Below are 72,089 nucleotides of genomic sequence, written 5' to 3' on the forward strand. Positions count from 1 at the left end.
TTTTCTGAAAACTGCGCCGTACACACAAACTTTCGATAAACCTAAAACAACTTATAGTTACCGTGGTATTCAGCGTACCTTTTTTCATTGTTTCAATGGATAACCTTCATTCTACATGCTGAAAAATATTCAAAAAACTAATCGTATTTTGAAGAAACGTGAAGGCATGAAATATGTATACTACCGTGGAAAGGGCAATGAACAACAACAACATTTACTTTAAAATAGGTCGATCTTATTATAACATTATTCAGTAACATGCACTACTCGCAATGATTAATAATCTTAAGGTTCTGAAAACTTTAATTGGCAGAAGTTTTTCAAATATTTAATATGGCTCATAAGAACCAGGATTTAAAGCTCAGGTTACAATAGATAAATCACGGAAAGAATAAAACGTATAATAATAATAACAAAGCCAACTACATTCTCTTACGGAATTGCTTCTTTAATACGTGGTGTAGGTATACAAGTGATCAGTGTAATAAGAAAACCCAAACTTATTTAGATTCGTAATGTTATGTAATTTTGAAATAAAGCTTTATAACTCACAAACATCATATTGAAACAATTTTTCTGACGCGCGAATTATTCTATTATAAGACAGTCAATAAATAATTCATAAAAAAGAACTACATAAATAACCCAGCAGTAGGCATGTTTTACGTTATTTAAACCACTTTTATTTTATAAATAGTGCGCCAACTAAAAGGTATTAGTTAAGTAATTTGAAACATTATCTTAAAGTATAAAGAACTAGTCGATGTTTTAAGGGCAAAATATTCACTATAAGTTATTTACACGTTATAATTATCTTTTGTTTGTTTGATTTTCTTCTTCAAATTCACTGTTAGCGAAAGCTTTACTTTTGTGTTTATTCACAGTATCTGTCTTTATTTCAGAGATTTATAACGTTTCTTCCTCATATTTGTCTCTATTTTTACTTCTACATTATGACTTCTTTTCTTTTGAAACTTTTGTATTGAAAGTTTCAACCCGAGTGGCATCTTATTGACAGCCAGGTCGTAAACCTGTGGGATTCAGATATAATTGTACCTATTGTTTTAATTACTGACAAGAAAAGGATCTCATCAACAGCACCGGTCTCTACAAAGGACTTTTTCGGATTATTTTTGTAACGCGCTCACAGTTGAAAGTCTGAAGAGCGATCAGCAACATTACCTCTCGAACCTGCGACCCTTTGATTTACAGTCCAGCAAGCTAACCGTCCTCGTCCAGTCCATGTTTAAAGTAAGTTGAGTTGATAGTTGTACAATAATCGTTGTTGTAATTAACGTTATTAATTATTTTTCTGCTTTGTATATCACGTTTTATTTTACGCAGAAAGCTCATCATACTTCACATTTGTTTTAAAACTAGACAAACGTTTAGATTCTATTTTAAATATATTGATATCTAATGTACCGGTTCAATCTTTGTTTACGCAGGCGGGAAAAAAGTCAATTCTGTTTGCATGCCCCACAGATAAATTAATATTTTATCTTTTAATGTTTTAAATCATATTATCCCACTGTGTTTCTATCATGCTTAAATTATACAGAACATATATTTCTGATTTTTTTAAATGTCTTTATCAACTTTCAAACATTTTATGCTCGTCTTTAATGTCTATCTATATTTACTTACTTGAAACTTGTGTCTTTAATGTCCATGTTTACTTAGTTGAAACTTATTAACTATGTTTATTCTTCATCTTTCAGATCACTCCTGTAGTTAACCTCTCTGTCTGATTGAAATAAGTTCTCAACGCTTCTTCCACTTTATCTAACAAAAATATCTGAAGCTTCTTTTATCTGCGCCGTCTAAAACAATTCTAAACCTCTCTTCTCTTTTATTAATTCAAATTGTGGACTTTCTACGTGCCTTATATCTAAATCAGTTCTAAGTGTTCCGTCTACTTTTTCTAACCTTTCAGAATGTTTTATTTGACTTATCTGAGTCAGCTTTAATTAAATTTCAGTTCTGCCTTAATTAACTCAGTTTTAAATTCCTTTTAAGTGCTTTATCTTACACATTTCTAAATGTTTATTTTGCCTTATCTAAGTTATTTTCGAAGATTATAGTTGTATTATCTAAGGTAGTTTTAAATGTTCTACCTATCATATATAAAACTTTCTTAAATATTTTATCTGCTTTATCAAATGAACTTCTAAATGTTCTAACTTCCTTAACTAAGTAAATTGTGGCATGTTATATCTACCGTATCAAAATCAGTTCTGAATGTTCTATCTGCCTTATGTAATTCACTTCTATCTATCACATCTAAACCATTACTGAATGATTTATTTGAATTATCTAAGATGATTTTGAATATTCTAATTGCCTTACTTAAACATATTATAAATAATCTATCCTTGTGATCTAAGCTTGTTTTAATTATTCCCAATAATTGATGTAAGTCAGCTATAAATGTTTCATTTAGTTTATCTAATCCAGCTCTAAACATTCCGTCTAGTTTATTTAAATCAGCTCTGAATTTTCTATTCACTTATTCAAGCCAGTTCTGAATGTTCCACATGACTAATCCTAAACAAATCTGAATGTTGTATCTAGTAAATCTAGGCCAGCTCTGAGTGTTCCATTTTCTTTATTTAAGCAAGTTCTGAATGTTCCATCCAGATTGTCTAAGCCAGTTCTGAATGTTCCTTCTATTTTATCTAACCTAGTTCTAAAAGTTCCCTCTAGTTTATTCAAGCTAACTCTAACGTTCAGCCAGATCTTAATGTTCCGCCCAGTTTATCTGAGCCTATGCTGAATAACGTTCCCTTTAATTAAGTTTAGCTATTTCTTTCCAATAAAGATTAGTCATAAAGTTTCAGCTTCGCGTATTTCGTATTTTCTTGACATTTTTTTCTAAGATATGTAAAATAGTCTTGAACATACGAGTCCTCCAAACTGATCAATCCAAAATGTATATATATATAATTAGTTCAAGTCGATCATAAATATTAATTTTACTTTAATCCCTTTATAATTACCCATTCTGTTTTATTTCAATGTTTCATGTCCATCATGGTTACGTACATCAATGTAAATGTCTTATTGTCTTTCCTTTTAAAACATTAAGTTTTTATTCTAGTTTATTTAAATCAGTTAATAACTGCGCGTGTAGTTTCCTCATAACATTTCATAATATGAAGTGGAATGCAATAATACGTCAACAACACTATATTAGAGCCAAAGAGGTCATTCTTGCCAGGCCGACTGAGATACCACATATATGGTATCGGTCGAGACACTATTTACATCATGTTTTACTTGAGCAACAATTATTTTGATGTAAACTACATGAAGTTGATGAATTGTAATTTTCACCAGTTTTTATTTTTAAAGTTCTTTACGCACTAGAATTAGGTTTATGACTTTTTAACATGTTTATTTTTATTTCTTTGCTTAAAAACTAAATTACTTATTATTAATATTATTCGTTTATTTTTATTTTTACTTGAATTAACTTTACTCATCTTGCACAAGAACTGATGAACCATTAAGATGTGTTATTTTTCCAGGAATGAGTCATGTGAGGATAACGTCACTATAAAACGACTACAATAGTAAATATAACCATAAGAGCAACAATGTATCAGCTACATTATATCTGATATATCCAGTGCCGATGACACCAATAACAATTTATAATGATACATATATAATATATATAAATAACATTTATTTTATATTACTTACTTTACATATTTTACTATGGTGATTATTTAATACTGTGAGCTCTATTTAGGACTAGGCTAGATATTCAAAGTATGTTAAGCCTCGTGAAATACTATTGGGATTATGGCCAAAAATATCACCAACAGAAAGAGTATCTACCTGATAAAATCAATGCATCCTAATTGTTATAAGACCTTTCACATTCCTTTTTTAGAACAGTATATTAAATTAGTTGTGTTAATTACATTAAATTAGTTATATTAATTACAGGTTAAACTTTTAATTCTGTTTAGGTGGCTTGCTTTGATCAGAAGTTAATCATAATTTATCTTATTTTTAGCCTCCGCCTTTGTAATCTTCAGTTATTCTCTTATTTTGTTCTTCCACCTAGCGTACTTCAACATAAGCCATCCATCATGTTCACACTTACCTAAACTTTCTATTGTTACTATGATAATAGTTTACGCAATTTTTCCTTATTGCTTACTCTTTACTCCTGTATTGAAGGAAAAAAAATTGTGAGTCATCGTTGAAAATATATACATATTTTTATGGATGTATTCATTTATGGTAATACCTAAAACTGTTAGAAACCTTTCTAAAAGTGACTCTTCAGTATTCAACTCGTTTTATTTCAGTTCAGTCGTATTTGTCTAAGATATGAAACTGACATGACCTTCGATGACTCAACCAAGACAGAACTTGTCAGAACCGCAGCCTTCAATGAATTCGGATCCGAACTTTTATTTGGTTTTGCAGGTGTTTTCCGTTTTTGGCTAAAATATCTGTATACATAACAAAATCCTATGTTTAAAAACATTATACATTCTTCTTACCTAAACTTATTAATATTATTTTGTACTAAGCCGGTGTTAAACAAACAGTCATGTAAAAAAAAACAGAGGGTACCTAACTGATGAATCATTGCACTCTGATATTTATAAGTTTCTGGTTTAAGATCTTTCATATTCTTTATTAAAGTGGTATATTAAATTACGTAAATTAATTACAGAATGCATTTTAAATTATAGTCTATTTGAAAAACTTGTTTGATTGTAAGTTAATGATAATTTATCTGCTAAGTTCCGAGGTCGATCAGCGGTAAGATTATGGATTTGTAACTCTATAGTCTGGAGCTCGATCCTTCGCCGTGGACGGAGTGCAGATAATTCATAGTGGATCCTTGCACTAATAAATCAAAAACAATGATTAAAAGAAAGTGTTTTTAATAATGCACTGTTAGAACCGCTGATCTACACTATGTACAACACTTTAATAAGACTGTTATGATTATTTTTCACTGTACATGAACGAATACGTGTAACAACACTAACTACTGGTGCAAGACAGAGTTTATCACTTTTGAGAACAAGTAATAAATCATACACGAAAACTAGTATTTCGAGCCTCTACCGGTAGCCAGCGCTAGACTATATGTAGAATAATTATGAATATATAATTTCGAACAAAAATGGCCTAGTGGTTAATATACATAAATCGGGTATTTTGGGAACATTGACATCATGAGTACGGTACTGCTGACAGCATGTAAGTGAAACTTTATAAACACTTTACACACACTGTTGAATAATAAACAAACCAACTGCAGAGTAGCAAGCCACAAAAGCACCTGAGAAAGTAAAAAAAAAATCACAAAACCACAAATTTTGCAGTATAACTATCTAACTGACCGACTGACTCTTTTCTGCTTGCACATTATGCAAATCTAAATGTATACGATTGTATCACGCTAGCTTGGATAAAAGTTGTTGTTTTTTCAAAACTTTTCTTATAATAACTAATAACAACAATAAACATTTTCCAACAATGCCAACGAACCAACAGTACATTAGTAAATATATTCTGCTATTACGAATACCCTCTGTAAGTTTCCAAATAACAAACCGCCCTCATATAACGTGCTGGTGTACGATTGCTTGCGCTCTACATAATCAACTTACAGCTGTATCAGCTATATAAACAAACATGGACGATGTAGATTCTCTCGATCTAGTTTCTTTGAAAGCGAAGCTTTCAATTTTATATGGATCTCTGTTGGATAAGGCAATTCTATCGCAGCAGTCAGTTTCTAAGACGTGAATGTCCTACATGAGGAAGAACTCTACCATTTCCAAAGTTTGATACAGCTTTGCTCGAGTGCTCTTAATTTAAACCAAGAACAATAACTTGTATAATTTACCCATGCATTATTTCCAAACAAAGTCCTATTGACATTTAATGTTGCACTTGAAACAGTGTAATTTTAAAATATACCTTTCTAGGAAATCAAACGAGAGAAAAAAAAAGAAAATTTGATGTTGCTAACCTTGCAAATTCTTTGTCCCATCGAAGAGATCATTACCAGAAGAATAGAGATAAGGTTAAAAACGGTGATGCTAAATATGCAAAATTAATTTAGCCGTTGCTACAGCCAAAAGAAAGTCTGCATCTCTGGCTAGATGAAAGAATAACTGTAGCAAAGATACCAGTAAAAGCTAGAAAATGTCAAGACTTAGCTATTAAAGCTATTAAAATGATGGTCCTAGATCACTTAGTACCAAACACGCTATGAGACAAGTGTAAACAAATTTAAACAAAAAAATGAGGAAGTAGGAACAGGAACGCCAAAAAGTAAGGATACAAGGCCAAAATGGGTGAGTTAATATTACAGCACTTGGTAGTTTTTGGAAAGGTACTACATCAAAGTGGGTGTGGCCATCGTTCCTCACATTCTTACTTCGATTTTACTTTGAGCTTTGAACCAATTATAGACATGAGCTGAGTTTTATCAGTAGCTAATCCTTCCTCAATACTAAACGAATTAAAACATTTCAAAAATCAGCATACTAATGACTTTTGACATCAAACACCACCCTTATGTGGTCACGAATTTTGTTAAGGTCATGTAATTTAACTATATACACGGACCTGTGCTTGGTTGCTGAAATAAAGTTTACAACAGAGAAAATTAGTTATATACACCTTTCATTTAGCTTGAATCATTACCGAATTAGGAAAGCACACGAAACAGGAATGGGCGGAACGATAACCACACCCGCTCCAAGTTTGTATCGTGTCAAAACCACGAAGTGCTGTAATGTTACCACTCCCATTCCTGCCTTGTTTCCTTACTTTTTGGTGCTACCACTTCTACATCCCAATTTTCTTATTTAAAACCTTTTTTACATTTGTAATATAAAAGTGGTGATCAATTCTCGCTATTCGATTAGATAACAGTAACCAAAGAATTATCTGTACTTGCACTTGAGAAGGTGTTGAAAATCATTGATTATTATATGCAAAATAGCCATTTGTTTAGTTTATTACAGATGTGTCAAAGCTGACAAATTTATAATTTGCCTAATGAATGGAACATCTTCAGTTACTCTAATATTATGGAATCTATTTAGCCTATTCGTTCGCATTTAGTTTTCTTATAACTTAATAGATGGCAGGACATGTGGTATTACACACTTTCAATAAATATTATAAGAAATTGCATAATAAAAAAATTCAATATACTTTTCTGTCACGTATGTAAATTTTTTTATACCTAAAGGTTAATTAAAGCAACCGGTTGAGAAATCGAGTGACTTGTAATTTTTGTTCCTTTTCATCATGAGAAACTTTTATATAAAATTTAATTAGCTACTTTTTCATTTTAACATAGATTTATGTTTTATTAATTATAACATTCTTAATAATAGGTGGTTCTATAAATCTTTAAGAGTGGATTTTCTTTGCTGAATTGAAAAGAAACATTTGTCAAGTAGTGATTAATGTGTACTAATAAATCTATTAATACTGTAATTTTAATATAAACTAAATACATTTGTGCTTAATTGTCTTAAACAAAACAGTAAATTAATAAACATTCAGAAATTAGCTCTACGTAGTAAGGTGTTAAAACCGGAAGTTGATAGAAAGTATCACTACATTAATCTAGCTATCTCATCAGATGTTTCATTGTTAAAACATAAAAAAATTAATAGTGTAGTATTTTTGGAGCACGCAACTAATGTGCTATTTGAATGTTTTTGTGAGAAAAAAACAACTATAGTTAGTCAAAATAATTAATACAATCTAACGTAAAACAGACTATTAGTGTAACTAAACCATTAAGAATACAAAAAACTAAATTACTTTTTCTATAGTTTAGTACAGATTGAAGATTCACGTATCAGTTGTAGCCACTTTTTCAAAAACTGTTATAGCATAGTGGTTTCCAACCTGTAGAAGATTTTTAAATGAAAAAAATTATTATGTTCCCATCACATAAACTCCCCACAAGAGCGGAAATCAGGCAGAGCTTATGAATTAATTTAATCATTTGCTTAGTAATAATAATTACAAGATTAATCCTCCTACCTCCTACAAATGGTATTACAAAGATAGTAATTTAAAAACAAAAGCAGATTTTACAGTTTCAATGCTCTTCAATATTCAGTGTTTAAATTTAATGAACTGAAAACGTACAATATTCGAAATTATATTGCGCTGTTAACTGGTTAACTGCCAGGTGTATATGAAATTGTGGATACCATTCTATAAATCTTGATTTTCACTTCTCCAAAAAAAAATCTATGTTTAAAGAAGTTATATTTCCATTGGCATTGGAAATATTCTTAGGATTAGACCTGCCTTGTTTGAATAATATGAAATACCATTTCTATATAAACACTTCTATTGTTTAGTTTTAATATCTAGTTTCGTTTGTTTTGAATTTCGTTCAAAGATACACGAAGGTTATCTTCTTCTTGGTGACGAGAAACCCACTTGAAATAAAAATGTATCTCAGAACGGCTGGTATGGGTATTAACACTTTTATTGATAAGCAGAGAACATCCCTAATTTAGCAATGTAAGACTAGAGGGAAGGCAGCTAGTCATTACTGCCTACTGTCATTTCTTGGGCTATTCTCTTACTTACGAATTGTGAATTGACCTTCCCTTTATAAAGCCCCCACGACTAACAGGGTCAGCAATATTTCATGAGATAGCGATTCGATCCCGCGAACCTCAGATTGCTAGTCAAGCGATATAACCATCTGGCTATGCCGGACCCATTTCAATGCTAAATTGATGACAGTGAAATGCTCCTAATAAAAGCGATTATTTTTTTTAATTTTTATAATAAATATTATTTAATATTGTGCTAGATTGTACACTGAAATTTCAGGCTTTTGATAACAAAATATTCTCAATAATTTGTCACTTTCTGTGCATTATTTTATAAAGATGTTTTTTATTGGTTTTCATTCACACTTTGAAATCAAACAAAATATCGACGAATTCTAAAATTTTGCGTTGCACAATAATACATTTACACATTTCTGCGAGAATATACTTAGCTCTAACACAAAAACCATTAAACGTATTACAGCCAATCATGAAGAGTATTCTACAAGGTTGGTAATTCATGTTATACATGTTCCAACCATACACATCCTGTTCGCACCTACGATAAAATATGATTCAAACATAAAAACACCTAAATATGAAGAAGTGTCATTAAACACACACTTTGTGGCTCACTACGGCAAACACTCTGAAATAACCAAAAATACCAACACATCTACATCATTTATGCTTCGTGGAGTTTAACTGATATCTTCTTCTTTAATGAGTCATAAATAGACGACATTGTACGTGCGAGTCTTAAGACTGTAGAGATATAATGAGACGGGAAGTCGACCTCCTCCATATTGGACTCCTCTCTCGCTAGAATCATAGAACGGACAATAAAGGGCTGAAATTGATTAAAATCTGATCACAACCATCGCACCTACGTTATACATTGTTCCTCGGTCATTATGAAATTTTATTTTGGTGTATGCGTTAGTTTGTATAAATATAAAGACGTGGAATAGCAGCAAATTGCCTTGTCGAAACCATCTTTGAGATTGTATTGTACGATTATCTGAAAGAGGAAACAACTACAGTCAGTAAACAATCTTTTCCTGGGATACGATTTACCTCACCATTATTAAAAGTATTAAACATTTCGAATTCTTAGATGATCCATGTTCTATTTATAGAAGTCATTCCACTCTTTTACTGTACAGGTAAGCAACATATAGTCACTAAGGAACCACACTTAAAGTCATCTTGAAGGTGATGATGAACAAGGGTGGTCTCGAGCAAAAGCATCGTCAAGATCTACGTTTGGAGACCCCCGGGTATTTGTGGGTCTCGTTTCTACGACAGTGATTTCATCAGATGAATCAGAACTTTGAGAAGATAATTCCTCTTGTTGGTGTTTGTTTGTCTGTTCTTCCTCCTGCTTCTGACGCTTGTGTTTGGTTCTTCTGTTTTGGAACCACACTTTCACCTGGCAAGAACAAAAATACAAGTTTTGGAAAATTGATGGGAAGTAGGAAAGTATCAGGAGTTTTCACTTCTTAGAAATTTCTTAAATAAATTTATGCTATAAAAATGTAAGAATGTAATATTATTAAAATAGTTTACATAATTCATTTTACATTTAATTTTATTATAGTGTGAACAAAAAGACAAGAAAGTTTGTTGTTTTTTTTAATTGCACTTAAGTCCACAATAATAACAGATTTAGTTTCAAAGCTTACTGTTTAACTTTGTTGGAGAACATTCCTGACCATAAAACAATACAAAGTTAGCAATATATTAAGACTAAGGAACAAGTTTTTTAAGCAAAATGAAAGGTAAAATATTTAACAGAAATATCAGCACACTAGCTTCCATAACACAACCATTAACATCAAGGCTAATCTCACTGAAACTAGTCGGTTAACACTTTATATTAAAGATTTTGTCTTTCATTGTGTTTCAGTCGTTTTTGTTTCTTACTCTTAATATAACAACTTCATGAGCATCAGAAAATAAAATAAAACTTGACACAACTAAAATTAAGGAAATGAGAAAAAAACACGTACAATTAATTCTTCATGGTCATATTTTAACAACGACATATCAACTGACTGATATGCTGTCGTTAAGCTTTGGTTAAATAACACTTCATGTAATTTACCTCAGTTAACCATATGAGTTTTAACCAATTTACTCTAAACAATACAACTAAACACAGGACATCAAGAAAATGAACCTTCTTATAGTTTTACCCTGGCTTTTCTACATTTTTCTAACAAGAGTTACTGTCGTTATGACATATTTCATAACTCCTTTACATCCTCATCTTGGGCCATACTTATAGCACATAAGTAAATGTGTAATACACTTTAGTGTGAAATGAATGTCCATATTTATATCTAAATAGCTCGAATGTTATCTAGGAAAGAAAAAAAACATCAATTAATCAAATTTGTGATATTTTACAGAAAGATTGAAGATCTACTTTTTAAATTATTGAATAGGTTTGCCTCTAATGCAAGAAATCAGCATTATAAAATCATACAACAAATATCTAAAGAAAGATATAACAAGAATAAAATAGTTATCCACTTCTGATCTTTATTTTCATGTCGCTACTAAATATGTACACCATTGTCAATAATTTTTGCCTCAGAAACACATAATTAAAGCATGTTTGGAAATAAATACAAATATAACCTTAAATCTTTAAAACAGTAAAACGATTATTTGGTTTTGGAGATTCCGTTGCAATTATTCTGGGTTAAAAACTGTAACGTTGACAGCTATCAATCCAGTCCAAAAGAGCTTTAAAATATTAACCTTAACTTTTAAAACCTAATTATCCTTCCCAATTTTGTTTTAACAGTTTCATAAAAACACTGAGCTCTTATATATATATTAGCGCAGAAAAATCAAAGGCGTGTACATTGTTACCGCGAGGTACAAGACAATGGGTAAGAAGAGAAAAATCAAACAACAAACAGAAAAAAAAATGGAGTCACAAAAAGTCCTGAAAGAAAGATGGAACAAATCAAAACTGTCTGTTGTGTTGATATTTATGTTTATAAAATTATCACATATTAAATGTTGTTTCAAAACTATACACACCCCGTGAAATCGTCTTTCATAGTCTGTATAAACTATACGACTGGTGAACAAAGTACTAGAAATGTATCTATAAACTATTCATTGAGAATAATCATACTTTTAGTGAAAATATCAAGACATTATCCATCAGCGAGAGTTAAAAGTATACCAATAAAATTACTTTTACTTTTTTAAATCTCATGAATGCAAGGGTATCAAGTAATATTTACTTTAATCTGTTAGACAGTGTGTTTATGTCAGACCAAATTTCAGGAAGCGTGTGACACCAGATTGTAGCCTCGTTTGACAGTGAACTCTGACTCGTTACACGAACCAATACACAAATACCAAACCGTACAGTGATTTGACTCGTGCCCCTGGCCACCGTAAATGGTGAGGCAACAGATTGAATGTGACAACCATGAATGGCAACGATATTATCAACCGTTCTTCCTTCGAGAAAAATGACCTTAGGCTGTGAGATTGCCATCCCTGGAGTTGGGTTAAGGTTAGGGTTAGGAATCGGTCCAGAACTCACAAGTTTTGACTGACAGTCAGATCCAAATCTTCCTTCGGCTGTATACGCAATTGTCCTTCTTCTGACCACGTTGGTGATACGTGTAGATAAGCTGGAATAAGCCCACCCGCGTTGCCAGACTGAGGCGTGAACTGTCGGTCATGGAGTAAGACAGTTGCTATTTGATACATATATATATATATATATATGTAGGTGATATTTAGATCTTAGCTGAGTAACTGTATGGAACGTGTCATGCTGCAAATTATGTTCTCACCTTACAAATTATCGAAAGACATGGTAAAAGAATAACACTACCCCCCTATTTTACTATTTATATTCTACTGAAATTATATTTATTTAATAAAAGGCACTAAAGAACGTGGAATGAATATGTTTAAGCCTTCATAAAAACATGATAGTTCATCAATAACTTTAACGAACTTATTTTTCGAAACGATAGATGGACATAACAACATTGATTTTGGTATTTTATAACTATCTGTATTAACAGTAAAAACAACAATTATACAAAGTCATGTATATATGATTCACTACATGAAACAGGTGTTTAGAAATATTTTACAAAATTTAGTATTTGAATAGCATACAAATCACCTTATATTATCTGTACGTATTTAAGACCTTTATAACAAAAGCCCTAATAAGAAATTTCAATTTAACTATAGTTCGATTTAATTGATCGGTTCCGTTTACCGAATCAAGTGTTATGATTTCCTGTACGCTTTTCTTCCTTCTAACTGAATCAAGTTATGAAGAATTCCACTTCTATATAGTTATCAACTATGAGTAAACCTGTAAAGTTTTCAAGTCTGGTGACTTCGGTAAGTGCCCCACCAAACATCAGACACGAAAACGTGACATCAGAGGTTACATATCTCGAGCCTTTACAACGTTAGCGTTCTTTTTTTGGCTTTTACATGTTGTAATTAAGGTCTATTTCATTGGTCGTGAACTGTACTACATGTAAAGAACGTTCCCCATAACTAGATTCAAAAACCGTAAATTTACGTATTTTGCTTGGGTTGAACAACTAATTACGCATTACGGGTATTTTGGAGCCTTTGTTACCACACGATACTGCAGACGAATGTAGTTTATTACTTTCAGTACTGCCTATAAAAGGTACCGAGTAAGATTTGAAGCATGACTTCCTACGAACAGGTTCGAGGTTCGGCCTTTATTTTCTGACCACATACCAGAAGGACTTTCATGAGACTCGTTTTTGGTGCCTTTGATGCTTTTGTGTACAAGTCTTCAAGATGTATGCACCAAACAGACAAGGTTTTCTTGTTAATTAACACGAGCTTGCCCCTTTTGTCTACATTCACTCTACTCTTGTTGTACGACTTAACAGTAAAAGGCTTGAGGAACCAATAATGTTGCGAATCAATGTTTATCATCGGAATTTGATTTTAGGACCTAGGACTGAATGCTTCAACACTTCTAGATACATACATTTGCACAACCAACTGCTTAAGCATTTGATTGACAAGAGCGAGCACTTTGGCGTGTCTTGTTTTTACAATAATCCAGAAGACGTGCGTGTCATAAGTACAATATGGCATTGATTCGGAACTACTGTTTTCCATAAAGAAAACGCAACACCCACACACACTATTGAAACTATTAGAACTGTGCTTACATCAAACTCTTTATAATCTAGGTAACAAGCGGTACGTAACATCTATTTCTGTGACGATTCTGTGAATTTATTAAGAATGTTTCAGTTTTATAACAGTCATAACTGAGGTTCAGGGTAACGTCAGTTTCATTTTATGCCTGAAGCTGGGTCACAGTAAAAACAGGAAGTCTGTGACCTCTATATTTTTGATATATATGTAGCTTCGTCGTTGAAGCGGTTTCGCAGGCACAATTAACCGTCAGAGACAACTGATTCTTAGTTTTAACACAAAATCTCACTTTTACGGATTTCCTTAGAGATAATATAAAATGTCTTGCATTACAAAGTTATGTTTGCGTAGTTCTATGTTACAATTGTGTAGCATTACGCTAGTTACCTTGGTAAATTAACAGTGTGCGACACCTTGAGCTTGTGAGAGAGCATAACTCGTGTATATATATCTTTCCACAAAAGTTAACTAAGATTGAGTAATGGTTTGGTTTCTGTTGAATTTCACGCGAAGCGACACAAGGGCTATCTTCGCTAGCCGTCCCTAATTTAGAAGTGTAAGACTAGAGGGAAGGCAGCTAATCATCACCACCACCCTCTAGCTCTTGGACTACTCTTTTACCAACGAATAGTTGGATTGACCATCACATTATAACGCCCCCATGGCTGAAAGGGCGAGCATTTTTGGTGTGACGGAGACTCGAACCCGCGACCTTCGGATTACTAGTCGAGTGTCTTATCCACCTAACAATCCTGGCTTTGAGTAATGGAATAAGCAGTTCACCGGAATTTGTATAATGCTTCAAGAAACCCAATTTATCTTTGGTAAGTATACGCTTATGTTTTTCAGGAGTTTCTATTGACTGAACTTCTGACTCAGTTGAAGGTATACGACATTGAGACTAAGTTTGAGGCTATACGACATTAAGACTTAAGTTTATAACTCACTGAACGTTGTATGTTTCTAAACCGTTAAACTCATTTTAGTTTTTTGAATATTAAACAAATGACTCACCTGAGTTTCTGTAAGACTAAGACTCTGAGCTAACTGTTTTCTCTCAGCTCCGACGACGTAATGACTCTTTTCAAAAGCATGTTCTAACTTCAGCAATTGGGAAGGAGAAAAAGCGGTTCGAATTCTTTTCGGTTTTCTGAACGGATGAAGTAAAAACTCTGGACCTGAAGTAAAAAACTAAAGTTTAGAAACAAGTCTTGTTGATAAAACAGATTATGAACGCAAGTGTCAATACCTAAGTTACGTTTTCATATGTTGTAAATATTAAATTCATAACAGTTTTATTTGGTTGTAGTTAATGAATTTGTGTATAGATAGAGAAACTCTAAAAATCCCAATATTCGTGGACATAGAGAAATAAATCTTTCTCTAGTGAAAAAAAAAAATTCAGTTTTGAATATTATAATTTTTATTTTATTGCTAAGAACGTTCTCGAACAATCCGGAAAAAAAGATTATGTCTCTTAGAATACTTGAAACTTTAAATACAGGTTAAAACTATTACAACAGTTTAAATAATAACGTTCTTGTTTTTAAGGTTGCATTACTTGACTTTCCTCAATAAAAGTTTATATATATTCACATATATATCATTTTTTGAAATATGGAATAGTTAGGTTCATGTTGGTGTAACACGTGAAGTGTATAATCACTAGTTATATACTAATGTCAGTTAAGAAAGATCCGAAAATGTTCAACTTAATTTTTTCATATACGTTACGTCTTTAGGTGTTGAAAACCTATTTGGATTATCAGAATTTTACTCCAGCCTTAACAATTTTTATATTAAAATCTTTTGGAATAATAGGGATAATTTTTTTTTTTTTTAATTTTCTTACAAACACAGAAAAACTACGTTACTTAATTAGCGGTCTTCGTTCTGTTAAACAAACATATATAAGAGCAATGTTGGAAAACTTGAAGCATTCTGCACTGTAAGAATCTCATACCGAAGACTGTAGGTTAACAGCTTTGTGACATTTTTACCCGAAAATACAAGATTTATTTAAAATGGTGCCCATTTAATAATGCTAATCTTCGTTCAAAGTAAATCGGAAAAACATTGGTTCGTGAGTAAAGTTGACGCGAAAATAATTGATTTTCTTTTCTTTGAGAGAAGAGTGGCTTAACTCCAGAAGACAGTGATTAGCAATAGAAAAACAAATTATTGAACACTGGCGGAACCTTGTGAGATATTGTTAACAGCAAGAATACTAAAATGACGAGACAATGAATTCTTATAATCATGAATAGAAAGGCGCATTTAATTAGCTATGCTGAGTGACAGACTGATTTTTAGTTTCGCTTGTGGTGCTTTGTTTGTTTGTTTGTTTTGGAATTTCGCACAAAGCTACTCGAGGGCTATCTGTGCTAGCCGTCCCTAATTTAGCAGTGTAAGACTAGAGGGAAGGCAGCTAGTCATCACCACCCACCGCCAACTGTTGGGCTACTCTTTTACCAACGAATAGTGGGATTGACCGTCACGTTATAACGGCTCCACGGCTGAAAGGACGAGCATGTTTGGGGTGACAGAGATTCTAACCCGCGACCCTCGGATTACGAGTCGCACGCCTTACGCGCTTGGCCATGCCAGGCCCGCTTGTAGTGCATAGCTTTGTTGCTTTCAGAAGTTAATGTTAGATAACTCTCGGACACCAGCCAACATACGAGCATCTTGCTGTTTTTGTAGAAAAGAATAAAAACCCTATAACCAGAGTGTTTTCGAAAGGTTGCCCTTTCTTCTTTATGGGCAAATTTACCCAAATTTCTAGTGGTTTCCAATTTGCTTTTGAAGTAGAAAGGTCCACCTTTCGAAAGCACTGTGGTTATAGGGTTTTTACGCATTTCCATCAAGACTTCTTGAGCCTACGTGATTTTCTAACATCATGATTATAGTTTTTGTGTTGTCATTGAGATCGATTTTAACTTTTTATTCCCCTCAGTGGACATCGCAGATAGCCCGATGTGGCTTTGCTATAAGAAAACACTTAAATCACTTATGAAACTCAATAAAAATTTAATATTCTTCATATATTTGAGAAGAGTATTAACAGTTTTTAAAAATATAACGACTATCGATATCACGTATGAAACAAAGTCCAGATCTGAGCGCATTATACAAAATCACCAGCCTGAGAACATTACAAACTCTACAGCTGAAGAAAACGTTACAAACTACCCAATCAAAGAGAAAATCTGTAAAACAAATATCGAAACATTGTAGCCGTCCGCTGAATAGCTTCCATAGTGAGCATTCTTACTCTTTCTTGTTCTACCAAAACTAGGAATAAATTTTGCTTACGAAGTACTTGATTTAAGCAAAAATACAAATGCGATTAGAAAAAAATAAAAAGGCTTAACGCATACGCTCAGGCGAACGTCTGCGAATACACTTCTAAAAATATATTAAAAGAAAAAAATCGTGAAAATTGAAACAAGACAAAAACTTGTCAATAGATTTGATATTTTATGAAATTCAAATGACAAAAATTCAGATCCACAGAAACTGGTACATAACTTACCGTGTAAAGTGGATAAAATAATTTTGCTTAAAGTAAGTTACATTACTATTTTTTGTTGCTTTCAGAAACGTTTGAGTTAAATTTCATGGAGTTGACACTATATACGTTACAGCATTATATTTTGTTCGGTAAAATATAATGTCTTCTCACTAACGTCTTATTAAATACCTCATACTTACAAAATATGAGTTGGTTTTGTTTTAGGTAAATATTTGAGTTACTTTGTTGGTTTCTAGGAATTAGTAGGTTCACCATGTAATCATGTAACTGCCACGAGCTAGGCGTTGGTCGCAATTTTCCTGTAAGATATATAGTTCTTACCCGAGTTTGCTTTAGTAAATGTGCCGCGAAGCATGTCGTGTACACCTGAGCCAACCCGAGTACCGTGTTCGAGAACGGAGCATCAGTACGTCCGCTGATTTCTAAATGAGTATTCCAGCGAACTACTGCCATTTATAAACGATTTGAAATGTGTCACGTAATTTGTTGGAGCTCTTAAAATTGAGCAAAGTTTCGTGAACAAGTAATATTGTCTCTCGAGAAAATCAGAATGTAACATGACATGTTTCAGAGAAAAAACTGAACCCTCAATAAGAATTACTTTCTCAGGCCTGTTTATACAAACATTAGCAAGCAATGTTCTTGAAATATCTTTACATATTTGAACTGGTATATCCATGGTTTTGGTAACATAACAGACTTAAGAGATACGCTGCTTTTACAAGCACTGTGGCTATTCCATCTGAATTCTTAGTAGAAAGTTTATACAAAAATTGACACTACAAGTTTCGTAAGATTAAAACACAACATTTAGTTTCACTGCAAACCTGCACAATGCGCTATCTGAGCTTTTGTCAGCTTCGGAGATCAAACTTCGAATTCTAGCGTCACTATGGTTGATTCATCAAACCAAATTTCATAAAGCACATTATGTAACTGCCACGAGCTAGGCGTTTGAGTCACAATTTCTCCTGTATTAATGAAAATAAACCCAACCCGTAATTTTTCCAGTATGCGCATATTTTAAAACTACCCCGTGTAAAGTGATAGTTAACAGTTTTAAGGTTGTTCTCTCTTATTTATCGAATAAAACATGAAAAGTGGAAATTTTACCTTATTAACCTGCATAGTATTTTCCCACAAGAAACGTCAAATTCCATATAGGAATTAAATTGCTAAGGTTAAACATCTGCCTATCTACTGTGTGGGAGTTAAAAGAGTAGACGCTATTCTCTTCCATAAAAAGAAAAAAAGGTTAACAATAGTATCCTCTTCTCTACCGAATATCTCACTTTGTGATATATATTTCAGTGTTAATCGATACAGAATAACTTTCACATAGTTTTAAAATAATGATAGACTTTAGATACTACTACAACAAAAACGTTGTGATACGTGAAATATATCTCAATAATGGATTTTAGATATAACAATAACAAAAGCGTTGTCAGACGCAAAATGTATTTCAATTATTTTGCTTTACATATGTAATTTCTTATCTCCATGTCAATCCATGTCGATGTATATTCTTTGGAAAAATATTATTTGTCACCCACTTTAAAACTGAAGTTAGAAACTATTCTCCTGCAACGTCAGATTAGTTGTTTACATCACAACATAATTTATAATATTTTAAAACTACCCTGTGTACAATTTGAATGTACATCTTTAACTTTAGAAAATAAACTCAGTTGTGATCGATGTTCGTCTAACACGTATATGTTATGCAGGAGTTCGATTTCTTACTCTCTTGAGGCTTATAGTGTATTAACATTTTGATCAAACACCGTAGATGCATTGTACATGCGTGTCCCCACAAATGCTGATTGGATGCTGTCTCACGATACAGGCTGAGCACGAAAGTCAAACAGATAAGGGGCGGAGTCATCAAAGCTGTCGCTTAAGTTGTTCGATTAATTAATCGGGTTTCTTCACCCCTGTCAAGCAGCAAAATGGAGCGTTAGATTTAATTGAGAGACTTAACGGTGGTGAAGGTAATAACCTGTTTAAACGTGCTTTTATTGTTGGAAAATCTAACATTAAAACTTCAAATCAGTTCTTGCCATCTTTGGTTCAGAAAAGAGGTCCGACGACATCTTATAAAGGGCTTCACTTCAGCAGAACAAATACAATGTATTCGACTCTCAGCATAGAGTCTTTGACTACCAAAGTAAGTCTATTTTATATGACCTATGATTTAGGTTATTCCTTCAACAGTATGTACCCACTTACCCTGAACGAAATTTTGTGAAACGCTACAAAACACACATGTGAACTTGGATGTGCTAAATTTTATCCATTCAACACGACACGAAAATATCTGTCTTAGCTTTCAATCGTTGTTAGTTTTTTTGCGTTTTACATAGTTATTGCTTGTATATTAACATTTTTATGACCGTTGAAAATGATAATGTATATAAATATAACAGTACTGCGTGTTGTCTGTAACTATTTCGCAGGGTGTGAATGGATTTACACTCAAATTGGTGTGGAGGTTTAGTAAATCCATGTGGAGATAAATTCGGTTTCACATTTTGTGTTTTGCAGTTCTTATGGGCGATTTTACTTTTTTTTTTCTTTACAAGTACATATAGAGGAAGTAACTTTTCGTATCCTAAGATAACCTTTCTTTAATCACGAATTTACATTACCAGCTAGTTTTCAATAATGTAGTAAGTCACATTACATTTCATATATTAAATATCGATTATCAGCAATAATGTGGAAGTTTTCATTTTTCATACAAAAACTGCGAACGGTCAGTTATTCTCAGTAACGCATGAGGAACATTTAAATGATTTCATTACGGTTTAAATGTTTAAGCGTAGAGAGAAGATTAAATATCATTTATTATAAATATAGGTACAAAAACACTAGAATAAAGTTGTAAGCTAACTTCCAATGCTTTGGCTCTACCTGTCTCGGCAGTACATATTGTAAGTACGACAGAAATCGACACATGACCTGTGGGAATAGCAGAAGCGGTACATTGGACGTTGTTTTGGGTATTGAGGTTTTAATATTTATTGCCTGTTCTACTGAACCAATGAGTAGTAAATTATTTTCCTCTACAGCTCGTATGAGTAGTTACTAGTTTTCCTTGTAATAATATTTCGCTACATTATTTAGTTCTGTTATATAGTAAATGTATATAGCAATAGATTCCTCGACTACTTGGTTTATTCTCTGTACAAGCAATGTACATATCCCATTCATCTCTCTCTTATATAAAATCACAAAAGTTCATATTGTATAATTTAGAATCATAAATGTCTCGAACCATTTTCTTCTTGTATCCAACCGTTATAGGTGAGTAATATTTGAAACATCTCTATTCTATGTTATCCATACAGAGGTACGTATATGCTCATGCTTAATGTAACGTTTGTCAGTTGAAGAGTGTAAGGGTACCTCATGATTGTTACGCAGTTTATTTATAAATAATGATTGCAGCAGAAGTTTAGGTACATATAAACGTAAGACTAACAAGTCATTAGTTAACTATGACGAGGTAAGCTTTATTAGTTACATAAAGCTATCTTATTTACATCAAATGATTGTACAAGATGTATATTTAGAAATTCTGGTACGTTGCAATAAATAAAATATAATTTTATTACTTCAATTTGGAATAGACGCTGTTTTTTGATGATATACGAGTTATAACTCACAGGGTTTTAAGGCTCAAACTCTACGTAGCTTCCAGGCCTATGGTAATGTTTTCTCTCCTAACTGGTCCTCTTAAAATTGCCGGGATTGGCATACAGGTACAATTTTATCATAGTTCTACTATAGAGAGAAGAGCATATAAACATAGAAATGTTACCCTTCCTCTTTCTTGTGAAAGATTCTTTATCACCAATCTGCCTGGTTTTATGGAAATTGATAAAGCTCAGAATTACAGTTGTCAGTCGGTGTCACTAGTTCACTAAAAAAACAAATATTTTACATTGTAAAAATAGCAAAATTTGTAAGAAACTTAAACAGCATCTTTTGTATCTAAAAGAATGAAAACACGTTCCGTTTAGTTCTTAATAAACACCTCACTATTTTCTAGTCTGAGTACTGTCAACAGCTATGACACTAAACAATTTTACACTAGTTTCTTAAATACTTTTAACATTCAGTCGTATATTAACAATTAGTTTTATTTATTTATTGTCACTTAGATCCTATTAACGTAGTTTTCTCAGATTACCCTCGGCGGATTCAGCAGATGTGGCTTTACTGTAAGAAAACACACACACGCACTCTCAGATCAAACCGTAACTGCTCGTTGATTTACTTGTAGATCTCAATTCTTTTTTTATCAGTAATTTCAGAAGACTTTCATTAAAAGGTTTCCTTGTGCCTTGCGTTAAAAGTGAATAAAGGTATTAGATGATATAGACTATTTACAAACTTTTCGTGAAACATGTTAAACCACTCTGCAAATATGATGAAAGCTGGCTTTACTTCCTGCTGCACAGGTTTTTCACTGCACATTTAAAACTTAGACATCTTTAAAATGTATGGACATTTCAGGTACTATATTTAAACTATACGTTATTTAAAATACGAACGTTCAAACTTGACTAAAATCAAAACTTAACAATTGCTAAAAATTGCTTAATTCCACAATTTAATGAATTTTACAAACTTAGATGTGATTGTGTTATCTGGCTATAAGTTGCGTCCACAATTTAATGAATTTTAAAAACTTAGATGTGATTGTGTTATCTGGCTATAAGTTACGTCCACAATTTAATGAATTTTAAAAACTTAGATGTCATTGTGTTATCTGGCTACAAGTTATATGAGTTTTAAATACCCGAGACAAAATAATTAAATGAACACCGTTTTGTGATTACGGTGCATCTATAACGAGAACAACTAGTCATAAAATTATGTGGATGAACGGTTAAGCATAACGAAATTCTTCACTTTAATGAGAAACTATTCAACCTGAATTTGGACGAAAGCTATGTACATGTTCTTGTAGACTGCTCATAAAATATTAATTGCGAAGAAATAAACCTCACCAAAATTTGTTCTATTATTGTTCGCGTTACTTTTCGAACACTAATGCTATAATTTTATAGCTTTAAATTATATCATTTACAATGACTGGTTTGAAGCTGAGCAAATTTCATGCTGCGGACACAAGCTTAGGTGATCTGATTTGTGCTAGAGGGCGCTTTTCAGGAACCTTGTCTTTTATAAATATTTAGTCACAAATAAAATATTAGTGAACTACCCATGCGTTTATAAAAACATGGGATGTAACACGTTTTATAAGCCAACAACAAGTTGGCTGAGAACTATATACTCAAAAAGAACTATTTTATTATTTGTTAGGCTACATATTTAGTCTCCCCGATGGTACAGAGGTAAGTAAGTCTACGGATTTACAACTCTAAAAATCAGCGGTTCAATTCTCCTCGGTGGACTCAGCAGGTAGCCCGATGTGGCTTTGCCATAAGAAAAACACTCAAAAACACTATGTATTGAACTATTTCTACATTTTGTAGAACGTCTACAGATAGTTATTGTTAAGTTTATTTGTGATACCCAAGTTTGTAGCATCTTTTCACACTAGCTGATAGAATATAACAGTAGCATTAGCTATTTAATTCAAAACTGTGCGTAATTTCTAATAATAAGGTTCCTCGCTAGTACAGCGATAAGTCTACGGGTTTAAAACTCTGAAAATCAGCAGTTCGATTCCCCTCGTTAGACTCAGCAGATAGCCCTAGGTGGGTTTACTACAAGAAAACACACGTACACACACTACAATAATAAGATATAAATGTTGTATTTGTTTAAGGCATGAAGTTGTTATTTACGTAATTTTACCGAACCTCGTAAAACATTATTTGTTTTTACAGTTAGATTTTACCAGTTAGATTTTTAGTTTCACTCTAATTAAGATCCTTGTTTAGATGGAATTCTCCACTGGATCAGCGATAAGTTAGAGCAAAATTCAAGGTATCTCTCTCTTTCTTTTTTTTTTCTCACAGTGAACAGTGTAGCTTTGTATTAATAAAATAACAACAACTGCTCTGAAGGGGATAATATTAATTAATAGAAAATTAAGTCTGTTTTGTCAATAGAATAATACATGTTGATATAAACTGATCAATAGTCGTTTTTAGCACATTATGGCTTTTAGTTACATTGTCCTTATAGTGAAACAAAACTTTAATTTATAAATAGCATGTTTCATGTATTTCTGGATTCAATTTTTTTATTAAATATAGTGTGTGTATATATATATATATATATATATATATCTGGACACGTCACTGTCTCGTCTATTTTTCTTCTGTCTTAATGACGACCTAAAATAAATATCAATATATTTATATATTTTGCAATAATAAATAATTGTATAAATAATGTATTAATATATTAATTAAATACCACGAAACAAATGAGCAGAACAATTAAAAGATCTAACACTGAGAAAGTAAAATGTAAGATATAGTTTACTGCAAGTTGATTACTATATCCATTAAGCTAAATTTTTAGTGTAAAAAATATATTTATGAAGGTGTGCTTCGCGGATGTGTCAATTCACGAGATTTTTTAAATATTATTGTTACTTAATATGCAGCTGTAGATACCTTGTTTAAAAATAGCATTATTGTTGATGTAAACAAGAACGAAATAGTGATTTATCTATTCACGAGCTTATTACTATAAGAGCGCTTTCAGTTTTTAAGAATTAGTGTCTCGTGTTATGTGAGTATGAGACGTGATACGAACAAAGTGAATCTGTTTATACAAATTTTGTACTGAAGAACTGACTGAATGTTATCAGCTACGTGAAGATTTATGCACTATATCAAATGTGTTATGAGAACCATTCTGCAACAAACACGACTGAATGTGAACAGTTTGTACTCACAGATTCACCTTCGTGGTAGACAGGCGTATTACGCTGGAGTTCATGACTATAGGACATCAATATCAGATATGGTGTACGCTGAAGATACGGTGCATAACTTGTTTCTTTACTTTCGGAAAAAAATGAAGTATTTCAAAACAGAAAAAAACAACAACCATACAAGTCGTTTATTATCTCGTTATAGATGTACATGGTATAATGAACAGTTAACAATAATATCAAATTAACACGAAAACGTGAGACGTTAGGTCCCATTTGTCACGCTTCATTTAGACATTTTTAGAAATCAAAATGCATATAGGCTTTAACAACAAAAAATTAAGCCTAACGCATTTATATTTGTTAATATAAATGGGTCATTATGAAAAATATTTTCATTGGATTATACCGTTCGGTTAAAGTTAAACACAAAACTACGTAGTGGGCAATCTGTGTTCTACCCACAACTGGCATCAAAACCTGGTTTTTAGCGTTGTACGTCCGCTAAAATACTGCTGTGCCACTGGGAGGTCTAGACTAAATTATAATATTCCAGTTAAATAACGAATAGTTTTCTTTTTGTTTTCAATCGGCGATGAAATGTTGTGTATAAAAAGGGTTAATGTAACTTTATCTATACGCCAGACTAGTTTTCTGTGACTACTTTTATTAAAATGAAAAACTGTATGTTACATTACAGAGTTACTAAGGAACACTGTCCGTCAAATTTGGTTTTATAAAAACGAAGGATTTGAAAAATGTCATTAACAATTATACTGGTCATTAACACTTCGTATATAATATAACACAAACGTTATATCTTACCTCTATCTAACACTGAAATTCAGGTTTAGTCTCCATTGCGAACATGGTACAAATAGCTCATTGTGTAACCCTGCGCTAAAACAAACATTTAATTTTACCTTTGTCCTAAGATAAAATACACCTCAAATTGGTCTAAATACTTAGACCAAATAAGTACTCTGTATATAATATGAAAAAAACAACACCTTATCTGTAACATAAAACGGGTAGAAAACTCGGAAATGGGATACACCATCACTTTATATGAAAATCACTTTAGAATAAACAGAACAGTCATATCTTTATATTATTATCATATTATAGCCAAAATGAAACTTGGAAATTGTATGAGGTAGTCACTTAGAAAACACTTACTGCTCGGATGCACCATCACATAATCAGATCTGTCCAAGAAAGCACGCTTAGAACTAGCATACACCACTCCTATGTAAAATAATTCTATTGGAATTAACAAAACATTTATAACTTGAGTATTCAAGCAAGCAATTAAATGACAATATTAAAATCAACAGAACCGTTCAAACTTTAGAACAATAACAATATTTAATTCTCTAAAAAATAGTAAAAAACTTAAAACATGAGCACACAGCCACATGAAGGGATAATAATCCCAGAACTAGTAGAATACACGTACTCAGTACCACCACAACAAGCAGAATACTTGTACTCAGTACCACCACAACAAGTAAAATACTTGTACTCAGTACCACCACAACAAGTAAAATACTTGTACTCAATACCACCACAACAAGTAGAATACTTGTACTCAGTACCACCACAAGTAAAATAATTGTACTCAGTACCACCACAACAAGTAAAACACTTGTACTCAGTACCACCACAACAAGTAAAATACTTGTACTCAATACCACCACAACAAGTAGAATACTTGTACTTAGTACCACCACAAGTAAAATAATTGTACTCAGTACCACCACAACAAGTAAAATACTTGTACTCAGTACCACCACAACAAGTAAAATACTTGTACTCAGTACCACCACAACAAGTAGAATACTTGTACTCAATACCACCACAACAAGTAGAATAGTTGTACTCAGTATCACCACAACAAGTAGAATACTTGTACTCAGTACCACCACAACAAGTAGAATACTTGTACTCACAACAAGTAAAATACTTGTACCACCACAAACAAGTAAAATAATTGTACTCAGTACCACCACAACTCAGTACCAACAACAAGTAAAATACTTGTACTCAGTACCACCACAACAAGTAAAACCACAACTTGTACTCAGTACCACCACAACAAGTAAAATACTTGTACTCAGTACCACCACAACAAGTAGAATACTTGTACTCAGTACCACCACAAGTAAAATAATTGTACTCAGTACCACCACAACAAGTAAAATACTTGTACTCAGTACCACAACAACAAGTAAAATACTTGTACTCAGTACCACCACAACAAGTAGAATACTTGTACTCAATACCACCACAACAAGTAGAATACTTGTACTCAGTATCACCACAACAAATAGAATACTTGTACTCAATACCACCACAACAAGTAGAATACTTGTACTCAGTACCACCACAACAAGTAGAATATTTGTATTCAGTACCACCAAAACAAGTAGAATACGTGTACTCAGTACCACCAAAACAAGTAGAATACTTGGACTCAACACCACCACAACAAGTAGAATATTTGGACTCAACACCACCAATAACAAGTAGAATACCGAGATCTTGGGCTAAACACAATCAGAACGAATAGAATATCTGAAGCTTGGAGTTAACATCATTAGAACTATTAGAATGTCTAAAGTTTGATCTTAACGACATGATATATAATTCTCAGCAAAACACGTACCCCTGAAATACGTCACAATTGTGTAAAATAATCCTTTTAGAACCAGCTGAGCTCTTAGAATACACCATCACTTTAAAAATCACCAATTTAACTGAGATATGTTATTATACTTAAAGACTGATTTACAACTTCAAGTTATCAGGTAATAGTCTCAAGATCAGCGCAACACTTGATAGTTGGGTACACTACTAATTAATCAGAAATCTTTCTCAAATCTAATAAAATACTTAGAATGTATTAGTCTAAGTAAATGCTTATTTAATTAGAAAATAATTCCCAATGATAGAGTAAAATACTTGGAATCTAAACACATACTCAAGTTACCGTATGACCATCTTAGAAACAACAGAATACTTAAAACTTATGTATCATCATCAATCAGCATGACGAAATTTTCAGAACCGGAAATACATTTGTGGCTTGGGTATACATGCTAGTATATAATATAATAATATAAGAAACAACAGAAATATTACAACTCATGTACGTCATAACTTTGCCAGTTAATCATCTCCGAGTCATACAGACACCTAGGACGAGGATATTCTAAAGAAATTTTAATATCATCAGCTCAGAACATTTGGGCTTGATTTAGACTGTTTTAGTGATTAAATAATTAATATAGTGACATATTCTTCATACATTGGCTGACCCATTACCTAGTAACAGGTAGTATTACTGTTTAAAACTATGAACAATGAGGAGTACATTAATACAATCAATATTCGACAACAGGCTTAGTGTGAAAAAGGAAAAGCTGTTGATATGTTGTACTTCCCTAAGCATTTGTCAACTTGTAAGTCTCATCGTGTTGCTCGCAGTAGATCTTTAGATGCAAAAGTCATAGTGAGCTTTGGTAAAACTAACAAATTCAAGAAAACAAACAAAATAAACGTTAACTAACAGCATTCAGAAATAGCTAAGTAAAGCAATTTAGTTTATAATTATAAGATCTTTTAAGATCCCTTTGATGTTTTATAAAATATAGATGATAATAACCCAGCGACAAAAATCAAGAAAAGTTCCCTCCTGTCAGATGTGACTAAAAGTAAAACAAACTTAGAACCAGAAGAGAGATGAAATAGCACCTCATAGTTAAGATTATCTGGTCCAGTAGATATATTATGAGCTGATATAGCAGCAATTAGGGTTCCAACTTTGTAAATGCCCATCAGTTAAAACTGTTGTAAATTCCCTGCTAATAAACCACTACTTGTCTAATAGGCTGCAAGATCAAAAAATAGTGGGAGATGTAAACTTTGCATCCGTTTTTCATGTCTTTTCTCGATGAATCTCAAGAACTGGTAAAAAATAAAGAAAAAGGTGGTAGAAGTAAAATTACTCCAAAGTTCCCATAGACATTTTTTTCAATTTCTAAGTCAGACATGACAGTCTCTTGTCAGTCAGGAGTTTGAGAATAAAAAGAGAAATACTTCAACGTTTTAATACGTGCAGCATAAAGGACTTAGACAGTGACTGGTCCAACCTCAACAGACTCATTATGTGACATTACTTGTCAATGGCAATATGAAATGTTAAGAAGCATTAAAGGTAGGCCATCCATCCTTCCCAATATCTGTGATAACATAGATTACAAGTCAGATCATACTTATACCTTCCAGTATTTGTCAAAACAAAAAAAAACATGATAATTACATTGTGGATTGTAGCCCACTGTCCAATAGAAAGAGAAGACAAGACAAAAAGATATCTCAATCAGAGGAACATTCAAGTATCCAAAGTATCAGGTTGGAATGATATGATCAGAAAATAGGTACTCCATCGATCGACTCCTCCCTTTTGCATCGTTAATGTTTTTGATGACAGTAAATGGAGACAACATCTGATCTACTAGATTATCAAGAGCTGGCTGATTAATATCAGCCCCATTGTGACAGATACAGATCACAAACAGCGATCACACTGCTAATGTAAATATAGCTAATTAAGTGGCACAGGCACTGAAGGGGTATGCTAGTTGACAAGTTAAAACACGCCTCAATGAACACGTCCAGAACATAACCTTTCTGTTATACTAATAAGGTACTGAAAGGTTTTCAGGATGTTTGCTGGAGATACAAATTGGTCGATAAAACAATAATCAGAGCCTTGATGCAACTGAAGTTAGAACGAAATTCCCGAGAATTCTAATGAATAAAGTAATCAGAAGTATTTAGAAATAGTTATAGGTCTAGAAAGGAACACTTCGAATTTTAACTTTCCACTCTACATTGTAAGGGGAAGGAGCAACTCCATTATTAATTTTCATTGACATAGTTACCCCATCTGTGTACAATGATCCTGAGAGTGAGGTTATGACTACACAGTGATCTGTCAGGTAGAAACAGGATGGACAAGACCCTAACACTCTTTAGAATAAAATGCTTTTGGAAAATAACACATAAATGTTAAAATAATGAAAAATTCAAATTCAGCATTAGAGCGATATGAAAATTTTATATATCTCGGCATACAAAAGTTATTTAGTATTTTGATATGCTCTGCCTATTTTATCTCCTTCGACGAAAGTATGATATTAAACAAGTGAGACTTTTCAGTTTGTATTTAGCTAGTTCACATTACAAGTTTCCGTCATTTCTTTATCAGTTCAACATTATTAGCAGTCCATATTTGAAGTTTGGGACTTCTAATTCACTGGCTGATGAAACATTTGAAAGGATTTAGGTTATTATTCAATATAATATATATATATATATATATGTGTGTGTGTGTGTGTATAAGTTATCTCAACAATGTCAAGAGATATGATATAGTAAGAGTAAGAATACGAACCCTGGTCAAATCATATGATCCACTGTTTCTGATACCCTAGAAGTATAGTTCTAGTACAATTTCTATTTTAGTGATGCTTAACTCATTAATTTGGAGTAGATTGAAGAGATACGTAGATTCACCTTTAAAGGAGTCCCTAAGTGACCCTAGATCTCAACAAGAGTTTACTGTTAAATGTTAAGTTAAGTATGACAGCGCATTAAAGTTTCTTAATCTATATATGTAAAAACGGCTTGATTGGGTTGAGAAAATATTTTACGTAGAGGAGCGAACAACGTTTCGACCTTCTTCGGTCATCGTCAGGTTTTCTCGACATCACTGATTAAAGTTTCTTAATCAATCGTAGGGGTCAATGAGTCATTCCAAGTCCTTATTGTCAAATAATTATGACTTTTTAGCCAAATATTTGTCAGCTAAGAAGTGCACAATAAAGATATTGTTGTTTTTTTATTAATAACAGACATCAAATTATTTGCAGTAAAATCTGTGGGTTGGGCCTTAAAAAGCCTTACTTGATGTGAGGGTTTAATTTTCTCAAGTCCAAAAGGACATTTACGACTTAGGAGCATTACTCTTTTATTATCTTATTATATTGTGTGCTGTTATGTTTCTTAATCTACTTATCATCTCCTTCGACTCCTTTGGTCTGAGAATTCTCAAAATCGAACAAGATACTAAACGAGACCCAAGAAGTGTCCTAACTGGCATAGTCATTTCAAGTATTTCCAGTAAGAAGATATTCCCTTTCTTACACCATGCTTAATTTTCACAGGAACGTTCGTCACAGGCGAATTGCTAAGTGCGGGCCTTGATTTTATTATAACGAACATTTGAATTAATATATCTATATAATTAAAAGAGTACTTTTCGTGTATGGAAAACTTTCTGAACTTCATTAAACTACACAAGTACGGACCACGTCGCCATCGTGTAAGAAATGGGTTGGTGTAGATAGTACTACACATTATGAAGGGAAACGTATTTGGAAGATGGATCTGTCATCCCATAGACTAGACAGAAGTGTTTGTGTGTTAATTTTCTGTGAGTTAATCTCTTCATTTATTTATAAACACTTATAGCACAGAGTTTTGATACTTGACCCGATACCCAAGTTTTAAAAGCACCCCTAGATATGATGTCTATTACTAGATAAGTTGATTGTTTTCTCAGTTTTGATCAAACCATTCGGTTCAATGTGTCTTTTTTTTTTTACTAAACGTGTTCGGTGGGTATCTCGTGTTGTGGAATGTGTTTAACCTCACAGTTATTGAAACAATCCGTATGGCCATCAGAATCCTAAAGTACCTAACCTCTCACGTGAGTAATTTAGGCAGATCACTGAACTGCTTTTAATTACTTTAAATTCACAGCACTGTCTTCACATTTTATAAACCACGTGCATTCAAATACAGAATACTACAAATAAACAAATGTTTCGTTTGCGAAAGTTAAAGATGAAAGTAATTACTAAAAAATAATTATTTTTGTGTCCCATTTCTGCCATGCTTACTCTCATTTGTCATCTGTAGAGTATCTACTGGTATAACAAGTACTAAAGCTTCAACTAACGAAACATATAATAAGGCTGTCAAAAAAAAAAGAAAATGAACAATTAGTAAAGAAATGTATCTAAGCAAATATAAATCTTGATATGTAACTGAAATCGTCACACAATGTGTATAATAATAAATTTAATGGATTTTATAGTGTCTTAGTTCAGATTTTTAGACAAGTAAACCAACAAATTATTTATTAATTACTGGCATCTCATGCGATGATAATAAATATTATTCAATATTATTGTTTATTTTTTGTATTATGTTCTTTTACTACCTATGACGAACGAGTCGACCGGTCGTTCCTATCTAGATATCTTCTGTGGGTTCCACAAATACATACACAAAGCGTAACATCAATAGTCACAAAAATTCCGTGGCAAAGTTCTGTATAACTGCATAAGTTAAGTTAGGATTTCAGTTATTTATTGATGCATGTGTTTTGTATTACACTTTATCTGTTTTACTTTTTATTGACTGCATTACACTTATTTATTTATTTTTTTAGTTTTGCTTATTATAATTTAAATTTGTCCATTCAGTAACTTACTTTCGTCTAAATAAAACAAACAATTTACGAGAAATGCATCGATTTACAACACTAAACCTAAATATCGTAATTTACCAATGTCACTTTCTTGTTTACTGGTCATTTAGCTGCCAGTTCCTTATTGTTTGATCACTGCAGTTGGACATGTTTGACCACTGATTGTTTTAGTTAGTCGTTATAATTCATTATAACTATGGTTTATACACATCTATAGCACTATCACCCCATTCGTACTATTTCCGTTTACTTTATGTTTTAGCTACAACCATAAGTAATGACAGCACAAAATTCTAAGAAAGTAAAATTCTCGAAATACCTCTAGTTGGCACCAAGGCAGACATGTTGTGAAATCTTCTAACCACCAAAAGGCACATCACAACAACAGATGTAACTGATATTAGCATTTATATATATATTACGTTCAATGTGGACATAGTTAACGCCGTAAACTGAGAAATATTGCATCACCAACAACAATAATAAGGATTGTAACGTCTTGTACTCTTGAAGGGTTTGACATCAGACTTAGGAATGTCTCCATTAAATTTTTAACAACATGTAAAAACACAAAATTTCTGAATTTTAAGACGACTAACTGAAAACTTCAAAACTCTTTTGTTTGTCGTTTCTGTGAAACTAGAATAGTACTAAAACTCCCTTGATAACTGAAGTTTAATGGTCAGTGCTATTTTATAATAAAGACATAAATATAGGATTTTAGAACATCGCATAGAAGTTTAAAAATATTGCTTTTGAAGATTTTTAATTAAACCGTGGATGTTATATGATAAAACGTTTTTAGTTATGATGAGTCTCATTGGGGACACTCTATCATATGTTCTCGATTCTCACAGTTCCATCAGCACCTTAAATACTGAGTTCATTACATGTATAGAACACTTAGAACTTGAATACTCAATATCATATTTTTAGATATTAATGCCTGAAAGAGTAGAACAAATATAACCGTGCAAAATAATCATTACAGAATCATTATTATACCCTTGGAGCTTGGTGTTACTTAGTTAATTGTCAATGAAAGAAACATTTAGATCTTTGAAATATCACAACCACACCACACATTCTTTACAACATCTATACCACATTTATAACTTTGGTACCGCAAAACTCAACACAAAATATCGTAGCATTTACGGCTTGATGGTTACACCACAATCTTGTTAGATAGTCAGTCGAAAATATACTTAATATTTGAGCGCGTTACCAAATGATTTCATAATCTCCCCTATAAAAGGTCACTTAAACACGGGCGTTACCACGAACGTCTAAAATTTTAATCTAAAACCTAACTGAGCACTGAGATTTTGAATATATCACTGTTTTAAAGGTAATATTTAACATAGAACCAGCAGAAGATATAGAGTTTAAGTTTGCAACTGTTACATCAATTAATCAACTAAGAAGAATCAGAACACTTTGAACTAAGATACGACACCAACATATCCTATAATCATCTCAGAATCAATATAACTTAAATAAACTAAACCACTATTACAGAAGATAATATTCTTAGAACCAGAACTTGGGTACACCACCAATTTATCAATCTTTAATTTATAACAAGTAGGACACACGTAGCTTATTCAGTGACGTTTTCAATTGATTGAGCTTCTAGTAGTTGGGTAACCATAATTATAAAAGATGCTACTCTCAAAACTAACAGAATGCTTACATAGTAAATAAATTAGCACCATAGGAGATTGTCCGCTAAGAACGTGAGCACAGAACCAAAACACTTAGAATCCATGTACAGCATCATTAGAAAACATGAGCCTTTCCAAACCAACTGAAAACGTAGAAGGTGGATACACTACAATGTTTAAGATAATCCTCTTACAACTCGTCAAACACTTAGGGCTTAAGAATACCACCTTTCTAGCAAGAAATCATCGAAATACCACAAGAACAATGAATCTTAGTATATGAAAAATCTTCTCAAAATCACCATCACATTAAGAATTTGCATAACCTCAAAGTTAACATGTTAGCATATCGAAACAAGCGGAGGTTTGGGAGTTTAGGAGCAACCCAGCCTTAATCAATTAATCATTCCAGAGTCTCCAGGACAGTTAGAACCTAGATATAACATCAAAAGATAACATAATGTTGTTAAAATCAGCATAAAACTTAAAACATAGGGGCATTCATAAACCATGTGAATCATTATTACATAAGATAAACATACAAACCTAGAAGTTACGCATCGTATCAGTTTAGCACACAATCATCTCTCAACCAGTACGACACTTCAAAATTGATGCACTGCTACGTTTTCAGGTAATCATCTAAGAACCACAGAAACTTAAATTCTGAGTATTCCAACAAGGCACAAAGTAGTCATTTTGGATATTGAATAAACTTAGAAGTTAGTTAACCATATCATGACATTATGTAACACAATTTTTACTTTTTCTTGTTCCTGGGCAGAAAATGTTATTTCCTAATTGCTTGTGCCTAAAGTAAATGGAAAAGACCTATTTTTCTCTTCAAACTTTACTTTTGTGACCTGGAAGCGTATAACGAAAACATGATGGGAGACTATATTTGGGGACTGATACGTAAAAATGATTTACATTACAGTCGCAAGTCTCAAACAACTACTCACTTCTAAACATTTTTGTTAATTTTTGTATAATTTCAGTATAAGTACATGTAAATCTTGGATCATATGTTGTTTTATCCATACCTTATGTAAATGAAAATGTGTAAATTTGCCCGTTTTTACATAGAAGATAGGTTAATTTCTAAATTTCATTACCCAGGCCACAAAAGCAACGTTTGTAGGGAATAATGGCCATTTTTTGTACTTTTACAACATAAGCAATTAAGAAATAACACATACTATCCAGGAACAAAATTTGTGTTACATAGTGTAAATCAACAACACCCCTAGGTCTTCGGTCACCATTTCAGAATCAACAAAGCAGTTACTAGGTATTTAATTTATTATTTCTTTATCAGTTCATATCAGTAACAGCAGAACATTTGCAAGTTGGTTGCACCACTGCATTACAGAGTATTGTGTTTCATCAAAAGTGTTACGCGAGATTACATCTTGACAAACGTTCCACATACTCTTGACTGTACTCGAAGTCTTTTAAAACCGTTTTTAAGCAGAACACAGATACAAACGTTCACAGGAGCTGCAACTGTGGATCCTTCAGATATGTATGTTCAAATAAGATTACTTTGATTACAGTTATTCAGCTATATTTCTCATGAGAACAATAACTAATTCTGAGGCGTGACTCAAAGCTTGGGAACATTTAGTTTACGAACTTTCATACCGATTATATTCTGAACTGTGTGGATAATCTTATTTCTGAAACAAACCCATTCAATGTTAAGTGTTTTCATAAATATTTTCCTGATATAATTAAACACTCTTTCAGGAAAACATTTCCAGTTTTTCAACAAGCTATCTACTAACGATACTGTTTCCTCTAATTTTTTCAATTTTCAGTTTTAGAAAGTGCGCTAAAAATTGTAATACAGTTTCATAATGAAATGAATATAAATACTGTTAACATATTTCCCTGTAAATAAAATATTACAGTTTTATATAAAGCGTAACAAAAACATATCTAGCAAAGTAACTATGAAGTTTAGACAGCTATAATTAATTATATATTCGAAGAATGCTTTTTCTTACAAATATTAATACCACATCTTTTATGCCCAAAATTCAGGTTTTTTTAAATTCATAAGATTATTTAAAAGCTATTTAAAGCCTTTAACTCATAAAGCATATGGTATCAACTACTTGTATTTTGCTAAATTTAAAACAGTCATGAAGTATTTTGTTACGTTTCATTTTACCGTAATTTATTTCACGAGTATGCACAAAATTAGTTTTTTTTTCGTGCTTGACAACACATTTGCGGGTGTGAAGTTAATTCAGTTCCATTCATACACACATGGCCAATGAAGGTGTTTCAGTATGATGTAGTCACTACACCAAAGAATGGAATGTGTTTAAACAATGGAAGAGTGGTTTGCACTTAGTTGATTGTAGATATTATTAAAGATCTACAACCAACGTAATAACATAACCTACACCTGTTGAACCGGTTAGAAACTGGATAGTAAAGAAGTTACTTAAATTACTTTATAGGAAACACAAATGTATTCGCAGTTGTAAAACAAATAGCATCAGTACAGCGCTTTGGACCAACGGTAACCTAATGTAATTCCGTACAACATTGAACAAAAGGAAATCCTCAGTAATCGCGGATGTAATTAAATCTAAATTGATCGAGAGATGGAGCTATGAGCTAAAAGCTTGTACTTGACAAAATAATTCGCATCCATTTTATGGGCCACTGTGCCGGGACTAAAAACACCACTAGTAAACGGTCCTTTCTTCACTTAATGACAGAATGTTCGATAAATATTCTGCTTTTAAAAAAATAAGCAAGTATTTATTTGACGCAAAGTTTCCTATTGAGAATCCACGTGACAAATATGTTTGTTTTAAAATGACAAATCTGTGAGTGAGTTATATGAAAATTCAACAATTATCACCTTGTGTAGGATCTAATTAGAGTCATATACTGCATGGCTACGAAGTACCCATGGACTAAATGTACCTAATTGACAATATTCAAGATGAATGGCACCTTTTGCATTCATTGGCTAATTGATTATATCAGAAAGAGCTAAGAATCAGGTATAACTATTCCTAATCTTGAGCTGCTGGCCAGATGGAAGGCAGCTAGTAGCACCAGCTGTCACGAGGACTTTGCCAGGCTATTTAAATCGAACTAAGGAATTGACTGTCGCTTTTACAAAGCGCCCACATCTGTATGTGTGGAATGTTTTCATTGTCATCATATCACAAACATCAGAACTTTTGATTCGTAATCGGAAACACTAACTAATAAGCCTTACCCACTTTAGTCTAATTGAAAATGAATCATGGCGTCAATCCCATAGAACAAAATTGTTCTTTTTACGATACTTCTGATGAGTAAATAAAAATACTACAGTCTTCACCAAAATGTTTGCGTATTTTGTAACAAATAAAATAATTATTAGTGAAATAGAGTACAAATACACTCAGCATTGTCAAACTGCAAAATGCATGCTATGTTAAACATCTACACATGTAATTTTATATGATGAAACATGCTTTATGGGCATCATGACCAATTTATTAGAACAGCTAACAGGATCAGACACCTATCACAAAAAAACCGTATTCAAACATATATGATGATAAAATAGAACATCACATTATTATAAACAGTAGCTGTATCTATACGTTAATTCATTTTAAACATTAAATACTAAGGTGGTTCTCCTTGAACTCTAATAACCTCAACAAGACGACGTGGTATCCCGTTTATGAGGTTATTGATGTAATCCACCGTGATTTCATACAAACGTATTGCTATACGGTGATGCAACTCAGCTAAATTAGCTTGTTTAGGGTCGTGGTTAACAATTTTTCGGCTCAGTTCTGTCTAGCAGTTCTCAATTTTGTGACTTTGCTAGTCATGACAGTCTTGTAACGTCTTCCTGGTCGAGATAATCCTGTGTAATATGCGTATTATGATCAATGGCATTGTTATCCTGAAACATAAAGTTATTGCCAAACCTTATCCTAGCACATGGCAGCAATATCGTTTTCATATGATGCTTGTAGGAGGCGCCATTGACTCTTCCCTGGAGAATATGAAGATTATTTCTCCAACATGATGAATACCTGCCTTGGCATGTATTGCACCATCTTCTGTGTGTTCCTTGAGGGAAAAGCAGTTTTCACTCGCATGTTCTCCAGGCAAACGACGAACACGCATCCTATTATCAGCTTTAACAAACTTAAAACAGGATTCATCTCAAAAAACTTGCATGTCTCCAGTGTCCTAACTGTAAGCTGGCATATTGTCTTGCCTAAGTAACATGTTTAAGGCAGTGAAATCTGGTTAATATCGGTTTACAGATAGTTTGTATTGAAAAATAACCTTCTTGGGTCAGTCTTCTATTTATTTTCTTCTGAATATCTTGCAAAGAATGTGTTCATGTCATTCCTATCGTGAGGTGTTGTAATACTTCTTTCAACTTTCATGTGTTAATCTCATCAAAAATGGTCATACTTGTAACATTGCGTTTAGTTTATTCTTTATTAGCGTTTATTCTTGATAGATACACATGAGGTACCCTACTGTTCTGGCAATGTTCGTTTGCTTCGTACTATTTCTTGATAGTCGAACAATCTGACACCCTATAACGTCTGATACGTAATGAGGCATGACTCTAAACCAAGTACAAAGAAGCTGTCTGAATAAAGCATTGATCTTTTTCGGAAAAGATTATAGCAGATGCATACCCTTTTATACAAAACAGATGTGTACGTGCCTTTTGACCAACAAATGCTCAAAACAACTCATACAAATCAGAATAACAATTTATCCTTATATATCCGATCATAGCTACCGTTTCTGTTACAACTTGGGCATTTACTCAACAACTACTTCATTCATGTAGACATTAACGCCAACATGGAACATTATAAAAATATTTTGACCATGACTGTACATTCATATCTTTATTTTGTTCTGCTAATTAATATAAAACTAAGCGATGTATTTCACAGACGCCGTTATAACAAGGAACAATTTGCTTAATATAGCTAACCAGAATACAAGAATATGCTAATGTCGTTTTCCAACTAACCAATCAGTATACATAATACTTTAGTTAGTCATTTGTGGAATTTTACCTTTTGAATTGCACTGTTTAATTTAAATTCCGGATAGTAAAAATTCACATTTTTATGAGGTTGTTGTTCTTGGAGTATTTTTACAATGTAAATTTCTCTTGCATAACAATTTCCTAGCATACAATGATCACAATTGCTTTAATTTCTTATAACATCCCAAGGAACTGTTAAGCTTGGGTGAGCAGTTCCTATTATGATGATGTGTCTTGCTGCGTATTAGCTTAACAAACTGATAGTAACTGGCTCTGTGCACATGAAGAAATATGATCTAACTGAAACTTCGTGTTAGGGCATATTAAAAGATACATTGGTTGAGAACTGGCTTCTATTTAGTTTAAGTATTCATGTGCAAGGAGCAGTGTTTAACTAATACATAGTTTCCATATGTAGATAAGTATGCATTCATTATAGAAACACCTGTTGCAGGAATTTTCCTTACCTCTGGCTTGTGTCAAGTTCATGTTAATTTAGTAAATTTAAAACATTATCGATTATCGTCATAACTCATTTAAAGTTAAATATTTATATTACTAGATTAAACTTAATAGAAAATAGCCTTAAGTGGCAAAGAGGTATATCTGCGGATTTACAACGCTAGAAACTACGTTTCGATACCTGGGGTGGGTACAGCACAATGAGTCCATTGTATAGCTTTGTGCTTAATTTCAAACAGCAGAAGAAAACACTTAGTTTGTTCTCTTCTAAATTATCATAACCTATCAAAAACTAAACACACATCATTTTAATTTCAAACATCAAACTCTTGAAAACTATTTGCTGCAAATATATAATACCATTTTCGAATGTTAGTTCCTACTAATGAATACAAGTTTCACACCTTGACCAACTGTTGAAAAATTAAACATATCTCTATAATTCTACATTGGTGACATTTAATTCTGCAATATTTTTATGGGTTAGTTTGTTATGAATTTCGCGCAAGTCTACGCGATGGCTATCTCTACTAGTAGTCCCTAATTTGGCAGTGTAACACTAGAATTATCACCACCCACCGCCAACTCTTGGGCTAATCTTTTACCAACAAATAGTGTGATTGACCGAAACATTATAACGCAACCACGGTTGAAAGGGCGAGCATGTTTGGTGGGCTGCGAATTGCGATGTTTTAACCACCTGAGTGGCTTTTACGTTTCTATGTTTTCAAAGTAAGAATTGAACCAGTAAATCTATGTAAAGAAAGAACAGATATTCTGTATATTTATTGAAAAAGCATTTTAAAGGAAAAAAGGTCAGTGGTAAAAGTAAAAAGAATAGAAATAACAATTTGTTAAGCACCACAATAAAACATTATGCAACTTTTGTGCTTTTTTTATGTTCGACTATTGGTTCAGGTAATAGTAAATCAATGGAAATAAGATTGAAGTATAACATGAATAGCTCGATTTAAAAATATCTTCCGTGTTGGATGAACTACTTGGTTAGTCAAGCGATTTTAAAATAATACATCAGAAAGAATTTCAGACAAATACTGCGTATACCGCTGAAGGCAATATCCGTAAATAATGCTTATCAAACATCAATAAAACATAAGCCCTTTAAAACGTTTTCAATTTATTATCTTGTTAAAACTCTGAGAGAAATATGTCATAAATGCTAAAACATCAAATAGATAAACTTCCAAATCTATGAAATTCAAATATGATTATGGTTATAGAGTAGAGGTTGGGATAAGCGAGAAAATTACTTTTTGGAGCGGAATTATAGGTTACAAATCTATATAGTAACAAGACTATAATATCACATTCTTCAGAAATGTATTGGACAAAAATTTAAATGCCCGTAGATTAGCGCATGGGAATGGTTGTTCAAGTATAAGTTTGGTAGGATTATATAGGGTTATCTGTACTTGTTGTTTTGTAGGTCTAAAATTTTATATGAAGTTAAGAATTCTCATCTTATTCGTTATTTTAAGAATCTTGAATCATGCTTCTACCAATCCAGACTGTTTTCTCATTGGTCTGTCAAGCCTTAGAGACTATCAGGTTGACCTTGCTTGGTTGCTGACACGATGTGCACGTGTAGGAGATATAGTAATCACTGGCCAATTGATTTGCTTTAGTCTGCCTTACCAGTGGGCCAGAAGGGTCACTATAGATCAGTGTAAGGTATTTTAAGTTTTTGTTCAAATCAGAAGACGCCTGATCTCAGATCTCGATCTGTCCACAACGTTATTTTGTGTGCACATATACATATATATATATATATTCAAGTTTATTTAGTTTTATTTCGTTCTTGAAAAAATATTGTTCGAAGTTAATTCTTGCAAACTTGTCTTTGTTGTGTTGTTTTTTTATTATTGTAGCTTATTCGTGTACTTGCAGCATCTGTGAAACTGCGTTAAAACTGATGTTATTCTGCTCGGTATGACCAGGCTTAAGAGCTCCGCAATACTAATTAATTGTGTTGAATAACGGAGAGGCCTTTAAACCTTTCTCGTTTGTTTGTTTGTTTGGGAATTTCGCACAAAGCTACTCGAGGGCTATCTGTGCTAGCCGTCCCTAATTTAGCAGTGTAAGACTAGAGGGAAGGCAGCTAGTCATCACCACCCACCGCCAACTCTTGGGCTACTCTTTTACCAACGAATAGTGGGATTGACCGTCACATTATACACCCCCACGGCTGGGAGGGCGAGCATGTTTAGCGCGAAGCGGGCGCGAACCCGCGACCCTCGGATTACGAGTCGCACGCCTTACGCGCTTGGCCATGCCAGGCCTAAACCTTCTCGAAGGAAATCGTAATCGGAAAGATGTATTATTTCGTTATATTTCTTTCTTATTAATTCATTATTGTATTTTCTAAGAAACTGTTCATAACTTCAAGTTGATGCTAATTAACGGTGTACGCGTATAAAAAAAAATAAAAGACAAAGAAACATAAAGAGAAATCTGTTGGAAAGAATGACTTAGTTAATAAAATTTAGTGGACTGTTCACTAGAACAGTGGTTTTCAACTCACGCTACATTTTAATGTCCGAAATGGTACACAGAACGACTATATAGGACAGGACAGGCAGGGCCAGGTGGTTAAGGCACTCAACACGTAATCTGAGGGTCACAGGTTCGAATTCCCGTTATACCAAACATGCTCGCCCTTTTAGCCGTGGGGGCGTTATAATGTGACGGTCAATCCCACTATTCGTTGGTAAAAGAGTAGTTCAAGAGTTGGTGCTAGATAATGATGACTAGTTGCGTTCCCTCTAGTCTTACACTTCTAAATTAGAGACGACTAGCACAAATAGTCCTCGTGTAGCTTTGCGAGAAATTCAAACCAAACCAAACTATCAAGAACAGATAAGTTTTAGTTAGATTCTTTCATATTTAGTTTATGAAAATAATAACAATATTTACGAACATTTATTATTTGAAAAATTAATAGCAGTACTCTAATCTGAATTCTGGATTTTAGTTTTGCTTTCACTATCTTAAGTAGAAGAAGAAAATTATCTAAAAGTAGTCAAGTAGTGCATAGACTGGAAAGGTTTGGAAACCTCTGTCTAAGAAATATTTCAACGTATGCTCACAAGCAGCAATATTAACTTCAGCAAATTAGTAAAAGTAATACGTAGCATCTTTCTATGGATTTCTCCTCGCTGTTATTATATTTTATTTGCCCTACAACAAAAACCTAAGCTGTATGGTTAGTTTTTCATGAACATCAGACTTAATAAACTCAGCTGAGAGATCGAAATGTCATATAAAGATGAAAAACAAACAAAATCAAGACGGATAGGAGGAAAGCATAACGTCACATGTCAAATACCTTGTCTAAACCAATCCTCGAAAGAACTAAAAACAACGATTCTGATGTCAATATTATGCTAGTTTTGTGTACATTTTAACGAAGCTTCAGTCTGAAGTAAACCTACCTACGCTCATAAACTCCTGAAACAAAATCAGGAAGAGGCCCGCGACCGTCGTCGCATACATACTATTTGTATTGACTTTTTTTTTATATCGCTAATTGGTTAGTTTTTGCTAAGTGCAAAGCTAAACAACGGGTTATCTGTTCGATTATTAGCGTTCTGAGCTTACAGAGTTGCTGCTGAATCACTGGGGGTTGTTTTCTTTAATTTACAATATATCTGTTCACATTCATACAGAATGTTTTAATAAATTTGTAATTAATGTTTAGATTATTGAAAACTTCAATACAAATATTATCAATTACAAATAATTCGTTACTAAACATTCGATTATTAATTTCAACAAGGATATTTTATTTATTGTTAATTACAGAGCTACATAATAGAAAGTATAATGTCTGAAATAAAGTAAAATATGTAGTCTTTGTTTTATATAAATTACTCATAATAATAATAAAAATTTGGTTGAGTATGTGGGTGTGATAGCAAAGCCACAGAGGGCTATCTACTAAGTCCACTGAGGGGAATCGAATCCCTGATTTTAGTGTTGTAAATCCCTAGACTTACCGCTGTACCAACGACGGACTTGTTGGAGTAAATTCCTTGTAAAAGTAATTTTAAACTCGATTTATCTGCTTACAAGTCAGTGCTTTTCCACTGTTTTTGAATTGAATTTCACGAAAAGCTATCCCCAAAAAGAAATATATATACATATAGATATAGTTGAAACTTTTTCCTAAATACAAGTATTTATGAATAGCTACAATTTTCAAGGATATAATTATTCAGTGTGATATCTCATGAAATAATATTCATAATTCAAATGAAATATTTTTGATGAAATTGATTACATTGCAAATGCAGAATTATTTTCATGGTGAGCAACATTCTTTATCAATAATTTATTACCGGACTTAGCTTAGTAGTTAACTTGCTCGTATTGTTTTTCGAGGAATTCTTGAATCAATTCTCGTTGCTGAAAAAATAAAAACCACACTCCTCAGTTTGGAGCCGTGACGTTCAAATTTTACCTTGGTTAAACAAGATAGTAGCTCAAGAGCTGGCGGTGAATTTGGTTGCCTAGCTACTCTTCCTCCAGTCTATGAGATCAAAGTTAAGAACAGTCATGCGCATATAACGTCCCCCGCTGGGACAGTTGTAAATGTATGGATTTACAAAGCTAGAATAATAGGTTCGATTATCCTGGGTAAACACAGCTGATAGTCCCACGTAGTTTTTCTATGAGTAAACAACTGCATATAGCATTTTGTATAACTTTCAGAAACTTCCGAAACAAACAAACAATTTAAATGTTCATTGTGAGATGTCTTCTTCTCAATATTGTTTATCCATTGTTTAGGTCCACTGCTGCAGTTTCTTGATTTCAATAAGTTTTTGGTCTTAGTTAATACAAGAAAATCAAATGTTTGGCATATATTCGCTCACCAAACTGTACCTACATTCGAACAAAAAATCTGGGCCTGGCATGGGCAGATGGTTAAGGCACTCGACTCGTAATCTGAAAGTCGCGGGTTCGAATTCCCGTCTCGCCCTTCTAGCCTTGGGCCATTATAATATGACGGTGAATACCACTATTTGTTGGTAAAAGAGTAGCCCAAGAGTTGTTGGTGAGCACTGATGACTAACTGCCTTCACTCTAGTCTTATGCTACTAAATTAGGGACGGCCTTGCAGATAGCCTTCGTGTAGCTTTGCGCGAAATTCAAAACAAATCATACCAAAAAAATCTGGTAACCCGAGCACATGACTACGGAAGTTTTAACTTAAATAGTTAATCTGATAACTTTTCTATAACAAAAAAAAAATACGCATTACTACAATAGTATCAAATTACAGCGTAATTATCTTGACTAAATTAGTCATTACCACCCACCGCCAACTTTTGGCGTACTCTTTTACCAACGAATAGTGGGATTGACCGTCATATTATAAAGACGTCACCCCTGAAAGAGCGAGCATTTTTGGTGTGACGGGGATTCGAACTTACGACCTTCATATTACGAGTCGAGCGCCCTAACCACCTGGCCATGCCTCACTTAAGCCTGAGCTCGCTGTTGGAGTTCCACAGCTTCTGTATAGAAGCTAACGTAGTTTACGAAGTTCTAGTATATTTATGAAGTTTGCGTTGTTTTGTGGTATACTTGTATGAAAAAGATATTATGATTGTTTCACTATAGAAATTTGTCTAGCGGCATGTCTAGTTTATTTTTACTTCAAAACTTATCTTGTCCGTACATCTATCTCTCTATTTGTAAGGCTTACGTGTTTCTTGTAGTTTCGGCGTTATTATAGCTCTAATATTTCCTTTGTGTAAGTTTGTGCTGCTTTTAAAACTGTAAAACTTAATGTGCCTTGCAGTGGCGAGTTGATTTGTCTTACTGTAAAAATTACTTTTATATTTAACATGGGTTTAATTAATTGTAAAATTTAGTTTCCATATATCTGGTTTTGTATGTCTTACTGTAACTCTTACATTGCCTGTATTAATTTCCGTGTGTCTACTTTTTTGGCACGTCTCATACCTGAATCTGTTCGTTACTTTTATGTAAAATTAGTTAGACTATAAATATTACATAATTACTGTTCGACTTTTGATTCGTATTTTCCTTCAACTATCTACTTAATGTCTTGTCACTCGTCAAGTTAATATTTCAAACTAAGGGTTAAAACACTCTAAGGTATATAGTTGTAGTTCCACTTCTAATATTTTTAAATTATCTTATGTTACTTACCAGGTATACGATGAGATAGGAATCTTGGATGTCTGGACGCAAGAAACCATGGATATAATGGATACGGGTCTCGGTTCAGAAGAAAAGGGGATACGGCTTGCAAAGAGGATGGGTTCGGCGAACAAAGATACGGTGACGAAGTTTCTTCAGGAGTAGTATACATGACCGGAGGTCTCAAGCCGCCGTAGCCGGGGAAAGATTCTAAACATGGAGGGGCAGCTCTAGCAATGGAACAGACAGGCCTAACAGGCAAAGTCCGACACGGCATGTCGTGAGTAACAGTGACGGGCACCATCCAGCCGCTAGGGGAAGAAGAATCATCACGTGTTGGAGCTGGTGATAAGTTCTCAACATCCATACTTTCTTCAAGTTGAGCCGATTCTCTGTGACCATCTTTTCCAACCAAAGATTCAATGGAAAATCGGAGTTTCGGCTTAGCAGGCAGCGGCACCACCGGCGCCATTGTTACCACAGCTGCACACATTCAAGTGACACAACAATAAATTGAGAAATTAAACAGTAAGACAGAAATAGATTCAAAAAAGCTGACTGGTATATAAAGCTAAATATTAACAGTTAAGTGAATGTTTGTTGACAACACTTTCTTGAAGCACGTAAATCGAAGCAAATGAAGGCTAAATAATTCTCTAATATTTTTAATATGAACGCCACCCGGCAACTCAGTGTTCTCTACTCATATATTTATTATCTTATTTATGAAGGATCCGCTCGCAGGCCAGCTGGTTCCCTCAATGGTACCCAACAAACTTGTGCTTGAGCACCTTGCCGAAGCAACATGCGGGCCGGACAGGTCCGTCACACGCTAGCGCCATCTCGTGCCAAGTTATTCACGCCACACAAGAATTGCAGTGGCTATCAAATCAGATTAACATCTGGCGTGTTTGAGATCTATGAATGAAGTTGTAGACATGATTCAAAGTGATGTTTGATAAGAGAAGATAGTTTGTCGATATTATGAGAATGCCTGTAGAGATCCCTGACCAAAAGTTTTAGTTGTTGAACTTATAGGTAAGAAACGTTCTAAAGCATGATTTGGTGATTAGAGTGAAGGTACAATTCTGGACGACATTTAGAAGCATGTTATTGTAAATGTATAGTTGGCCGTATATCAAAATACGATAATGTTTTGAATACGTAGCTGGCAATATTCTAAAATATATTGTTGCTATAAATTACGTAGTTGATAGTATTCTAAAGTGTGATATTGTGCTTAGTGAGTAGGTGTTTTAATAAGTATAACAACTGTCAATTAGAGCAGTTTGGTTTGTTTTGAAATTCGCGCAAAGCTACACGAGTGATATCTGCGCTATCCGTCCCTAATATGGCAGTAAAGGATCAGAGAAAGAGAAGCTAGTCATTACCACCCACCGCCAACTCTTAGGTTACTCTTTTACCAATAAATAATGGGACTGACCGTCACATTATGGCGCTAATTAGGGCGAAATTGTTTACAGATGAAAAAAAAAATATGTAGCTGTAACAAAAATTATGAGTAAATATCTCACCTAAGCTACTTTGGTATCTATAGGTAGCGATGAAGAGTACGACATAAAAGTTAGTGTACTCGTGTTTCGTGTTACATGTTACAAAACTACTAGTACAACTTAGATACCACTATATGTGTGATTATTTAGCCATGTCTGAAATTTTGTGGATTAGTAAATATAGAGTGCTATATCACTGTATCTGTGACTATCAGTTCTACTTATTTAATGGCAAAATGGTTTATCTTATATACTGTAATGAGTGTTTGTGTGATGTTATGGATTACTAAATAAAGCTAATATGACATGACAACATATTCTGGACAATCAATAACATTTTTTATAGGATAGCGTGTGTAATTTAAATAGTATAATATATGTATGTGCCCATGGGTAAGGCTGTGAAACACTACATATGCCAGATATAGTTCTGCCGGAGCACTGCTCAGCACCAGAATCCTGTTGAATACAGATATTTTAAAAATTAAAAATGTGTGTATAAAAAATAATATTCTCAGTTTTCGCTCGAAATTCAATGTCTTTCTTACTCAAACGCTGAAACTGTCTCATTGTTTGTGATCCCCCGCTGGCAGATCTTTCTCAGATTGTCTGTCATACTTTGTCAATCTCCCTCAAGAGCTGAGGTCAAGCACTGTGTGAACTCTTCGCTTCAGAAGCAGAAGCGAAAGCGTTAAAATTAAGACACGCGAATATGATATTAAAATAATTAATAAAAAATATTTTCCAACTATATCACGTGCTTAGAACATGCATATGTCTTAAAAAGCTAATTATTTACATTAATAAACAACGACATTCACTTCGTTTTTAATTATTCATGTTGGTAGCAAACTCAAAGTCATAACAACGTTTGCAGACTGTTGTTGCTAAGCCTGAAACCGAAAGTGACTAAAATTATATGTTGCCTAGTTGTTGTTATATTCTCCTAACAGCTTTGGAGAACAGTTTAACAGTTTAAATTTTCTGGCCCGGTATGGGCAGGTGGTTAAGGCACTCGACACATAATCTGAGAGTGGCGCGTTCAAATTCTCGTCACACCAAGCATGCTCGCCCTTTCAGCTGTGGGGGTATTATAATGCAATGGTCAATCCCACTATTCGTTGGTAAAAGAGTAGCACAAAAGTTGGCGGTGGGTGGTGATGACTAACTGCCTTCCCTGTAGTCTTACACTGCTGAATTAGGAACGGCTAGCGCAGTTAGCCCTCGTGTAGCTTTGCGCGAAATTCAAAACAAACCAAATTTGACGTAACACTCTCAAACTAGATAGAGTGTGTGTAAGAAACAGTTACTCAGCTCTCCATAGTGAGAGAAAGTTGAAACTAAATGCCTGCAAATCATGTGTTCTACGTTTTATCAAAATGTACATGAGAGAGGAAAACACTCCTGAGGTTGAAACGTGGTTTGAAAGTAAAGGCTATAAAATACTGCAATTGACGGGATTTAAATTTCCCTTTTCTTTGGTGAATAAATCTACTATTACATGTTTGGAGTTAAACTTTAAAACATTTAATTAGTACAGGATGTCACGAAAATGTTTTCCTGGAAAAATCTAATAATATCTGAAACTAATGTAATATGTAGAAAACATCAAGTTTATAGTATTGCTTTAATAGAGAAATACTTTATAATTGACAGGTAAAGAGTTACAGATAATCAAACAGATTCGTAATTCCATTAACATAAACTGGCGAATAAATAAACTAAAAATCATTGAGACACAAACTCACTCTGACTAACGAGCGAACCGTGCTCTATTTGATGTTTCATCAGCTCAGTTGTAGTAGACCATATAATGCGATATTAGAAAAGTTGAAAAACTATTGGAGAGAGAAGCTTGATTTTGCACGATCTTTTTGTTTGTGTTTTAATTCATCATTTCCAGTATTATAATTACAAAGTGTATTTCTTTTCAAAGATAATAATATAATTTATTTTAATACTAGATAAACAAATTTCTTTATCCAACAGTATGTAGTATAGGTTTTGAGAATATTTTGAATAGGAGGTTTATTTTTATAACATTATATATTAAGCTAATACCAAACTAGACTACATGACACAGTATTAATATCATTATCCCTAAATTCAAGGGTTACTCAGTTCGAGAAACCTGAACCCTAATTTTGGAAAGTTTGTTTGTTTTTTGAATTTCGCACGAAGCTATTCGAGAGCTGTCGAATAGCTGTCGAAACTTCTGTGCTAGCCGTCCCTAATTTAGCAGTGTAAGACTAGATGGAAGGCAGTTAGTCATCACCACCCACCGCCAACTCTTAGGCTACTCTTTTACCAACGAATAGTGGGATTGACCGTTACATTATAACGCCCCCACGGTTGAAAAGACGAGCATGTTTGGTGCGAAGGGGATGCGAACCCGCGACCCTCAGATTACGAGTCGCACGCCTTAACACGCTTGGCCATGCCGGGCCATAATTTTGGAAAGACTTAACACTATGACGAACATTTACTCTTCGTACAGTGTCACATTATAATCATCTGTTCAGATAATAACCTGAAGTTTACTTGATTATTTCTATTTGAGTCACGCGTGAAAATAATCAAGCTTATAACTGAAGCTTACTGACACTGTGACATGGAAAATGCGAGGTGATGTTGCCTCTTATCCCGACATTAAAAGGACGGACGTCCCAGGCCTAAATCCCAGTACACTTTGTAAAATCTCAGCTTTCTTTAAACAGGATTTGAAAAAGGCAGATATACATTTTAAACAGCTGGTTACACTTGACAGAAACTTAATCTAATACTATCACTTTTACTGTGATACAGAGTCTAGCCACCTGGGGGAAAACCCGCCCTCTGCTGGCAGCACGGAATGTTCTACATAGAAGATCTTCACCATAAATCCCCTGCGGATTACGTGTGGGTATTTTTTTACTGTTATTGACATATCAGTACTAACATATGTAACTCAGTCCCCCTTTGTGGAATCACATTTCACTTGTTCTGTCTTTCGACGCCACTCATCGAACGCCATAACATTTTTATTTTTGTAAACATTAAGGTTAATGTAATTTTACCTGTTTCATATTTTCAAGAATGATACGAACGAACACAGACATAATGTCTGTCTACATCTATGTTTTCTTTAAGTCAGATCTATTTTTATTTGTAAAATAAGTACGTATCTTACGACAAGCGATACTGTTCATCGTTAATTCATTTGTGTGCCAGTCGCTTGTGTTCAATTATTCATCGACTCGAGATTATTACTGAATGGTAGAATAGTTTCAACTGCTTAGCTATTTCTAGATTACAATATATTGAAAAAGAAAAACAATAAACATTGTATAAATACACGTCGAGTCTTTTTTTCCTTCAAGTACTTGTTACTATTATTATACTGATTTCCATAACAGAACAATGTAATATCTAATTTTTGTCAACCTTATGTCGACTGCCAACAGATATTATTTTGCAGTTTAGAAATATATATATATTTAGTATAAATACAATATATAGACGTAATAATTTAACAGTTTTCAAACACCTTTTTTCTGCATTATGAGACGTTAGTTAACTAGAATTTCCTTATCTAGTACTTAATTCTGACTTTAACTCTTCCTTTTAAGTCAAGTTTAAGGACTATGTCTAAAACACATGTGTTGATATAATAGCAAGTGATTCCATATTTTAAACTTGGTGGGAATCAAATGGTTTATTAAAATATACTATAGTCTTTAGGATCTTATCCGCAAATTTTTCGTCAAACTATCTTGTTTTTTCTATTAATTCATCTCGTGTGGAAACAAAGTAGCATTGGAAAGATTATTTCTTAAATGTATGTCGGATTTTCTCAAAGATCCCGGTTCTTAAAAGAACAAATGCTGCTTTGGTCACCATTAAGATACTAGTTGTTCAGTGTTTTCTCGTTAAGGCAGCTTAATGTTTGTTTATTTTGTTTCCATATACTAATTCTTTACACAAGTTACATTAAGAGTTGTTCAACTTTCTCTTTTAAAAACATACACATTAAGTAAGAGTTGTTATCTTACATGTTTCTAATTTACTCGAAGTCTTCTTAATTAATTCCTCATAAAAGAAAGCTATCTCTACTCAAATAAAAATTAAAATAAAATCTAACTTGGCAATGAGTAATGTAATTAAACAAATTCTTACGCATAAGAATTATAATGCACTGTTTCATCAACTGCGTACCTTCGCTGTTAACAATATTTTTGGGCGCAAACTCAATAATTTCTCGCGTGGTACTGGAAACTTAGGAGATTTAGGCTAGTCCCAAATTCACATACTTAGCAAATAATACACAATAATATCTATATTAAAAGTAAAAATACATAAAATTTCAAATTACAAAGCTGTTAATACTGTTAATGACTGTAATTTTAAAGAATGAATATAGAGCTTACTTCACCAACTAATATAACTTATTGTATTTCATGTTGATACTTGTTATTTTACCTTGTCTAGGATGTTACTGATTAACCACTACAAATACTTCATTCTGAATAGTGCACAACTCTTATAAACATATAGCACAGCAAAACGAAGGTTTATGTTAGTTGGTTATCAAACCATGTTGAATCATCAAATACACTTTAAGATATTTAATAATTCAATATTCTTCTCAATATGTACACAAAAATAAATTCTAAAAGCTCCTTACAAACGTTTTATTTACTATTTCATCATAATAATACACTGTGTAATTATGTTGCTTAATAAATCTCGGTGAAAGTGATTACCCAACTCTTATACATCGTGAAAATAACACTATATATGAAAATCACTCATTTTGTTCTCGTAATTTTAGTCATAGAAATTAAAAAAGTCCAAATTTAGATTAACTTACAAACCAGCTGATGTTATTAGCAAGAAAAACTCATAGAAAAGTATTAACTCTTATGTTTCGTCTTACTATTAGCTATTGTGTTTCGTCTTACCTGCATTTAACATCTTTACAAAATTTCATGTTCACGAATAACTTGAAAAAACAAAACAGACTAAATTTAAAATTTTCGAATGATCCCCATTTTAACGATCCTCCAATGCGGAATGAAACATTTCTTATCCGTCATTGTACAACAAACATGGATTTATTGGTTTCAGAAGTATTCTTGTGGCACAGCAGTAAATAAGTGGACTTACTACTGTGGTATAGCATAGTCCATTGTATAGATTTTTGCTTAAATACAAAAAGTAAGCCAATGTTTCAGTAGTTTTACAGCAAAACTAAACAAAGAAATATCTGCCCAAAGCCGTTCCTGATTTTAATGATAGATTAGAGAGGCAATGGTCAACAGCATTTACAGCCAACTTTTATGTGTCTCTTATTAACCAAATAGTGGAAGTTTAACTTTATCCTTATAGTACAAATTTAAAGAGCAAAGTTGAGTTTACAGACCGCTAATCATAAACCTTCCGATTCACAGTTCAAGCAAGTTAAACTCTAGACCTCGCCCGGCCACATAAAAATTAAATAAGATGTAATTAGTATCACACACTTACCACATACATGTCACAGAAATATATGTAGCTAAAACATACCAAACTTTCATATTTTATTATCTTTGCACGGAACTTTTACAGAGAGTTAGCAAAATATAAAATATTCTAAATATTTCTAAATAATGAAACAAAGCACTAAACTAGGGTAAAAAATAAAAATAAAAAAGTTTAGCATAATGTATCCATATTGGTAATCAGAGATGTGCTCAACATATATTCATGAAAATATCCAGTTTAGCAGTCTTAACAAGCTTTCATAACAACTTCCGGTGGAATAACACTTTAAACATGTTGAACATTTTAAATTAATTTACAAAAGTCACTACATAACATATCCTAACGATTAGTGTAAAAACAGACGACTAAAACTGATAACACTGAATTTCACCGAAGCTTACATAAGACGTAGCTTCTTACATTAGAACTTTCGGACGATCAGCTTCTCTCGTGGTCTACACTAACAGAGACGTTGTTCACGGCCCATGCTTCTCTTGTGACAGCGGTTTCTATTATTGTGTGTATTGAACGAGTAACAAAATACAGCAGGGTATCAAAGCATGGTTCGAGACTTACAAGACCTTGTCAGCTATTCCATCACTTCCTTCTATTTCAGGAATGATGGACTTAGAGAAGTGACTTCGACAAAAGAGAACGTTCGTCGTCATTAGCTTCTTATTTAACGACCGGTTCCATTCAAGAACTACCATTATCCCTCTCGTCGAACGTTCAATAGCGAAACGTTCGTTACACCGTAAAGTGACATGTTTGTAGACGTGACCACGTCATGTTTGTGGATGCAGTCATATATGGTTCTCGTCTCACTGATGATAGCGTGAAGTTTCTCTTCACGTTCCTGCCAAGAATTTTAGGAGGAGACTTATTGAAGCAACTTTTTATGTTTGCTTATTGGGACGGATGCTGAACATTAGCCTCCTGAAATTTTAAATCTTCATTTAAAGCGCTAAACCTTCGTCTATACTTGTTCCGTTAGGCTTCCAAAGCTATAAACAGTATGTTCTTGCATCTAATGACACTCAGAAGTGTTTATAGACGTTTGATGGCAGCTGTTACAGTAACACTGTAAAATGAACGTAGTAATAATTAAGCTGACAATACAACAGTCAGGTAATATGTTAAGAACGTAGATTAAAATGTATGTTAGCAATAATTTTCATACTTATTGTTGTCTGTAGTAAACAGAGTCCACACACTTCAAACGTTTCACATGCTCATAACTTTTACCTGTATGATCACTGTTATAATTTCCATATCAATATGTATAGAACACAAAGTTTATGTTAATTTTAGCATCTCAAAGAACGAGACAGAGGATAATAGAACAGCATCGATCTTTCTTGGTTTGTCAAAGAAACAGAGTCTTTAACGTTATGCAGACAAATGAAGCGAACTTAAAAATTACAAAATTAAAATATACAGTAAAACGTATTCCAGTAGGAAAACAGGAGTCTCATGGCTGTGAGTAGCAGTCGTGTTTTTTTTAAAAAAAAATATATATATATAATGGGAATTCCTGAAATCTAATTACAGATCTACGTTCTCAATTCATTTCGAGATCTATTCATATGCTTAAGATATGCGTATGGATGCATCTGATTACGTTACGCTTAATTGAATTTAACAATCAGATTTTCAGCTGTTCTTCTTTCTGTTAGCAATAGTCATGGCTTCCCTTTCGTTACCTCTTAATTCAAGTGCTGGCTGTGAGTATAAACTGTCAATCGACTGAAATGCTATTTGTTTACGACACAGTTTTTTCAAAATGAATTTAATGCACAGTGTAAACCATGTTCTTTTTACAGATAAAAAAATGGAACTTAGCAATATCCTCTAGTATTCCATGTCGCATGTATTACCAAGACGACGTAAAAGTGTCATATCAAGTAGCTCGATATCTGAAAGCTTCTCAGCAAAGCTTCTATAATGGCAACTTTTCGTATTTTGCGTGAAACGTGGTCATTGATATAATAAACGCAATCTCTTAAAAGTATAACAAAAAACAAAACACGTAAATATAACATTTGTATGCTAAATAAACCACAGCAAATGTATATTTTCTCATTTAAAATGTCAACTAATGTTTTATTCCAGATGTTTGATTACAAGTAAAACCAGAAATAGCATATAAAAGCCATCTGCCAGAGGACCTGATGGCGCAGTTGAAACATCCAGTTTGTCAAGCACGTAAAAATCTTGACGGTGCCGTCATCTGGTGGATAATTCCAGAACACGAGAAAATCAATAGAAAGAACCGTGAAAAAACGCAAAATGGGCGGGTCTTCATGGTGTTGCTGGGAGGGACTATGTCAGTTGAGAGATAATATTGCCACACACCAGCTAATCAGTTACTGTATTTCAGAATATGAAAATGTTTATTTACAAATTCTACTAAGTTATCAGAATACTGTAAATACATTGTTGCGGCGTTACAAGTATAGCAAAGAATAATTATGTTGAGTTATGATTTATCCTTTTTCGTATTTTAAGCTATTTAGAATTTCTTTTGTTGTTAAATATACCATTTATGAAAGTTAAAGATCAGTGGACAATATAAAATAAAACTGGGCAACATAAAATAGATAATCTCACTGTATTAAATTGTCAACACGTTTGTTCATAAGCTGTCATTAAAGCTTCAAGAAAAGTTATTCAGTGCTAGGCTTGTAGTATGCTTCATATGTTGTCGTAAATATTGTTATCATATTAGTCAACTTATATCACGAGTTTAGCATTGGAGAAAGGATAGATTCTCTTTGCAGAGACCCATCTTAGCGTTGCTGTGTTTGAAATAATTGTCATGCTCCTGTTGTTCATTTCAATAGAGATAAGGCAAAGCTGCTAAAAGGACATATAATTTGTTTGTTTGTTTTGAATTTCGCGCAAACCTAAACAAAGGTTATCTTCATTAGTCATCTCTAATTTGGCTGTGAAAGACCAGAGGGAAAACAGATTTGATTCGAATTTCGCGCAAAGCTACACGAAGGCTATCTGCGTTGGCCGTCCTTAATTTAGCAGTGTGAAACTAAAGGGAAGGCAACTAGCCATCACTACCCACCGCCAACTCTTGGGCTACTCTTTTATCAACAGATAGTGGGATTGACCGTCACATTATAATGCCCCTACGGCTGAAAGGGCGAACATGTTTGGTGTAACGGGGATTCGAACCCGTCACCCTCGGATTACGAGTAGAGTATCTTAACTACCTGGCCATGCCGAGCCAGAGGGAAAACAGCTGGTCATCACCAACGAATATTGGGATTGAATGTTAAGTTATAACATTTCCATGACTGAAAGGTCAAGCAGGTTTGGTGGGACAGGGATTAGAACCCGACCCACGGTGTCAAGCTCTAACCACATTGTATATACATTGTATACGTTCCCTGTGACCTACTGAACAAATTTATATGCAATTAAATTCAATTTGCGTGTTTCATATTATCACTGAAGCAGATCAATCAAGGCTATATCACATAAAAATAAAAGGTGTAGCTAAGTATGTTCTTATTTCTGATTCAGTTCTTTTAATCTAAGTAACTGTTTACAAACAAGAACTTATCCAATCATTCCCTTCTTTCTGAGAAAAATATTTCGATCAAGCAACGTATGAGCAGCGATAACATAAAACACAAAACAGCTAAATACAAATAGAACACAAAAAATAACAAAACACATGTTTTCTTATATTCACTTTTCCAGTTACAGTACAGCTGATCATAAATATCTGTTACAACAATGAAAATAGACATATATTTGAACTAAACAATTTTTTATAATAACGTAAACGTATAGGAGGTTTGCACCAATGGTCATTAAATCTGTTGAAATGTAATCTAGTGAGCTAAGTAAGAACAGTCTGGTTTCAATAAAAAGAACGTAATTAAAAAGTTTAACCGTTGTTACTACATTAACAGCATAGAACTTGTAAATATGGTTTAAAACACGTTTCTATGCAAAAACGCTGTAATTAAAACCAGTTTTGATATGCTTGTCATGTAAAATGTTCATGCTGTCGCTCAGCCAGAGAGGCGTTCTACAACGTATAATTCTATATTGTTGTAATCGGATTTGACTTTGAAGCCACACTTTCTCCGTTGTACGACGTACAACCACACACTTTCATGTTTCTGTCACCATTGACAAATTTTTCAATTACGAACAAGTATTGGATAACTGACATTTAAAAAAACACTTCGGCGTCTCTCGAAAACGAAAATGGATTTTTCTGTTAAGTCGTTTTAATTTCTAAAGTATATCGTATCAACTGAAACAAAAAGAAACTAGAAACATTGTAGAATATGCTGATATGACATAACGGTACCCTTAATGAAAGCTATTCGGCAAATAAAACCTTGTGTAGCTTTTCACAAAATTCCAAATCAAACAGATAAAATGTAATAAAATATTTTTTATTCGGATTAATGTTTAATGTAATTCAGTTGACGTTCTAGTTAATGCATTGTGACAATTTCTTTGTTACTGCTACTTGAAGTTCTTTGTTGGCGAAAAAAATTATTTTTAACTTTGTTTAATTAATCTCACTGACGAGTTTTTTTTTTTTTGCTTTAACAAATGACCTGTATCAATATTAGTTTTATTGTTCCTTTTACTATACTGTGACAGTTTTTATTTCTAAGTGCGGTTAATATACCTAATGACAACGTCTGTTTTTGTAACTCTTACACAATACACGTCAAAATTATCTATTCTTCTTTTAATCCCAGTTAATTTTATCTTACAATTTTCTTTTTGTAAGCAGACCGTACTTATGTAGTATTCTCCTGTGTAATTACACTAACAAAACAGGAATATCCCGAGGATTTTATTAGTAAATAAATTAATAGTAAGTCAAAGCAATAGATAGAAATAGTGACATAAACGAAGCACTCAATATATAATGACACAAATATCAAAATTCATGAATAAAACAAAACAGTTTATGTGAAGAAACTTTCTGTGGTTTGATCGTTTTACGAACCAGCTACAACTACACTGCACCTAACTGACATAGTACGTACTAACGAAATGTTGTAATGATACTTCAAAACAGCTATATATCAAACTAGCAGACTAAACAGTCCAACGTCACTAATGAATAGAACAACACACTCTCTTTTGAAGGCTTCACGTGTTATCCTCAAAGTTGATTTTAAATTTCAGAAGTAAGACTTTAACCGATAATACTGTTTTTTTACAACAGTAAATTTTACTTAAAATATTATCATGTGATTCTTAATTAAAACAGTTAAAGTTCTACTAATATTTTATTATTTAATTGATATCGGGTATATTCTGGCGACTATAATGTCATATTTCTTGAGGAACAGATTTATTGTTATTTTATTCATTTTCCTGTTGGTATAAAGTAAGTTTAAATGATGATTGTGTCACAAAAGATATACTTACAGTATAAAACCCGTCAGCTTAACTTCCTGGTGTCAGTGCGTTTAAACTAAGCATTTATTACCTTTCTATATCGTGTTAGATTTAATTAGTGATTGTGCTTTGTGTAATGTTAGATCATTCTTTGATGTTCCTTTTTCAGGAGCAAAGTAGTGAAGTAAACCGATACAACATTGATTCTTCCTCAGATTAGCTTGAAAAAAATCATATATCCGAGGGCATTTTATTTGCCCTGAGAAAACAAAGAAGCCTTTTCAGAAAAGCATTTTATAACTGTGGAATTTGTTCCAACCGCATCAATGAATGAAACATTTAGAGCAAGAAATTTATATATATATCAAACGAGACACCTTATAAGTGTTGTATTTATAATAAATACGTATGTTAAGATGTTTTACTGTATAACAGTTACATTAACTCAAACATTATTTTGCTATGATAACAGTTAAATTAATAAATCTCTTAGTTCATATACTTACAGTTATCCTGATTGGAAGTCGGCTTCAATAAATTTTTGGACTAATAATGAATATGAAAGTATTTGAAACAAAGCCAAACATTAATGTCATGATAGCGTTTAAAAAAACAGGCAAAATATAAGCTGATAATATAATGATTGTATCTAAGACACACTCAAAAGTTGTAATATGACAGTACTTAAACATAGTCGTCGACTATTGTAAGCTGATAGCGTCATGATGGTATTTAAAACTGATAAAATTATTAATTCATGCTAACTTGAAAACATTTGAAGAACATTTAAAACTGGCTAGGTTCATATTTATATTAAAACGTCTAAAACAATTACACCTCGATAGTTTTATTCTGGTATAATAACATTTAAAGTCCAGTTTAAAAGTTTTATATTCTATCTTGTGTGGGAACCTTCAAAGCACAATTAAGTTGCGAGAGGTTAACTCTGACACAATAATATTCACAATACAGTAAAAGCTAACAAGGATCACTTGGGTACAAAGGAATGTTAACATTTAAAGCACAATTAAAGTATCCTTGTTTCACTCGGGTATGAAATCATTATAACATTTAAGGAGCAACCAAGGCTAACTAGATTCACTTGGATATGAAGTTATGCTAATATTTAAAACATAACTAATAGTTACTAGTTTTAATCGGGTGTGAAGGCATTATAACATTTAAAGCACAGTTAAATGTTGCTAGGTTCACTCAGTTGTGAAGGTGGGATAACAGTTAAAGGACATAAGTAACTAAAGCTTGCAAGGTTCACTTGGGTGTGAAGCTATGATAACATTTAAATCACAACTAAAATACCAGATCCATTTGGGTGTGAAGGTACGATGACTCTTCAAGTATAACTCTAGCTTTCTGGGTTTGCTTTTATATTAACACACTCAAGGCTTATTATGCGTTGAGAAATGAGAATTGTTCCATCTTCAACAGAAAATAATTTAAAATTTAATGTTTTCACTGGCTGGCGATGGTTAAAAACACAGCCTTATTTTGTTAAATATCTGAAAGTAGCTCCCTTAAAACCACTCCTTTCTGTTTATAATATAATAATACAAATGTGTAGTTCCCTTAAAACCACACCTTTCTGTTTATAATATAATAATACAAATGTGTAGTTCCCTTAAAACCACACCTTTCTGTCTATAATATAATAATACAAATGTTCCTTTTTTTGCTTTTGTTACACTTTATTGTGAGATTATTGCCTTTTTCGTTCAATTGAAAATTTCTATTGGAAACAAAAGATAATTTACTTCAAACTTCTAACCTTCTATTACTTTGTTTGTAAAAATTACATGGTTGTAAAAGTAAATATTTAGGTTAAAAGTTGGATATCCTATCGTATATGGAATCTATTAGCCACCTATACACGGCAGTGCTAATTTACACAGACAAGTTTCTTCTGTTAGGGGACATTTCCATCAATCTTATTTCCTTTCCTACTTGAGCATTCCGATCCTTTCAGGGATTCTCAACAGGTCTTAATGGCTGTCTTACGTCTTGTTTGGTGACAGGGAGAGTTAACTTTAAAAACTTGAGACTTTTATGTGTGTTGTAGTGATGGTCTGTTAGACACGGTTAATGCTATTACGTTGCGAGGACTTTGAAGTGTAAGTTTTATGGCAACCTAAATCAGACAAACCTTAAATAGTCTAACGCTTTGATTTTGACAGATCCTTCTCGTTTCGTGCGAGCTGTTCGACACATCAATGTGAGAGAAATAAATATATATCATGGTCGGTTACAAGCTTTTTCTTGCTGATGAAAAATGAATTGGCTTCTCTTACACCTGGTTCTGGAGACGCCTTTCTACAGATCAATGTTGAATAGATCATTGTGTAAAACTTGAAAGAATGTTCGTACTTTCGAAACAAATTTTTCTATCACATGTTTTCAAGTTTGATTAAACGTGTCTCCACACCAAATTCACAGAAAGAGGAAAACATTTCATTCGAGAGAATGCTTCACTTAGTGATGTCTTGTACAGTATAAAGTTAGTCAAACCTAAGTTTACTTGATGCTATCTAGTAGAGCAAACAGACTAATATAAAAACGAAACTTAAGCATAAATACCTAAAGACGATAATCTTAATACATCTAATGACTAACCAGTAATTTCTTATTTTTTTATCATAGGAACACTTTTTTTATATATATAAATATTGCTCTCCATCAGTACATGCGATAAGCTTGTGGGCTATTAGCGCTAAAATGTGGGGGTATATACCCGTAGGGTACACAGAGCAAATAGCCTATTGTGTAGCTTTACACTTAAATACAAACAAGCAAAGACCTAAATAAAACAATTTGACTTTGTTTGGGTTTCTACTGCTCAAGGTAACTAAGACCATTTACGACAAACAAATATAGTAAATTATGTAATTTAAATAAATGCAACAAGCTAAATATTACAAATTATATTAGTTTGTTTTGAATTTTGGTGTGACAGGTATTCAAAGCCGCGAATTACGAGTCGAGTGCCTTAACCACCTGACCATGCCGGGCCCAATACAGATTGCATTAAATTATAACAACAGAGAAGAGAAAATAGTAAAAACAGCTGTTGAAAAGTTGAACTATAGCTTAAAGACAATATCCATTAAACAAAGTAGAATGTCAAGTTAAACAGATTTACCATTTCCAAAAATTTCTTTCCTTCAGTTTGAAAGAAAGAAAAGAACAAACATTTCTGAAAAAGTACCCGCTTCTGAAAGTGTAAAGAGAGTAGCAGTCAAATGAGTGCCACACTGCTCTAGTGTCTTGCCATTCTTCGGGAGCAGTGACGTAATTACAATCACCAATTATTAATCTTGTCAGAATAACTTTTTTTTTATAATACAATTTCCCCGGTAGAAAAACGATAATTTTATTGACTTACAACGATAAAATTCGAGATTCGATTCCCCATGATTGGCAGAGGGCAGATAGCTAGTTTTGTAGATTTGCACAAATAAAACAATAATAAGACATCTGTATGAAATCCCCAAAATGTAAAACGAATACTCGTTTCTTTATCACACAATAAGTATTATTTCTCATGGCTTTTGTTTACCACGGATTGAAGACAAACACAAGCCTGTAGTAGTAAGACGGAAGGGTGCATTTCCCAGAAATTTCAAAAACGTTCTTCGTGCATTCCGACCTGCTATTGAAGTCAGGGTTAGAGATAAAAAGAAGACAAAGAAAGGAGGGTATAAGCTGCATGTGTTGACAGCACTGGTTTGACCTCTTTTCTTTAACAATAACGTATTCGGTCAGTTTTAATAGATCTAACACGCCAACTTTATGATTATGGTCTTTGTAGGATATCATACGCTGCGTGACCATGTAAGGGATAATAAGTAAGGAAATAAAGAAGGTGGCGGATAATTCTGATTTATCCATACAAAGTGTTTATTTAATATCCAGTTATATACATGTTTTCAAACGTTAACTGTTAATTTAGGTAAGGTCACGCAATCACGCACTTTACAATATGTTATTATATCGACTGTTTCATAAAGGCGTCGCCTCTTCCGGAGCTGCTTTTGTCGTTCTGTTCACCCAAAGAAAGTATTTCTTGTACTCAAACGTCCATGATTATCAAAAGGCAGATGTTTCCGTGTTTTCAAAACTTAAGTTAATGTGGATTTAATTCGTGTGAAGAATTACTTATCTGATCCTTATTAATTATTCAAGATTTGGGTGTTGTGTTATATGTATTTCAATACTTCACTCTGGCTCACTGGTAAACTATGCAACTTGTAAGGCTAAACACCGGGTTTCGATAGCCTTAATGGACACAACACAGATTGTTCACTGTGTTGTTTTGTGATTAATTACAAGCAACGCAACAAATATTCCGATAAATCATATATTTAAATTGCAAATAAAAATAAAGCAGTATTGTTTTTGAATTTCGCGCAAAGCTACTCGAGGGCTATCTGTGCTAGCCGTCCCTAATTTAGCAGTGTAAGACTAGAGGGAAGGCAGCTAGTCATCACCACTCACCACCAACTCTTGGGCTACTCTTTTACGAACGATTAGTGGGATTGACTGTCACATTATAACGCCCCTACGGATAAAAGGGCGAGCATGTTTGGCGCGACGGGGATGCGAACCCGCGATCCTCAGATTACGAGTCGCACGCCTTAACACGCTTGGCCATGCCGGTCCCAATAAAGCAGTAATATAGATTATTAACGCTGTTTTGTTATTGGCTTTTGATGTTGAGCCATGAACAGTTTCATAATTATTTGTCTCTATCAGTAGCACAATATCTACACTGCAATTATGAATAACTGTGTGTGGGATAAAAATATTCTGAGAATCTCTGATTATGTTTATATCTCTCTTTCTCTGTCGTTGCTAATGGACAAGAAGTAATTAATATACATTAATATGCATACTTCTTTGGGGTAGAAGCTTTCTAGATTTCGATTATTCTCATCTGTGAAAAACGATTGGGTATGGTCTAGAGGTTAGTGTACCCAATTGCAGTAAAAACACGCTCCGCACTTTGAGGCCGTCGGTGCTATCTAAGAATAACGGTCAAAGCCCATCCTATAGATGTAAAGAGTAGCTCAGATATCGGTGTTGTTGTTGTTAATCAGCTTCTTTCCCAGTCATCTGTCATATAACATTTATTGAAAGGCAAGCGCGTATAGCCCTTGGTTAGCTTTGCGCGTAAATTCTAAAATAAGCAAACTCAAACACGACTTCATTTAGACACGACTACAACACTTGTTGCTTAGCAATGCTTTTGTGAACGCGATTGTAAACATGCGTAGCAAGTGCATTAAATAGGTAACCTTGCGTTGATTTCTTTTGCAAACAATGTGCGCACATACAATAAACATTTCCAAATTTATGTAACCTTCTGAATTACTAAACATTTAATAGAGAAAGCATGTCTGGTAGACATGTTGAAAGTAGAAATAAATTAATGAAGACTGTCTACGTATCTTTTTTCATTCATGTTTGATACTTTTTAACTGTTTGTGTCTTTTTTTTTTTTCTTCTAGGATTTTGTTTGAGATGTATAGTAATAGTTATTAGCTGTTAGGGTAAAGAACTGTGAAACAAAATGTCCCATAATAAGTGCATTATTTACAGCGTAAACAAGACTAGCGTCAAATTTTGTCTTTTGTTTAATGGTTTATGATAATTAATACTATAAACCTTGTAGTCAAAAGTATTTATAACAATTTACTAACTGAAGTGTAACCCTTCTCAAGTTTTTTAAATTTTTTCTTCAGAGTTTTACTACTCTGAAAGTTCCAGAATGACAGAATCTTTGGAAACATCAAATATTGGGAAATCTCAAAATATCCTAATAGCATTAACTTGACTAATTAACTGTTTACTGGCCTGCCTATAATATTTGGCCAGTGGCGTAAAGAACTTCTCTTCAAATTATTACGAAAGAAAAGCATAGCAATGTCACGCTTAATGTATGAACTACTTGACGGAATCTCCCAATTTATTTATTTTAGGTTTAAAAATTGGAAGAATACTTTAAGGTATGAAGAAAAACAAAAAAGTTGAAAATATTTCAGTTGCACCAAACACTGCTCGTATCTCCTGTCTCCAGTTAAATAAATCTTTGAAAAAATTTTATATTTCAGATTATGCTTAACCTATGTTTCTATTCGTTCCATTATTCACAAACAGTGATAAAATTAAGCTTAAAAATTTTAATTTAATGGGATCAGTTTATCGTCATATGTGCAATAAAGGAATCGATTTGCACAATCATATTACCTCAGGAAAGCATTGTCAAAAACCAAGCGACAAATTTCAAATAAGGATGAAAAGAAAAGAAACAAATAAACAAATGTTTGGTTTTATATAACAGGTTATTTCTTGCGATATCCTGAAAGTTGCCTTTTTAAAATATGTCAGTTTTGTTGACTCGTCGGATATCAATATCTCGTTTGAAATACTTCAGTCAAGAAATTACAACTATGCAAAAACTGAGCACATTTGATTAATTATTCACAACTTAAGGTGCTTACAGTATGTAAATGAGTAATCATTGATTTATTTAACACTCAAATTGTTATTGTTCAGAGCAGGTTGTACGATCACTTTCCTCTTGATTGTTAGAATGTTCAGATTAATTAAGATTTCTGAACATGCTGTACGATTACTTTTCTCTTGATTGTTAGAATATTCAGATTAATTAAGATTTCTGAACAGGCTGTACGATTACTTTCCTCTTGATTGTTAGAATGTTCAGATTAATTAAGATTTCTGAACATGCTGTACGATTACTTTCCTCTTGATCGTTAGAATGTTCAGATTAATTAAAATTTCTGAACATGCTGTACGATTACTTTCCTCTTGATTGTTAGAATGTTCAGATTAATTAAGATTTTTGAACAGTTGCACGATTACTTTCCTCTTGATTGTTAGAATGTTCAGATTAATTAAGATTCCTTGAGCAAGTTGTACGATTACTTTCCTCTTGATTGTTGGAACGTTGACAGTTGTAGTGAGTCTCCAAAGTAAAACCTATGAACGTTTCTTCTCCATCTACAAAATACATACCGATTAGTATTATGACAAAGTAATTAGCTTTAAGAAACTTCCCAAGACTTCCTTAATTAAAACAGCGTTTACAAATTTGCAGCTGTAAAATCAGCAAACAGTATTATCCTTTTCTTCACATTCTTGTAGGTGCAGGTATTTCTTTCAATCTTTTTTAACTCATTGAATTTCTTATATAGCTCTTAATTATTATTAATTCGAAAAATATCTCTCCACTTTCACTACAGTCACTGGAGCATTAGAAACCGCCAACAATGCAGTGTCCAAATGAATAACCTTGAATAAACATATCATAATATTCAGTCATGAATATATGAGCAAGAATTACAATAGGAATTGCCGTCGAATTATTTTTATATAAAACGATCAGAAAGAAAGTAGGTTAATGGGAAAACTGGTAATAGATATCTTTACTTCGTCCTAATCGCGAGTGCTGTTTAACCTGACTGGCTAAAGAACAACGAGATTGTTCGCAGCCTAATTCAAACTTCAAAATCTTGATTGAAGATTCACAACCATATGACCAAGGTGGCAGTGAATATAAGGTTCTTCAACCTTGGCTCTTCAGAAAAACTAATCAAAGTAACGTTTTATCAGCATACTCAACACGTTTCTCTCAACTTCTATTCAGATAGTTTTTTTTTTTTTTTGGTAAAAGAGGTGAGAACATCCTCCTTAATCATCTGATGAGGACTATATCTGGCACTACAAAAGATTAAAAACCACACTCACTACTTCGAGAACCTTTATCAGGACAACAACTAATATTATTTCGAATCTCCTCAGTTTTATCTTCAAATGAATTGCTTCATCAAGTTCACTTTTTCTTACTTTTAGGGATAACCTTAATAAAGAACTTCATGATGCTTATATAAAATAATTGATGCTATAGTTAGTAGAAAAAACACACAGTTCATAACCTCTATATTAAAAAAGAACTCACTTCTACGTAGTGTTTAACAGCACTATCGACCATAATACACTTCAACTTTCAATACAATATAATCCACTTATTGTAGCAATGTCCCCAAATGATTGGCAAGGGAATTTCAAAGAGAATAAGTAATTAATAAGGTTTAGGATTTCAGTTCCAAGGTTATCATAATACTGATCTTAGTATTATTATAATGAAAATAAGATTTTTTTCAATAAAATTTTCTGTTTCATAAGTTCACCATTCTAATTTCTCGTATTGTTAGTGGTGCAGAATACTTGAATTATTTGATCGACATTTCGAAACTTCTTGCGTCCTATTTCCTATTTATGATGGAGTAAAATGGAACTGCCTGAATGTTACCCGCAAGTTAACTCCAAGTATTACGAAAAACATCTATATTAATTTGTTTTAAAGGGTATGACCTAGATACTGAGATATCAATGGGTGGTAAATTGCTTACTCGAATACTGATCACTTCGAAGCAAGCAAAAGATATGGAGGTGAGAAAAAATGCCATCATGGAGCCTCACCAAAATAATTTTCTTGCTAAATCTTGCACAACTTAGATAACCAATGTTTAACAATAGACTTGATCAGGAATAACTTATTAGTGTGCTTTTGATTTCAAAGCTGTTGTCAACTGGCGTGAAGCACCTTCTATGTAACATATTTAAAATTGACATACAACATGGTAGAAACATCAGAGTGTAAAGCAAGTTGATTTCCCCCTGTTTACAACATGATCAGAGATACAACAAAACATGCACAAACACAGAATAATTACTGAATCAACGGAATCAGTTGATATAGAACAAATCATAACAACACAAATGAAGGAAGAATAACTTGAACACTATTATTTGAAAAGACTTCCAAATGTTTTATAGTCATGAGATTTAGCTTACAATAATCTAAGGCTAAATCAAAGATGTGGATAGCTATAGTGGAATAAAATTATCTACAGACATGGCAAATTTATGACGGATTGGCCACTATAGTTTGACATTGTTCAACAGGAGGATTAGATACTATTTAGAAAACATGACTCAATAAAACAAAAACACAACGTCAAGTAGAATACAAGAACGGGGATTGTAGTTTGCATCATGTTACAAGGATGGATATGTATGTCAAAGATGAGTGAGAACTTGAATGGACTAAACCTACAAAATCTAGATTAAAGAAATATGAAAGATGTTTCTGTGAATAGCATAAGACTTAAGTGATGCACAGGATTAAACATTTTAATACACAATCCTTGCATATGTTAGAGACTAACAATCCAGTTTTGTGTGAATTATTAAATATCTATAGAAAAAAAAATGTAATCTGTTCCTTAGGATGGCAAAGATAGAGAATTCTCAAGATATTCAATGCCCCTACACATTTAACTTTGAGCTACTAGAAATGAGGAATACCAGTCATTCAAGTCAGTTCACTGTCAAGATCAAGTCTCAATACCTTTTCTCGACATTACAGGAATTAGATCATTTCCAAGTGAGAGAGTCCAGATGCAAATATAATCGGTGACAAAAATGGAAGCAAACAGTATCGGATGTGGAAAGCAAGACTCATTTGCAACGGTTATATAAAAGTAGGTTAAGACTGTCTTTCGATTAACCTAATATTTGATAACTCAAAAAAAGCCAGAAAGTTATCAATATCGAGGTCGTTTGCACTAGACAGGGGAAGTTATTTTGTAATACCATTAACGTTACTGGAAAAAGCATGATTCACAACACATCCTTGAAGAATGTAATGGATAGTCAAAGTATCGAATAAACACAAATATGAAAACACTTTTAAAAGCATTTACTGACACAAAATTGTGAATGGCCGCATTATTTATTGGAATGAAGACACCTTGAAATATTTTACTACCATTTGCCATTGTCACTTAAACAAATAAACAAATATGGAGAACAGGAGTTCCAACTTTACAAATTCTTCCCAGATGGAGGTTTCAAGTCTAATCGGGTGCTCAGTGGTGAGTTTGAAAGCCATGTTATTTGTTAGAAAAAATGTTATTAGTTTCTACAAATAACTCAAGATGATCATTAATCATTATTTCTAACACTGCAACTAACTAGTGAAGGCAATAACTATAATTAGTAAGCTTCATGAAGTCTTTGCCTGTCTTCAGTAAAAAAAAAAATCGCAATAGCCCCGAGTCATAAATCATAAAAAACAAACATTTCCAACAGATCCATATAAAATGAAGGAGAAAATGAAAAGCAAGTGAAAAAAAAAGCCGGTGTATTATTTCATAATGAATATCATTCTGTTTGACAAATGTATTATCAGACCAATGTGATGAGAAGAGGTTTGCTCCTTCGGGTTAGCAAACCAATTATGGAAACGAATGGTTTATTTCTGTCTTAGTGGTAAGATTGGAAATTTGAGAGAAGGGTCAATTAAATAAAGTAGAATATGAGAAACCCATTCCACATCCAGGAATATTGGTTATTCCTCCGACAAATATTAATGATTCTAAGCAGATTAATCTTAACTTGCCCATTAGTTAGAAATATCTTGTTCCAAGTGAATATAGACTAATTAAAAAAAAAGATGTTAAAAGTAAACTTTATCTAAATATTTCTGACTTTTCGACCTTAAAGTTTAAGTTTTCAGAATGAAATGGAGTTGTAAGTGAACAGAACATCTTCAAAAGATAATGTAAGACCATGAAAGTAGAGGAAAATCAGAATAAATAGGTTAAGATTTTATGTGTGGTAGTTAGAACTATACCGATAAATCGATCATTCATTGTCTGAACAGAATCATCAACAAGCTTGATCCAGCAATGACAGTATGATATTCTGAGAGAATGTGAAAGCATGTCAATCACTCTTTCTAGGTTCAAAGACAGTAGCAAGTACCATGACAGTGACTCTTATCATTATTTCTCAATAGGAAGATTATTATCATGGTTTCGTTTCTTATTCTCCAAGGAAAATAAACGAAACGTGCTTTAACAATGAGCATAAAAAAATATGAGTGAGGCAGAATATAAAAGAGGGATACTGTAATATAATAATAGGTAAACAAAAATCTGTCTCTTCAACTGTATCCCAGCTGGAAGACAAAAAATAAAGTATGAATAAATGGAGAGTGACAGCTAATAAGCTTTAACACAACCATTACATTTGACCCGTGCATGGCTTGCCTTTCGACACCACTGAAAAATGCCAAGTAAACAATATATTAGCAGGATTTAAGTATACTTTGTACTGAGATTCAACTGGGTTCGTAATAATTTATTGTGGTAAAACCTCAATGGTTTCCATGTAAAAAATTAAAACTCATAAGAGAACCATCATGTAACGCAATTTCTTTGAGTAATGGTGCTACAGCACAAAATTGCTGCAGTGTAAGCTGGTTGAAATGGATCTAAGTGGAGCAAGAAGTGAAAGATAAGTGAAGTTGAGATCAACATATGAAAGACGATAAAAGTCTTATACCTCGTGAGAAAGATTTTAATGTAACCACAAAAAAACAGTACATAGTACAGTAGCATAACTTGTTTGCAGGAAGGTGTGCAGAATTTGTGTCTCTGTGCATAGAAAATGTTGTTAATGGTTTTAACTTATTGCACTTCCTTCTCAAAATTCCACTTAGTGCATGGTCAAAGGAGAGTAATGAGATACTTGAAATTTACACAATATGTGTCTGCTTTACAGTAATTTCCAACAGTTTTTTTTTTTTATCTGCACAATTAATACAAGAAAGTGACACATTACAGGAAGTATCAGATTGAAAAACTGCTGGTGTGGAAAAGGTCTGAGTTTGGAACTATATAGCTTTATTGGATTATTCAAGCATTCTTCCCTTAAATTAGCAGGGAAAAAGGTGTATAACGAAATTGATAAATAATGACATAAAATGTTGTTGCAATTTCTTAGTCCTGCATCTGTGCAAGAAGCTGTTTGTAGGATAGTGTAAATATCTGGTTCACTTTTTAAACCTTTAGAAAATCAGTGTGGCTCATTGTCCTTCACCCTAGAAATTACAAATAGATATTCTGATGAAAAACCTTTTGCAGGCAGCCAATGAATGTTTAAGTTCTTTCGAAAGAAAAATGGCAACATTCTTTCCCAAAATATTTTGTACAGAAAAAGTAGTTAAAAATGTAAGGATATGTTTCTGTAAGAAAGACGCTGATAGCAAATCATGGACAGTATCAAATTCTTACTCAAAGATTAGAAGTTTCAATTTCCTATCAGTCAATGGTTCTTCAGTACTGTCTGACCCCGACCACCACAGAGTCATACCTGGAAAGGTTGCATTGATTCCAGAGTTTTACAGGCAAAATGCTCTAACAACAGCTAGAAGTCAAGTTCAATGAAGATGCTTAAACATCCTTAGCCACTATTCGCTAGTCAAATGACAATTTTAGAGCCTCATTTGCAAGAATGTGTTATACTGATCTAAGCAACACTTAAAGACTAAGATCCCTTTGTCTGTTTCACAAATCGCGTTGCATGGGAAAGGTAATGGTGAATATTTTAATCTTAATAAGCATAGACTGTAGAGACATAACATTCTCTAGGACTTTCAACAAACAGGCATTCTTATTAAGGTAGTATAGTGAACATTACCAAATGTGTGGTACAATTGTAACTTACCTAGTTAACACCATTAATGTTGTATTTATTGTAAGTTATGTATTGGCCCGGCATGGCCAAGCGTGTTAAGGCGTGCGACTCGCAATCTGAGGGTCGCGGGTTCGCATCCCCGTCGCGCCAAACATGTTTGCCCTCCCAGCCGTGGGGGCGTTATAATGTGACGGTCAATCCCACTATGCGTTGGTAAAAGAGTAGCCCAAGAGTTGGCGGTGGGTGGTGATGACTAGCTGCCTTCCCTCTAGTCTTACACTGTTAAATTAGGGACAGCTAGCACAAATAGCCCTCTAGTAGCTTTGTGCGAAATTACGAATCGAACGCCTTAACACGCTTGGCCATGCCGGGCCAAGTAACTGACATTGAAGTTAGTAAATCTGTCACTAACTGGTGGCACAGGTCATAGGAGTGTCACAATTTGCGGTCAAAAGATTGTAACGCAAATATCAGGCTAAAGAAGAATATACTTGTAGGCCAAGTTAGAGTTGCAGAAGAGTTACAGTGCAGTAGATGACAAAAATCTGCTGATTTTGTCCTTTAAAATTGTATCAGCAGTGCTATGAGCCTCAAGAACGAGCTTCAAGACGCCAATGGGATACATGCATCGTGTCAAAAGGTCAAGAATAAGCTCTATGAGGTTACAGTACCTGCACTAACCCCAACACATCAAACAGCCCGAACGGTGTTTGCCCAAATTTGTTATTGGACCCTTGTACTGTTCACAGAGGAGAGTAGGTTCTGAGTATCTTCTAGTAATCTACGTATAAGTGTGTGAAAACGTGAAGGGGAGTGATATTGCCCAACATTGATGTCTTGGGTGTTGGCTCAATTGTGGTCTTGAGCGGCATCGACATGTACGAACCTACAGATATTTATGTTGTGGATGAGGAACATCTGAGAAAAAAATGTTATGTGGCTAAGATCCTGCTATCCATTGTTCATACCTTTTACTGGTGCTGTCAGAGATATGTTCCTGTAACAACAGAATAGTGACCGTCCTCACACCTCCAGGAACATGTAGCAATTTTTTTCAGGATGAGGAAACAAAAGTACTCTACTGGCCTGCTAAGTCAGTTGACCTAAATCCAATTAAGCATATCTGATCTTGCTAGAAAGAGCAGTTAAGAGACAAACAACATGTTCTTATAATTCCTCAGGAGTTCAAAGCTGCCTTCATCCAGAGATGGACTGTGCTGCCTCAATAAGTTATTCGAAATGTCATCACCATTGTTTAGAACAGGTACAACAGAAGAGGACATAACAGTTATTAGAAATCGTTTTATTGAGTTTGTTCACCTTAATAAGTAATTTTTCTTTTGATACTTGTATACAGCTAAATACTGACATTGTTTCGTTAATATTGCATTTTTGTTATTTGCACATGAATTTTTCAACGTGTTTGGTAGTGTTTATCCGTAGTTATGTAATAAACAAGTTTCATTAGTATTAAACGTCTTTCTGCTTTGTTTTGTTTTTGTTCGTTTTCTTCAAAATCTGAAAAGCATTATAAACCAGAACATGTTATCTAGACATACTACTGGGAAGAAGGCTACAGTTTTACTAATGAATATTAGTTGCGATATGTTACATAGCACCGATCATCGAACATATTCTTTATGCATAACTGATTAATTTAGATCAATAAAAAGTCTATTTACGCCTCTGTCGATGATTCATGAACTATGTTATCGGAAAATCAGCACCAGGTGTATGATCTATGTTGATTTTTCCCTTCCCTTTCACAGTTGCAGTATGACAATTGCCAAGCTTATGGGTTTCTAACTAGAAATTTCTACCTAACACTTCCACTGACGTAAAGATCAAATTATCAACATTATCTTAGACGTCTTTATATAAAACAATTATTAACAACAACCTCTAACTCCTGACTCTTACTACATTACTGTCTTGGTATGGTTAGTTCATTCTTTCAGACATATCA

General features: G+C 33.3%; 1 protein-coding gene across 1 annotated transcript; it reads right to left on the bottom strand.

Annotated features, from left to right (window-relative positions):
* Positions 1-8,914: 8,914 nt before the first annotated feature.
* Positions 8,915-45,901, bottom strand: LOC143229300 (uncharacterized). The gene is made up of 3 exons (XM_076461435.1): positions 45,144-45,901; positions 14,808-14,971; positions 8,915-10,017 (listed from the first exon to the last, which is right to left on the bottom strand). The coding sequence occupies exons 1-3, from the start codon at positions 45,625-45,627 to the stop codon at positions 9,790-9,792; spliced, it is 876 nt and encodes a 291-aa protein (XP_076317550.1). The 5' UTR covers positions 45,628-45,901; the 3' UTR covers positions 8,915-9,789.
* Between the last annotated feature and the right edge of the window lie 26,188 nt (positions 45,902-72,089).

The sequence above is a fragment of the Tachypleus tridentatus genome, chromosome 10, assembly GCF_004210375.1.
Source record: "Tachypleus tridentatus isolate NWPU-2018 chromosome 10, ASM421037v1, whole genome shotgun sequence".
Lineage (NCBI taxonomy): Eukaryota > Metazoa > Arthropoda > Merostomata > Xiphosura > Limulidae > Tachypleus > Tachypleus tridentatus.

Excerpts from the sequence above, each read along its gene's own strand:
- LOC143229300 (XM_076461435.1), bottom strand. The coding sequence starts at position 45,627 with ATGTGTGCAGCTGTGGTAACAATGGCGCCGGTGGTGCCGCTGCCTGCT. Across the intron at positions 14,972-45,143 it reads CCTATCTCATCGTATACCTG|GTCCAGAGTTTTTACTTCAT; the intron begins GTAAGTAACATA and ends TTTTTACTTCAG. Across the intron at positions 10,018-14,807 it reads TTAGTCTTACAGAAACTCAG|GTGAAAGTGTGGTTCCAAAA; the intron begins GTGAGTCATTTG and ends TGTTCTTGCCAG.